The 69,012-nt window shown below is 49.1% G+C and overlaps 8 protein-coding genes across 10 annotated transcripts; 4 read left to right on the plus strand and 4 right to left on the minus strand.

Moving 5' to 3' along the window:
* The first annotated feature begins 26,658 nt into the window (after window positions 1-26,658).
* LOC125548108 (uncharacterized) lies at window positions 26,659-28,228 on the plus strand. Its single transcript, XM_048711790.2, has 3 exons — window positions 26,659-27,303; window positions 27,416-27,664; window positions 27,742-28,228. Exons 1-3 carry the CDS (start codon window positions 26,758-26,760, stop codon window positions 28,066-28,068), a joined length of 1,122 nt encoding a protein of 373 aa, XP_048567747.2. The 5' UTR covers window positions 26,659-26,757; the 3' UTR covers window positions 28,069-28,228.
* A 736-nt stretch (window positions 28,229-28,964) lies between these two features.
* Window positions 28,965-29,441, minus strand: LOC147978849 (uncharacterized). Its single transcript, XM_087514915.1, has one exon. The coding sequence runs from the start codon at window positions 29,439-29,441 to the stop codon at window positions 28,965-28,967; it is 477 nt and encodes a 158-aa protein (XP_087371041.1).
* A 4,575-nt stretch (window positions 29,442-34,016) lies between these two features.
* Window positions 34,017-35,437, plus strand: LOC147978850 (uncharacterized). The gene is made up of 2 exons (XM_087514916.1): window positions 34,017-34,733; window positions 35,273-35,437. The coding sequence occupies exons 1-2, from the start codon at window positions 34,017-34,019 to the stop codon at window positions 35,435-35,437; spliced, it is 882 nt and encodes a 293-aa protein (XP_087371042.1).
* A 129-nt stretch (window positions 35,438-35,566) lies between these two features.
* On the minus strand, window positions 35,567-39,069 carry LOC125548107 (uncharacterized). Its single transcript, XM_048711789.2, has 4 exons — window positions 39,035-39,069; window positions 37,233-38,429; window positions 37,003-37,087; window positions 35,567-35,938 (listed from the first exon to the last, which is right to left on the minus strand). The coding sequence occupies exons 1-4, from the start codon at window positions 39,067-39,069 to the stop codon at window positions 35,933-35,935; spliced, it is 1,323 nt and encodes a 440-aa protein (XP_048567746.2). The 3' UTR covers window positions 35,567-35,932.
* Window positions 39,070-40,910: 1,841 nt separating this feature from the next.
* LOC125543174 (Transducin/WD40 repeat-like superfamily protein) lies at window positions 40,911-46,903 on the plus strand. 3 transcript variants are annotated; one of them, XM_048706427.2, is made up of 11 exons: window positions 40,921-41,304; window positions 42,306-42,402; window positions 42,501-42,562; window positions 42,661-42,717; window positions 44,827-44,883; window positions 45,152-45,208; window positions 45,346-45,388; window positions 45,539-45,616; window positions 45,915-46,245; window positions 46,315-46,462; window positions 46,605-46,903. In XM_048706427.2, exons 1-11 carry the CDS (start codon window positions 41,164-41,166, stop codon window positions 46,692-46,694), a joined length of 1,161 nt encoding a protein of 386 aa, XP_048562384.1. In that variant the 5' UTR covers window positions 40,921-41,163; the 3' UTR covers window positions 46,695-46,903. The 3 variants fall into 3 exon arrangements, with proteins under 3 accessions (XP_048562385.1, XP_087402697.1, XP_048562384.1); XM_048706428.2 differs by lacking the exon at window positions 46,605-46,903 and having other exon boundaries at window positions 40,911-41,304; window positions 46,326-46,462; XM_087546571.1 differs by lacking the exon at window positions 46,605-46,903 and having other exon boundaries at window positions 40,911-41,304; window positions 46,359-46,462.
* LOC147978851 (uncharacterized) lies at window positions 42,705-44,818 on the minus strand. The gene has a single exon (XM_087546570.1). The coding sequence runs from the start codon at window positions 44,430-44,432 to the stop codon at window positions 43,173-43,175; it is 1,260 nt and encodes a 419-aa protein (XP_087402696.1). The 5' UTR covers window positions 44,433-44,818; the 3' UTR covers window positions 42,705-43,172.
* A 206-nt stretch (window positions 46,904-47,109) lies between the features above and the next one.
* Window positions 47,110-50,580, minus strand: LOC125543173 (pentatricopeptide repeat-containing protein DOT4, chloroplastic). Its single transcript, XM_048706426.2, has one exon. The coding sequence runs from the start codon at window positions 50,471-50,473 to the stop codon at window positions 47,225-47,227; it is 3,249 nt and encodes a 1,082-aa protein (XP_048562383.2). The 5' UTR covers window positions 50,474-50,580; the 3' UTR covers window positions 47,110-47,224.
* A 148-nt stretch (window positions 50,581-50,728) lies between these two features.
* Window positions 50,729-51,828, plus strand: LOC125543175 (Rho termination factor). Its single transcript, XM_048706429.2, has 3 exons — window positions 50,729-50,925; window positions 51,218-51,472; window positions 51,550-51,828. Exons 1-3 carry the CDS (start codon window positions 50,838-50,840, stop codon window positions 51,690-51,692), a joined length of 486 nt encoding a protein of 161 aa, XP_048562386.1. The 5' UTR covers window positions 50,729-50,837; the 3' UTR covers window positions 51,693-51,828.
* Window positions 51,829-69,012: the final 17,184 nt, after the last annotated feature.

Consider the following 69,012-nt stretch of genomic DNA (forward strand, 5'->3'; position numbering starts at 1 on the left):
ATAATCCCAGGTCTAATATGCCGCCTTCATACGTAGGTGGCGAAGTGTCGGGTGGCCAGCCGGACTGATGAATTTGCCGAGCTAAAGCAGCAACTTGACGTGGCAGATGCCGACATCGCGCTTGTCAACAAGCGGCTTGACGAGGCACAAGGTATATAATTACTCCGGTGGCACCTGGTAAGAGGAGCTTTATGCCAGTATCTTACAATGTGTGCGCTTGATGTAGATGGTGCTACTGCCATGGAGAATCTTTGGGCAGAACTTGCCCGAGCCAAGGAGCAAGCCAGGAAAAGTGATGCGGCTGCCGGAAAGGCAATTGAAGAGCTGAAAGCCGAACAGGCTGCTCACTGCCGAAGCAAGAAGGAAATGGCCGAGATGGCTATGAAGCTGAAGAGCGCTGCTGACCGTTGCAAGCTTCTTGAAAAAGAAGATCAGGCGGAACAGACGGACCTGGAGAAGGCCGTTGCCGATGCCAAGGATGCTCGCTCTGCGATGAGAGCTATGAAGGAGGAGCTGCGTCAGGCCTGAGAGATCGCGGCTGGAAAGCCCTTTATGCTGCGGAGGAAGTTCTTTGATCCTAAACATGCTCCGTTAGACCAGATGTGGAGTACGGCGGACACCTATCTAGATTTGGCAGTGAGTGCCGCAGATGCGGCCGAACACTTCCGAGATCAAGAAGATCGCGAAGTGGAAAAGCTCTTTTGGTCGCAGTTCCACAATCCGGAGCGTCCACTATCATTAGCCGATCGTTTGGCCGAATGGGCCGAGCTAAATAGGTTGTCCGGACTCGCCATGAAGTATGTCATGAGTCATCTGTGGCCAGAGAGGCCATAGCCAAAAAGTTATTTCAACTTGGTGCAGCAGTTCCTTGGTGCGGCGCCGCATATCAATGCGATGAAGAGGTCAGCGTGCATAGAGGGTGCGCGGATGGCTCTTGCCCATGTCAAGACATACTGGGCGGAAATGGAGGCCACCGCTGTTGCATCCCCAGACTCGGATGGAAGCCGAGTACCTGCCGAGCACTATTTTCAGGAAGTTCTACAAGGCGCTCGTTTAATAGAGACGCAGTGCTCGAAGGATACTATATTCGAATAGCATATATTATTGTAAAACAATATTTTGATAAATTGTAGAAGCTTTTTATACTTGTGCCTGCAAGTATTATAATACCTCCTGTGCGGCCGTTTAACATATGTGTATATATAATCTGAAAGATGGCAGTCGTCGGCTTCAGCCCACATGCACATAATGCGGGGGTGTTCGCAGAAGGCGCATTTTCACACTTGATCCAACGTCTTGGTCCTAGAAAAGAGGTGATAGCGCAGCGAACTAGGCAATCGGACTATGATGCTTTATGTCTTTCACTTAGCCATAGGAGTTTGACAGTGAGGCTACTTATATAGCCCCTGGTGGCGCCTGCGCTCACCCGAACTCGGGGCGCATATGTGCCTGGCCGGGAAGCGGCCCTTCGTTAATGCAGAGGAATCCTAAAGATTCTGGTAAGTCATCGAGTGGTTGACCAGTCTCACGCTATATCATGACAGTCAGTTTTCAGCTTTCTCTACTGAGGTGCTCGCCTGGCCGAACCGGGGCACAATCGCAGTAGTTCTCCTGGTGCCGCCTTAGCCGATAGAGCGGAACGTAAGGTAGCAAAACACAGGAGCCGGGCAAACCCAACATTTGACCAAAGACATGATTCGGAGCTGATGCATATAAGGCAAAACTCGCGACGCTGAACACTCCCTAAGGTATTCAGTCTTTATGAGGGCGGGCGGGATAACGCCCTTAGTAATAAGCCCCTAGTGTCCAGGTACGCGCAAAACTCTGACGTGGACACATGCCAAAATGCCAGCCTCCTCCTTGGTTACACCAAGAAACCAGGGGATGTGTATCAATAAGAGACAGTATAAAAGGTGTCTTAATCTGAAATGAATCCTTGGAACGGGTCCCTGCTGCACGTCTGCGCCTGTGTCTCCGTTGTGCCGTATCCTGGACGGGCGTAGCACGGTGTTCATCTGTAAAAGAGAGGAACTTAGTTAAAGAAAGATCGTGCCGAACCTGAGTTATACTAAATAAACAAAGTATAAAACGAAATGGGTAAAATTGAGCTTTATTGTCTCTTGTTTTATATGCGCGGAGCCCATAGTACAGGGGTATACGGCTATTAAGCCTTTATCAATTGTATGTTTATGCCGGACTCGTCTAGCCGTGTCCGTGGTCTTGACGACCTGTTTAGGTGCTTTGGCTGGTGAAGCCGCTTTATTGTGGGGCTGTCAAGGCAGCTGCACTGTCTTCCGCGCGGGAGGAACACTCAATGTTTTCCCTTTAATGAGATGATGCCTCATGGACCGGGCATCTTAAGCGTAAGAGATGCATAATGCGGTATTGCGTTAAAGCAGGTGAAAGCTTCGCGCCCCAGCAGTGCTTGATAGCTACTTGAGAATGGGGCGATGTGGAAAGTTAGTTGTTCATGACAGAAGTTATCGGGGGAGCCGAACATAACTTCTAGCCGGAGAGAACCCATACAACGGGCATCCAGGCCTGGCGTTACCCCTTGAAAGGAGGTTTTGCTATGGCAAATTTTTGTTGGGTCTATCCCCATGTTGCGGATTGTGTCCTGGTATAATAGGTTTAGACCACTGCCGCCGTCCATCAGGACATTTGTAAAGTGGAGTCCGCCGATTATTGGATCTAATACCAAGGTAGTCCAGCCTGCGTTCCGGATACTTCTAGAGTAATCCTGATGGTCGAAGGTGATCGGTTTTAACAACCATTGGCGAGACTCCTTTGAGATAGGCCGTATGGCGCGTATCTTTGTTGGCTCCATTCTGTTCGTCACGTGAAGTAAGTTTACTATTTTGACTTCTTGTGGGAAATTCTTTTGTTTCCTGGTGCTCTGCTTGTGGGGTTTGTCATCGTCCTCACTTGGTGTGTCGATCCCCTTGTGTTCGGCGTTGAGTTTGCCGGATTGCTTGAAAACCCAACAATCTCTGTGGGTATGGTTCGCAGGCTTCCGGGGAGTACTGTGTATTTGACATATCTTGTCCAAGATTTTATTTAAGTTGGATAGCTCGTCCCTATTATCCTTGAGGGGCGGCTTTCTCTGATTCTGCCACGAGCTTTTGAATCCGGCATTGACCGCCGTGCTCTTTGGGTTGTTTCCCTTATTCCGGCGCTGGTCCTTGCTGTGTCGGGGTTTTCCGTTTCCATCCCTAACTTCGGATGTACTTGGGTTGCTGGAGCTACATCTTGCCAACCAGCTGTCCTCTCCTGCGCAAAAGCGGGTCATGAGGCTTGCTAATGCGGCCATTGTTCTTGGCTTTTCTTGGCCGAGGTGTCTGGCGAGCCATTCGTCTCGAACGTTATTCTTAAAAGCTGCTAGGGCTTCGGTGTCCGGACAGTCGACTATCTGATTCTTTTTAGTAAGAAATCCGTTCCAAAATTTCTGGGCTAACTCTCCGGGCTATTGAGTTATGTGACTGAGATTGTCTGCATCCGGAGGGCGGACGTAGGTCCCCTGAAAATTTGCCCGGAAAGCATCCTCAAGCTCTTCCCAACTTCCAATGGTGTTTTAGGGAAGGCTTTTGAGCCAATTCCGGGCTGGCCCTTTAAGCTTGAGGGGTAAGTATTTTATGGCGTGGAGGTCATCTCCCCTAGCCATGTGTATGTGGAGGATATAATCCTCGATCCAGACCCCAGGGTCTGTTGTTCCGTCGTACACCTCTATGTTTACGGGCTTGAATCCCGCTGGAAATTCATGGTCCAGCACCTCATTGGTGAAACATAGGGGGGTGCGGCACCCCTGTATTTGGGTGTGACGTGATGTTCGGATATTTGTTGTGTTGCATTGCTTACTAGAGCTTGCTTTCTTGGCCCGTAGATAGATCTGGCTGGGCCATCTTTTCGATGCGGATCCTTTGGTGGATCGCGTGCCTGCTTGTGTGCGGCGCGGCTTGACGCTCCATGCTGGCCATGCGGTCGTCTATCCGACCGGGTGTCTTTCCTATTTTTTGACTGCGGGGGATCTAAGGCCTCCTTGTCAAATTCAGGCAGTAGCTTTCGCTTTGGATAGCTTTTGGTGCGGCGACTGCCGCCATATTTGTCTGCGGTGTTGCGTACTTTGCTCCATCTGATTCTGAGTGCATCTTCCGCAGTTTTGAGCTTCCGCTTCAGCTTTTTCAGGCTACGCGCAGTGGCGACGAGCCTTTTGTGGAGGTTCTTCTGCTCCATGAGCCCATCCAGCGTAAGGTCGTCCGGACTGTTGTTTCACCGGGGACGGGGTGTTTCGTTTGTTTATCCAAGTTGCCCTGTTCGGACGGTTGCTCGAAGGCATGTTCGTCGTTCGCCGGCTCGTCCTGCTCTATGGCTGGGTCTGTATGGCTGCTGTCTCTGTTGAGGCGGGGCTTGGAGCGGCGCTTACGTCGCCGCTTTGATTGCTTTTCGAGTGAACAATCCCTCGTTGCATCCCTGTGTTCCTCGTCGTCGCTTCCTTTGGGTGTGTCCACCATGTATACATCATGAGATGAGGTGGTTGTCCAGTGCCTTATAGGCGTTGGTTCATGTTCATCTCCTACATCGTCGTCCATAGGGTCGATGCCTTCGGAGTCGAAGTCGAGCATGTCGTTTAAATTATTGACAGTGGCTACGAAGTGGGTGGTGGGTGGGCTTTGAATTTCTTCATCATCCGCATCCCAACCTTGCTGACCATAGTCCGGCCAGGGCTCTCCTGATAAAGAGAGAGACTTTAGTGAATTCAGAATATCGCCGAAGGGCGAGTGCTGAAAGATGTCCGCGGCGGTGAACTCCATGATCGGCGCCCAATCGGGTTCGATCGGTAGGGGCGCAGAGGGCTCGGAGTCTGGAGAGGAGTCCGGCTCCTTGGAGTCACGGGCTTAGCAGAGAATAGGGCTGGTGTTTGGCTCGATCGCTGTAGAGATTGCAGCCCCCAAGGCGGTGTCCAACCACCCATCCTCGATTGGCGCAGTTGGCTCCATATTAAGGGTCGGAGCTTATGCGGGTGCGGCCTCCAGGCCACTATTCGGCGGCAGAGCTAGATCATGCCCATAGTGACAGTGCGGCGCGCTCGGCTGTGGCTCGAATCCGTCGAATATCAAGTCTCCGCGGAGGTCGGTCGTGTAGCTCAAACTTCCAAATCTGACCTGATGGCCAGGGGCGTAGCTTTCGATCTGCTCCAGATGGCCAAGCGAATTGGCCCGCGGTGCAAAGCCGCCAAATACGAAGATCTGTCCGGGGAGAAAAGTCTCACCCTGGATCGCATCATCGTTGATGATCAGAGGAGCCATCGGGCCTAAAAGTGACGACACAGAGGAACTCTCAATGAAAGCACCAATGTCGGTGTCAAAACCGGCGGATCTCGGGTAGGGGGTCCCGAACTGTGCGTCTAGGCGAATGGTAACATGAGGCAGGGGACACGATGTTTTACCCAGGTTTGGGCCCTCTTGATGGAGGTAAAACCCTACGTCCTGCTTGATTAATATTGATCATATGGGTAGTACAAGAGTAGATCTACCACGAGATCAAGGAGGCTAAACCCTAGAAGCTAGCCTATGGTATGATTGTTGTCCGTATGGACTAAAACCCTCCGGTTTATATAGACACCGGAGAGGGCTAGGGTTGCACAGAGTCGGTTACAATGGTAGGAGATCTACATATCCATATCGCCAAGCTTGCCTTCCACGCCAAGGAAAGTCCCTTCCAGACACGGGACGAAGTCTTCAATCTTGTATCTTCATAGTCCGGGAGTCCGGCCGAAGGTATAGTCCGGCTATCCGGACACCCCCTAATCCAGGACTCCCTCAATCGGTTTTATTAGTTTATATGTTTTGATGTACCGAAGGTAGTTCGGAGTCCCGGGTATGATCACAGATATGAGGAGGAGTCTCGAAATGGTTGAGACATAAAGATTGATATATTGGAAGCCTACATTTGGACATCGGAAGAGTTCCGGGTAAAATCGGGATTTTACTGGAGAACCGGAGGGGTTACCGGAACCCCCCGGGGGGCAAATGGACCTCGTTGGGCCATAAGGGAAAGAGAGAGGGGCCAGCCTAGGGCAGGCAGCGCGCCCCCTCCCTCTGGTTCGAATTGGACTAGGAGAGGGGGGGCGGCGCCCCCCTTTCCTTCGCTTTCTTCCCCTTACTTTCCCCCTCCTAGTAGGAGTAGGAAAGGGAGGAATCCTACTCCTACCAGGAGGAGGATTCCTCCTCCTGGCGCACCAACAAGGGCTGGCCGGCCTTCCCCTTGCTCCTTTATATACAGGGGCAGGGGGCACCTCTAGACACATAAGTTGATCACAAAGATCTCTCCCAGTCGTGTGCGGTGCCCCCCCTCCACCATAATCCACCTCAGTCATACTGTAGCGGTGTTTAGGCAAAGCCCTGCTGCGGTAGCTTCATCAACATCGTCAGCACGCCGTCGTGCTGACGAAACTCTTCCCTGAGCTCTACTGGATCGTGAGTTCGCGGGACGTCACTGAGCTGAACGTGTGCTGAACGCGGAGGTGCCGTACGTTCGGTGCTGAGGATCGGTCAATCGTGAAGACGTATGACTACATCAACCGCGTTGTCATAACGCTTCCGCTTAACGGTCTACGAGGGTACGTGGACGACACTCTCCCCTCTCGTTGCTATGCATCACCATGATCCTGCGTGTGCGTAGGATTTTTTTGAAATTACTACGTTCCCCAACACCTTCCCCCCCCCCCCCGCCCCCCTTCTTTGATTTCTTCAACGATATCATGCACACCTACGGCTTCCACCTTCTGGATTTCACTCCAAATGCCGTGGCGTGCATGGCTCTTTTCGCCCATCTCTGTGAGGGCTTTGCCGAAGTGCTCCCCAGCATGGCGCTGTTCCGCCACTACTTTTAACCTCGGATCCAGAAGGGAGGCGCCATCTCTGGTTGCATCACTTGGATCCCAAGGGCCCTAGAGAGGGGGACGTATCCAGAGGGTGCCCAAAAGGAGAGGTGGGAGGAATGGCGGAGCCGGTGGTGCTGGATTGAGGAGGAGGACCCTCTGTAGTTTTGCCAAGTTCGCCAGACACCGTCGGTCCACAGAGATGACTGGGGCGACATCGATGCCCAGGACGGGAGGCTGACGGTCGCCACCACCAGGATCCACCGCCTTGTCGCTGCCAGGCTCACCCTGGAGATGATCGGGGCGGATTTCATCGACCGCCGCATCGCTCCTCTGCACATCAAGGGGAGGCCGGCTTGGCTTTTCAGCAACGCGGCCGACATCATGCGGCTCCGCCTTGGCCTAAACCATAACTTCACGGTGATGGCGCATGCCCACTTCTACCAGCGGCTCTTCCATCTTGATGTGGGTCGCGACGGCAGGGACGAAAGGGCCGGCAAGGCCGGCAAGGTCGCCAAGGGGCCCTTGTTCGGGTTGCCGGTGGGGGTGGTCCCGCTGAGCAAAAACTCTTGCCAAAACGACATCATCGCCATGATGCCGGACTTCAACGTGCATGGCCTCGACCTGAATTGGGTCGAGCCGGAAGGGGATCGGGTGCCGGAGTTCTTCGATACCTTGGTGGAGGGGTACGTCCGTGAGGAGCCGCGGCTCATCCAGGACACTACCCAGGCGGAGCTGGACTACATCGCCGCTAGGGCGGCGGAGGCGGAGCTCGCCAAGGAGGCCGACAGCCCTAGCGGCATAGAGGACGAGGCTGCGACGGTAGCGGAGGAGAAGGAGCTCGCCCAGTGGGCGGAATCCGCTGGGGTGGCCAGCGGCGCCGGCACCGGGCCCCCTCTCATTGAAGATGACACCGACGAGGCTATCAAGCCCCTGGTCATGGGGAGAGGGCATGTCCTGCGGCGGGCCGTCTCTGGTGAGTCGGTCCGGTCCGGCAGGGCCGCACAACCGCAACAACCTCCGGAGGCGCCCATGCGCCAGACGAGGGCCGTGACGGCGGGGAAGGCGGTGAGGGTTGTGGTGGCAAAGAAGAAAGTAGCTGCTCCTTCTCCGTCTAAGCGCCCCCCAATTCCACTTGCTTCCCCTCCTCCCGCAGGTGACGATTCGGAGGTCTTTTTCGACCTCGGTCTCTTAGCCCGAGGAGGAAGAGGAAAGCCATGGAAGAAGAGGCGGAGGACGAGTAAGTGTCTGGCCTTTCATCACCTTCGTCCTTTCGGACCGCGCCACTTCTCTTGACTTGTCTTCATGCTTGCAGGGACAGGGAGACGCTGGACCAGAGGGTGGCGAAGAGGAGCAAGGCCTCGGCGGGCGGCCAGCCTCCAGCGGGCACCGCGAGCACGCCGCTGGTGGTGGTGGAGAGCAGCCCGGAGAGCAGCCCCCAGCGCAGCCCCCAGCGTGCGCTCATCACTCGCTCCCCCTTGACGTGGGCTGGGGCACAGTTTCCCGGTGCTAACCTTGTTGTGGTTGCAGGAGGAGCCGCTGAGGGCCACCCCCAATGCGCCGCCCCCATCAACCACGCCACCCCGAGGGGGGTCCCCGGAAAGGGTGCCAAGCACCGAGCCCATGCACACGGAGGAGGAGGAGGTGAACCCGGGCGCCGGTGGCTCCTCCCCGGCACCGAATGCCGGTGGGGAGGGGGTCACTTCGTGCCAGCTTGGCGCAGGTAAGTTGTTTGCCTCCCGTTCCCGCTCGTTTTCTTCTTTCAAATTTCGATCTTGGCTTCGCCTCATTCTCCATCTTGGTACCCAGATCCTTCCTCGGCGGACCGGGAGGACGTGGACACCGTCATTGGTGATGTCACCAGAGAGGCCGCAGCCGCGGCCGACAAGATCGCCATTGAGGAGGCTGCCAAGGACGTTGCCAAGGATGCCGCTGAGGGGTCCGCCGGGGAGCCCGGCAAGGCCGCTACCGAGGAGGCCAGCAAGGGGCCTACTGGGGAGGCCAGCAAGGCCGCTGCCGAGGAGGAGGTGGTCGACGACCCGCCTTCCATGGATGGCGACTTGGCGCAGGTAAGTATCTGAAGGTGGGCAACTTGTTCATCGACCTCCCATGGATGGCGAGCACCAGGGCGCCCGCCGAGGGGGAGGTGTTCGACGACGAGGTGCTTGGCGCCGCCGGGCTTGAGGTCGTCGAAGGACCGAGCATCGGCGGCGGCGGTTCTCAGGAAGAGCGGCTCCTCCAGAGCATGAGCGCTAGCTTCCACAAGCTCCAGGCACTTCACCGTGCCCGCCTGGACAAGGCCAAGTCCAGGATGGCAGCGGTGGACAAGGCGGAGGCGGACCTCCAAGAGCGCGTCGCCGAGGCACAGGCTTGGTTCCGCCAGGCTTGTGAGGAGTTCAAGGCCGCCCAGGGCGAGCTGGCCGAGCGCAAGCTAGAGCTCGTCATGAAGCAGACCGACATCGAGAAGTCCCAGGAGACGGTGGGTCGACAGTCCGCCAAGGAGGAGGCCCCTCGGCTCCAGCACTAGGCCGAGCTGAACTCCCAGGAAAAGAACCTTGCCGCCCACGAGGAGAAGCTCGCCTCAACACTCCACGACATGGACGAGGAGGTCCAGGAGCTCATCATGCAGCGGACCCGAGAACTAGAGCAGAGGCACGAGGAGGCCCTCAATGCTCAGGCCCATGTCCACGCCGACAAGGTGAACGAGCTGGAGGCGGAGCGTGACGGGCTGAAGCGGCAGGCCCAGGAGCTGGCGGGGGAGAGGGACGCGGCCAAGGGCGCTTTGGCTGACATGCAGGTCGCAGTCCCCGAGAAGGCCGAGCTACTCTCCACGGCCAACGAGTCCATCAAGGACCTGAAACTGAAGCTGGAGGGCCTCGAAGGCACGCTCTCGGAGGTTAGGGCCTGGGAGGGGGCCCTGACCAAGAGTCTGGAGGAGGAGAAGCAGCTGCGGAAGAATGACGCCGTCAGCCACGCAGAGTTCATGGCGGGCAAGAAGCTCTGGATCAGCCGCCTCACCGATGTCGCCGGCAGGATCACCACGCAACTGGCTACCATGGGGATGCCAAACGTGAGGTACGTCCCAGAGCCAAACGTGAGCCCTAACGCCAGGCTGAATCTGTTCTTCGAGGGTGTTCTCGGGGCCCTGGAGTGGTTCCACTCCAACAGGGCAGCCTCTCTGGCCGAAGAGGCTTGGAGGCTTTGCCGGGGCGCCATGACCAAGGTCCTCACCAAGATGGCATACTGGAACCCTGACCTCGACTTCAAAGCTTTGCTAGATAGCTTGCCGGACGACGTGGACCCCGCGCCACTCAAGGAGCGCACCGAGCCCGTCATCGGCCGCATTGACGGAGTCCGAAGGGTACAAGGCCAGCGACGGGACTAGGCACCCCATTTCTTATCGTCGCTGCAGGTTCAAGACCAAGACAATTTTTATCTTTAGTTAGAACCGCAATGACAGATGATGTAATATAACTCTGCAGTACTTTTAAAATGATGCATGTTATTTTCCTGTTTGATTTCCCTTTGTATGTAGGCCCTACGTTATTCGGGTAGGTTTTCCGGTGTGGAAGCCCAGGCGGCGTCTTGAGGACGGATCCTCAATGGCCTGCCGGGCATGCTTGCTGCCGGGTAAACCACCTCGCTGCTCTTGACGCGGCCGCTCGAGCTGTCGAGCGGACTCGAGACAGAACGAGAGCGTTGCCAATCGCAGGAGGTCGCCCTGCTGTTCTTGACGCAGCCGCTGGAGCTGTTGAGCGGACTCGAAACAGAACGAGGGTGTTGCCAATAGTGGTAGGGCCCCATTGCATGCAGGTTTCCCATACACAGGGTAAGATCATCGAGGACGATAACCATATATATAAAGGAATTACTCATGGTTTTGTATGACTTAGCTTTTCTGCCGCTGCGTGAGCCTTCGCCGCGTCCACTGAGGACGCCATTTGTTCGGTCGTCTCCTTGCTTGAAGTGACGACCACGATGAAGCGGTTGCTTCGTCCAGGCCGGATTCTCACAACTGCGCACCCCCTACCTGGCGCGCCAGAGATGTCGGTGGGAAACGACACCTATGGGGTCACTGGGATCCCTTCTACGGTTGGCGGGCGCGGGGTTGTGCGAAGAGCGGGTCTGGCGGTCAGCACACAAATCGCTTACCCAGGTTCAGGCCGCAGAGACGCGTAAAACCCTAGTCCTGCTTGTATGTGTACTGAGGTGTTCTTGTGTTCTTGAACTAGCTGCAGTGGCTCCCTAGTCCAAAAGATCCGAATCCCCATCCAGTATGCCTCGGGCCTCCTTTTATAGACAAAAGGGGTTGCCAAAGTGGCACACAGGAGGTGGAAAGGTGTACAGGGGCTGAGTCTATCCCCTGGCACCGTCGGACAAATGCATTTAATGCGCTGCCGATGTGCCCCTCTCGCTTTATTGGGGATGACAAGGAAGCTCGTCCCAGCTGTCATAGCCTCGCCAGGCTCCGACGCGCATCCAAGCTGACGAGGCGTTGTAGCGCCACGTTGGCCGGTCGCTGGGTTGGCGCGGTGGTGGAGCCTTCATGAATATTTGCATGCCACCACACAGGTGCTTGCAGAGTTGGTGTAGAGGCTGCTCGCTGCCACGTAGATGCCTGTTCAGTTGGTCGAGATGCAGCTGTATGGGAGCGGCGGTGGAACCTTTGGCAGACACGGGCCTGGCTGCGGCCCTGCAGGCGTCCTTGGCAAGGGCCTTGCCGAGGGCCCGGCAAGGGTCTCGCTGCGGCACCGCGGTCGTCCCCGGCAAGGACCTTGCCGAGGGTCTCATGGATTTCCATGGCGAGGATCTCGCCAAGGATCGTCGTCTTCTGGTTTCCATCTAATCTTGTGTGTCTGATCTCTACAAAGATATGCATGCCACCACGGAGGCGCCTCCCGAGCCTTGGTTCCAATATGGCGTAGGAACCCCTTAGGCTCGAGGGTGGTGTGCTCTGCTGGCGTCAGGCAAGTTGCCTCGGCAAGGATCTTGCCGAGGCCGCGGAAGCCACCCCGGCAAGAGTCTTGCCGGGGGAGTCCACCTCGCCCTCTTGCTCTCTTTGCGTCTCTGGTCTTGGCGTTGCTTCGGCATCCCTCCCCTGCCCTACTTAGTGTGGCCGTGGGCGCGGCTCTGACTGCCCGTGCACAAGTTTAAGGGGTGCAAAAGGAGAGCCCCTACTTTTGTACACCGAGACTCGTGTTCTTGCTCTCAAGCCCGCGGATTTCGATCTCTTTGCTCGAAGCTCCGTTTCCGAAACTGTTTCGGGGGATTGTTGCTTGTTATGTGACTCCACCGTTTGTCCAATTAGTTTTTGTTTTAGTGGTTTATATTTTGAATAATTAGCTACTCTTGGTGCTGCTGTAGATGAGCTTGCATGTTGAATTCTAGAGTTCTAAGTAGTTTGAATGCTTGCTATGGCCTCTATGTACCCCTATGAGTAGTTGGTATCATTTTTATGAAGTTTTTTTGAGAAATTTTGTGGGCTAATAAATTTCATAATTTTTGTTCATAGGAAAACCATGAATATCTTTAGGAAGTTTGGCTCCAAGAAGAACTCCAAGGGTGTTATTGGGGACTCATCTGACAGTGATCTTCATTCTCGGAGGTTGGCGGAAGTACGGCCGTGTGAATGGCCGCACACCCCATTCATGGAAGAGGCTGGAATCCTTCAGGAGTTCACACAATATGCTGCTAATGTCGGCCTCACCGACTTCATCGCAGCTGAATGCGAACAGTATCATCTCCTCGCAAACTCCTTTGTTCAAAGCTGTACTTTCCTTCCTAGATATAATCCTCCTGAAGTGCGGTTTGATTTATATGCTGAAACCCATCAGATACCACTTACTGAATTTTGTAACATATGCATGATCCCTTCTGATGGGAGTTTAGTTGAGCCTAGGCCGACAGAGTTTGAGGCCTTTTATCGTACTTTGACGGTGGGAGATGAGAGAGGGGTGTCGGCCGTCACTGCCACTAGCATACACTTTCCTGCAGTGCATTACTTTACTTTATTTATTGCTAAGTGTTTGCTTGCTAGGGAAAAAGTGGGTGCGCTCAGCGCACCAGACTTTGTTGTTTTACGTCGTGCACTTGAGGGCGACAACACTTATAGCTTGGGTGCTATTGTGGCACGTCGCCTCCACATTAATAGGTCCAAGGGTAAAATACATGGTGGGATTTTCGCTACTCGTTTGGCGGCTCACTTCGAGGTTGAGATATGCCCTCATGATTACCCTCTGACCAAGGTTTACCTAGATCGCGCGGCCATGGATCACCACCATTTTACTAATATCGAATCTACTAACATCCCTGTTCCATATAACCTGGTTTTCAGCGTCATCACTCATGATGTTATTCCATTGCCTGCTCTTGCTTTGTTTGATCCTGTTGTCAGGGGCAGATATAGGATTATGCCTGCGGACTTCATCGCCTACCAAAACGACCAGGCTACAGAGGAGGAGGAAGAGCCTCAACAGTGGGATCAGTGGATGCCTGCTCCTCAGTACCCCAACTACTATCCAGGATTCTAATCGATTACCAAGTTAGGCCAAAAGCCTAATCTTGGGGGAGTACGTGTTTCCCACTGACATTACATTCATGTCCACTTATTCCAGTTGTCGGTGTTCACACTTTTTCATTGTATCATCTATGCTTAGTTTATTTTCTTGCTTTCTTCTTGTGTGTTTGAAAAACCTTAGAAAACCAAAAAAACTAGTTGTAGTTAGTTTACTTTCTATGCATGCTTAGGTGTAATATTAAAAAGAAAACCCAAAAAGATTTCCTTGTTCTTCTTTTGCTTGTTGGGAGCTTTCCCGTGTAAATAGTTTTTCTCGTTTTTGCTTTTCCCTTTTATTTGCTTGTTCAAGAAAACCAAAAACTCCAAAAATATTTCAGTGTGTTTCTCTAAATTTCTTTTCTTTTATTCGAGTCTTACCGAGGAGAAGACCACGATGAAAATGTTGAGTGGCTCTCATATGAATAATTGTTGATCTAATAAAGAACACATTTTTACCTTGTCTTCTCCTGTTGAATAAAATGTTTTGCAGATTCCAGCTTAGTCCACGGCACTCTTGCACTATTATTATTTTCATATCGTTCGGTCGTGCAAGTGAAAGGGAATAATGACGATATTCGATGAACTGGCCGTGGCAGAGAGAAACGGGTATGAACTCGACTTGTTCTGTTTGTGTAAATATGTTTAACCTAGTGTCCATGATTCATCCCACTATGATTGAACATGTTTGCAATGACAATTAGAGATTATAGTTTCTCATGCCATGCATACGTACCTGGGAGTGGATAATGATTTATCTTGGATATCAACATTGCGTTAAAATGATTGTGATGTAGTATGATGATATGGTATGCTCCTCTGAATGTTCGAGTGGCTTGACTTGGCACATGTTCATGCATGTAGTTGAATCAAAACCAACATAGCCTCTATGATATTTATGTTCATGGTGATCATATCCTACTCATGCTAGTTTCCAATGTTACTTATGCATAATGCATGTTTATGACCATTGTTGCTCTCTAGCTGGTCGCTTCTCAATCTAATTGCTAGCCTTCGCCTGTACTAAGTGGGAATTGTGCTTGTACATCAAAAACCTTGAACCCAAAAATTATTCTAGATGAGTCCACCATACCTACCTATATGCGGTATTACCCTGCCGTACTAAGTAAATTTGCATGTGCCACCTCTAAAAACTTCTAAAAAATATCCTTTTGTGTGCCTGGATTTCATGAAACGACAGGAGGTGGTCGGTATCTTCCATGCTAAGCGGGTTATTCTCAGGTCGAGTATTTATTCACTCACCATCGCATGAGAAAAGGGCGGTAATAGGGATTCCCAGTCTCGAACTCAAAAATGCAAATAACTAAACAAAACTCCCCCGATACTGTTATTGGTATGGACGGCACCTGTTGTTTCGGACAAGCCGTGGAGTGTGATTGTTGGTGGTGGGAGAGTAAACCTTTACTTTTATCGCTTGGGAACGGCCACTAGCATGCTTAGCGTGGAAGATATTGATAACTGATAGTCGTGAAGTAAATGAGAAGGGTGCATGTCTCAAAATATCATTTACCTCTGTTTTAAAAACTTGAGCTCTGACACCTCTGCAAATCACTTCTTCCCTCTACGAAGGGACTATCTATTTACTTTTATGTTGTGTCGTCACCTTCTAAAACAAGCGCTAGAACGTGAGAGCACTACTGCCATGACTTATGCATTGTGTGTAGCTACTGAGAGCACTACTGTCATGACTTATGCATTGTGTGTAGCTAGTCGCTGCTTGAACTTTGGAGGTGCTCTGCATTTATATTTTGCGGTCTCAGAAAGGGCTAGCGAGATACCACTATTGTCATATTATATCATGGTTGTTTTGACAATGTGTTGCCATTTGAGATAGCTTATTATTGCTCGCTAGCTGATTATGTCATTGATATGAGTTAATATAATCTTTAAGAGTTATTTTTGGCATGGTTAGTTATAATGTTGGCTGAAAACCTGGGTGCAGTTTAAGCTTATTTATGCAAACAAGAGCAAAAGAGTTCATAAATTTTTTCTTTTTCACTTTCAGTTTATCAACTGAATTCCTTGAGGACAAGCAAGGTTTAAGCTTACGGGAGTTGATACGTCTCCAATGTATCTACTTTTCCTAACGTTTTTCCTCTTGTTTTGGCCTCTAATTTGCATGATTTGAGTGAAACTAACCCCGGACTGATGTTGTTTTTAGCAGAACTACCATGGTGTTGTTTTTGTGCAGAAATAAAAGTTCTCGGAATGGAACGAAACTGTGTGACAATTTTTTATACAATAAACAAGAATTCCTGGAGCCAAGACCTACCAGAGAGGGGCACCTGGGTGGGCACAACCCACCAGGGCGCACCCAGGTGGGTTGTCCCCACCTGGTGGCCCCGCAGACCCTAAAACCGACGTTATAAAATCCTATTTTTCTAGAAAAAATCAGGGAGAAAGAATTATCACGATCCATGAGACGAAGCAGCCGTCACCTCTTGTTCTTCATCGGGAGGCCAGATCTGGAGTTCGTTTGGGGCTCCGTAGAGGGGGGTCTTTTTTCTTCGTCATCACCAACCCTTCTCCATCGCCAATTCCATGATGCTCCCCACCGGGAGTGAGTAATTCCTTCGTAGGCTCGCTGGTCGGTGAGGAGTTGGATGAGATTCATCATGTATCGAGTTAGTTTTGTTAGGGCTTGACCCCTAATAACCACTATGTTCTAAGATTGATGTTGCTATGACTTTGCCATGCTTAATGCTTGTCACTTTGGGCCCGGGTGCCATGATTTCAGATCTGAACCATTTATGTTATCACCATTATATCCATGTTCTAGATCTGATCTTGCAAGTTATAGTCACCTACTACGTGTTATGATCTGGCAACCCCGGAGTGACAATAGTCGGGACCACTCCCGGTGATGACCGTAGTTTGAGGAGTTCATCTACTCACTATGTGTTAATGCTTTGTTCCAGTTCTCTATTAAAAGGAGGCCTTAATATCCCTTAGTTTCCAATAGGACCCCGCTGCCACGGGAGGGTAGGACAAAAGATGCCATGCAAGTTCTTTCCATAAGCACGTATGACTATTTACGGAATACATGCCTACATTATATTGATGAACTGGAGCTAGTGCCGTATCGCCCTAGGTTATAACTGTCTCATGATGAGTATCATCCAACAAGTCACTGATCCAATGCCTATGAATTTATCCTATATTGTTCTTGCTAAGTTGCTACTGCTATCATCATTGTTACACTTGCTACAAAATTACTGCTATCATTGTTACCTTTACCGTTGCTGCTGCTACTATTATCAAAACTATTATACTACTTTGCTACTGATCACGTTGCTGCAGATAATTAATCTCCAGGTGTGGTTGAATTGACAACTCAGCTGCTAAGACCTTCAAATATTCTTTGGCTCCCCTTGTGTCGAATCTATAAATCTGGGTTGAATACTCTACCCTCGAAAACTATTGTGATCCCCTATACTTGTGGGTTATCAATCTCTTTTTCCTTGAATTACAATGTCTAGTCAATCATTCATCTTCAAGGGTGCTCTGCATTTATGTTTTGCGGTCTCAAAAAGGGCTAGCGAGATGCCATCTTATTATATCATATCATGATTGTTTTGAAAAAGTGTTGTCATCTGAGATTTATAATTATTGCTCGCTAGTTGATTATGCCATTCATATGAGTAAACGTGAGACCTAAATGTTATTGTGAATATGGTTAGTTCATAATCTCTGCTGAAAACTTGAATGCTGGCTTTACATATTTGCAACAACAAGATCAAACAGAGTTTGTAAAAGTTTTTCTTTATCACTTTCAATTTGTCAACTGAATTGCTTGAGGACAAGCAAAGGTTTAAGCTTGGGGGAGTTGATACGTCTCCATCGTATCTACTTTTCCAAACTCTTTTTGCCCTTGTTTTGGACTCTAACTAGCATGATTTGAATGGAACTAACCCGAATTGACGATGTTTTCAGGAGAGTTGCCATGGTGTTATTTTTGTGCAGATTAAAAATTTCTCGGAATGACCTGAAACTTCACGGAAATAACTTTTGGAATTAATAAAAAATATTGGCGAAAGAATCAGTAGGAGGGGGCCCACACCCTAGCCAGAAGGGTGGGGGCGCGCCCTCCGACCTTGCGCCCCCCTGGACATCCACCGACCTCAACTCCAACTCCATATATTCTCTTTCGGGGAGAACAAATCAGAGAGAAGGATTCATAGCGTTTTACGATACGGAGACGCCGCCAAGCCCTGTTCTTCCTCGCGAGGGTAGATCTGGAGTCCATTCGGGGCTCCGGAGAGGGGAATCCATCGCCATCGCATCATCAACCATCCTCCATCACCAATTTCATGATGCTCATCGCCGTGCATGAGTAATTCCATCGTAGGCTTGCTGGACCATGATGGGTTGGATGATATTTACCATGTAATCGAGTTAGCTTTGTTAGGGTTTGATCCCTAGTATCCACTATGTTCTAAGATTTATGTTGCTATGACTATGGTATGCTTAATGCTTGTCACTAGGGCCCGAGTGCCATGATTTCAGATCTGAACCTATTATGTTTTCATGAATATATTTGTGTTCTTGATCCGATATTGCAAGTTACAGTCACCTACTACGTGTTATGATCCGGCAACCCCGGAGTGACAATAGTCGGGACCACTCCCAGTGATGACCGTAGTTTGAAGAGTTCATGTATTCACTAAGTGCTAATTCTTTGGTCCGGTACTCTATTAAAAGGAGGCCTTAATATCCCTTAGTTTCCAATAGGACCCCGCGGCCATGGGAGGATAGGACAAAAGATGTCATGCAAGTTCTTTTCCATAAGCACGTATGACTATATTCGGAACACATGCCTACATTATATTGATGAACTGGAGCTAGTTCTGTGTCACCCTATGTTATAACCGTTGCATGATGACTGCCATCCGACATAATTATCCATCATTGATCCATTGCCTACGAGCTCGTTTCATATTGATCTTTGCTAAGTTACTTTTCCGTTGCCACTATTGCGATTGCTACAAAACTGCTACTGTTACTTTCGCCATTGTTACCGTTACTTCCATACTACTTTGCTACTAAATACTTTGCTGCAGATATTAAGTCTTTCAGGTGTGGTTGAATTGACAACTCAGCTGCTAATACTTGAGAATATTCTTTGGCTCCCCTTGTGTCGAATCAATAATTTTGGGTTGAATACTCTACCCTCAAAAACTGTTGCGATCCCCTATACTTGTGGGTTATCATACACCATCACGAAGGGGTTCATCATCCTCATTGGTGCCTCTCCGATGATGCGTGAGTAGTTCATTGTAGGCCTATGGGTCCGTAGTTAGTAGCTAGATGGCTTCCTCTCTCTCTCACTTTTGATTCTCAATACAATGGTCTCTTGGAGATCTACTTGATGTAACTCTTTTTGCGGTGTGTTTGTTGGGATCCGATGAACTTTGAGTTTATGATCAGATCTATGTTTTTATCCATGAAAGTTATTTGAGTTTTTTGATCTCTTATATGCATGATTACTTATAGCCTCGTATTTCTTCTTTGAATCTTTGGTTTAGTTAGGCCAACTAGATTGATTTTTCTTCCCATGGGAAGAGGTGCTTTGTGATGGGTTCGATCATACGATGCTTGATCCCAGTGATAGAAGGGGAACCGACACGTATGTATCGTTGCTATTAAGGATAACAAGATGGGGTCTATTTCTACATAAATAGATCTTGTCTACATCATGTCATCGTTCTTATTGCATTACTCCATTTCTCCATGAACTTAATACACTAGATGCATGCTGGATAGCGGTCGATGTGTGGAGTAATAGTAGTAGATACAGGCAGGAGTCGATCTACTAATCTTGGACGTGATGCCTATATAATGATCATTGCCTGGATATCGTCATGATTATTTGAAGTTCTATCAATTGCCCAATAATAATTTGTTTACTCACCATATGCTATTTTTTCTCGAGAGAAGCCAGTAATGAAATCTACGGCCCCGGGGTCTCTTCTTTATTATATTTGCCTTCGCGATCTATTTTTATTTGCTTTTATTTTTAGATCCATTAATTCAAAAGAAACCAAAAATACATCGCCGAATTTTATTTGCTTTTATTTGCATCTATCAATCTATCACAATTTTTATCCCGTCTACTTGCCAATTTCCGGTGCCGTTACCCGAAAGGGATTGACAACCCCTTTAATACGTCGGGTTGCGAGTATTTGTTATTTGTGTGCAGGTGACGTTCATGTAGTGTTGCGTGGTTCTCCTACTGGTTTGATAACCTAGGTCTCATCACTAAGGGAAATACCTACAGTAGGTGTGCTGCATCATCCTTCCTCTTTGGGGAAATACCGACGTAGTTCAAGCCGCATCATATCTCTTCACCCTCCTAGTCCCTTCTATGCAAGGGACATGCAGAGGAGATATGATACACGCGTGAAGAGGACTAAGATAAACACACACACTTTGTCTGAGTCCCTGGTGTGAAAGTGCAACTAATCCGTGGGTGATTTTGGTAATTAATAACAACATATACTTCATTGAATTAATGCCTACTCAAAGAATATTTCAGAAAATTTTAATATAGGTATGGCAATTGGATGTGAATGTGAAACCCTCAAAGTGCAAAGGACATATGTTGACAAGCCTCCAAGACTCCACATTTTTGGCTTAGTGATCCAAGATCACATTGAGTCCATAGGAAAGCCAATATTATTAAAAGGGGATGAGTTCTTGATCATGGTCTAACTGCTCAAGTGCTTAGAGATATTGTTCCAAAACCCTCAACCACACTCCCACATTCATCTATGTCCAAAACCCTAAAGTCAATCTCGGTCCCACCGATATATCCAGACGGACTCACCAAGATACACTTGACATAGCCATTGCCTAAACCCTAGCATCTTGGTATCACCGAGTTGGCCTTAGGTCCCATCAAAGATCACTTGCCAACCTTCTGTTGCCAATTTTATTCGGCTCAAATTTTTGAATGGTTTCAACCGGTGACACCAAAGTGCGGAAAGTTCTTAGGTCAGATTCACTCTGTCCCACTGAGAGGTTTCATCCGATCTCATCGAAAAGCCAAATTTCAAACTTTTTGTACTGCTAGGTATCACTGAGTGTTTTCACCCGGTTCCACCGAGTAGTGCATAAATGTGTGTAACGGTTGGATTTTTGGTGCTGCCTATATATACCCCCCCACCACCCTTTCCACCAACAGAGAGAGCAACTAGATTGAAGCCTACACTTGTCATATCCATTTTCTGGGAGAGAATCACCTACACTTGTGTTAAGATCAAGAGGATTCCACTCCAACCTTTGATCCTTGATCTCTACCCTCCCCAAGGTGCTTTCCAATCCAATCCCTCTTCTACCACATATCCAAATCCATGAGAGAGTGATTGAGTGTTGAGGAGGCTAGCTTTTGAAGCACAAGAGCAAGGAGTTCATCATGAACAACAACAACTATTACCTTTTGGAGAGTGGTGTCTCCTAGACTGTTTAGGTGTCACTTGGGGGCCTCCAAGCTTGTGGAGTTGAACCAGAGAGATTGTAAGGGCATGGATATCGCCTATTTCGTGAAGATCTATCCCGAGTGAGGCTAGTCCTTCATGGATGTAAGCCATGATGGCATATACAAGATTGCTTCTTCGTGGACCCTTTGTGGGTGGAGCCTTCCGTGGACTCGCGTAACTGTTACACTCTATGGGTTGGAGTCTCCATCAACGTGGGCATACGATAGCACCACCTATCAGAACCACGCCAAAAATCACCGTGTCTTCATTGCATTTGATTATCTCCAAACACTTCCTCTACTTTATGTGCAAAGTCTTTACTTCCCGCTGCTACTCTATTATAGGGTGCTAGTAGACTTGCTAGAATTGCTAAAAACTACTAAGAACTAAAGTTGGGAAAGGCTAGGTTTTTTATTGGTCAAGTACTTTAATCACCTCGCCCCTCCTCTAGACCTATGTTTGATCCTAAATAGTGCTGAGTTGCTTCTCCGGCGACCTCATCCCGACGATTGCATGCACAACCGTCTAGGAGAGTAGGCCTCTGAAACCGCGTCCTTGAGAATACACCGAGTTAGGGGGTGATTAGATTTTTGGAGAGCATCTCGGCATGATTTCTCACACAAGTTCGACTACATCCTCGATCATCTACCTTCTTTGACTACTTCCTCTATGACAGACGACTATCATGTCATCACCACCATGGTTGAAGGTGTTGTTGCATCGGAGTTTTCGGTGCCCTCATATGTTTTGAACATCTCTCTCTCTCTCTCTCATATTTGTGCAATTGGTCCATATGCCTACATACTAGATGTTCCTAGTTTGTCTTATGTGGTTTGCCATATTAGTAATCTTCCGATAATGCTAATCTCGATTAAGTTTGCATGAAATCTGCCTAATAGCATAACACTATTTTCCCTTACCTGGGAGACCAAGCACCCCTCCCCTTTCCCGTGTTCGGATTTTGTGTGGATTCATCATTACCTAGGTTTTCCATGATATGCTATTCCCCCACTATCATTGGAGTCTCAAGTGACAAATAAGAAACTATGCATCCGCATGTGGTGCTTTTGAGGCTGTGATAACTTTATCCGAGTTTAAACTTAAAAGCATCCATATTGATTTATTACATATATGGATTCATCATTATTTGTTTATTTTTGGATAAATTCATTTATTAAATCGTTTATGTTTTGCAATGTATGTTTTGCTCCCACATGATTATAGTCAAGTATTGTACACAATTAGGACTTGGCTTGCCACTGAATTGGTTTGCCACTTCACAATGGAAAACTGAACATTTACCCGCACAAAAGTTCACTACTAGTACTACTAGCCCGTGGTCAACAAAACATTTGTTCCACTTTTATGAACCATTTTAGAATGTGAAAATATGTGCTAAGCTAAATACTTAATTATGTGTTGCAACTTATGAGCCTTTGCTATATGCTACCATTCTTAGAATGATTTCAGGCGATTACACTTCCAAACAAACAAATTGCAGCCAATCCAGAAAATTTCTTTAGGAATGCGCTAAAAAATAGTAGGTGTAGCAAAGGTACAGTCCCTTCTACTCCTACACTACGGATGCTACTACGTTGGCCCTCATTTGGTGCTAAAGAATCTCGTTGTCCTTGTGGTGTCATTAAGCGGTTTATGTGGATATGGTCATAGTTGTAGTTTGTCGATCGCGAATTTTATCGCTTCATGATTTTATCCTTTTTCTCACTTAGGCGTAGTTTTGGTCTTATATGACTTTGCTATTTGTAAGCATGTTTTTTTGTGTCTGCGTGTTGATGTTGGTTGTGTGCATCCGAATTATGCAGAAGCCGGGTATGTGCTCATGGTGTTTGTATCCACTTGATGCTTCATTTCAAGTCAATAAAACCCATCCTTTATGAAAAAAACATAATAAGAAAACCATAAAAGTGAGATGGCATGTATCTCAATTCCTGTAAAAAAAATGTTATTTAATACATAGGATAGGAATATTTACATTAAGTCCAGGCTAATGTTTTTTCTTTGATAGGTATGTGCCTGTGCGTTCCCTTGGGAACCAAATATTTTTTAACAGAATAAAAGGACCATATAGGACAAATCTTGATGCAAAAAAAAATGAACAAAATAAGATTATGTTTTGGTTATAAAGTATAGATATTTTTCCATTTCTTAAACTAATAAAACAGGTATGTGCCCATGATTGATCTTCTTTACTGGGCTACCAAAGATGTTTGATCGAGCCAATTTATTTGTAAGAAACGATTTATTTATGAACCATGAATTTATTGCTATACCAAGATTGATCCAATTTATTGGGTTATCAAAGATGGGTTTGATCAAATACTATAATGGGATGAAAACCAAGAAAAATAGGTAGAGGTTGGGAGGATGGATGAAGAGACGATGCAGAGAAAAATTGACATAAGATGGAGCATTACATTATCTAAGTATAGAGAAAATGTGAATGATTGGTTTCTATCCTACATAGAAATTTATTATATCACTAAGCTTTCTAGAGGGAAGATCTCTCGGATTGGGTTCCAATATTAATTTGGCCAACAATTTTTCAAGGAACCTTTTCATTCAGGTGAGGGGTTCAATCTAAATTTGGTTCTTTTGACTGATCAATTATTTCTTAAATCAATCGGCAACAACCAGCTTATAAAAATATATTAGTCTGGCGCACACTCTCATTACCTGATAAAAAAATGACAGCATGTAGCACCAATATGATTCTGGATTGAGTTCCCAACTTTTGACTTGCTCAACAATTTCTTAAGGAGCTCTCTTGTTCAAGTGAGGTGTTTAATTTTAAATTTGGTTCGTGATTTTGACTATTCAATAATTTCTCAAAGCAATTTGTAATAATCAGCTTATAAAAAATACATCATTCTCGCACCTTCTCATCAGATGACAAGAAATAAATGACAATATACGACATTGTAGCACCAATATAAGATGGGTGGCCAGCATTGATAAACGTTCATGCATACACGTGGGTTAATTTACAGATAATAAATAATTATACCCATAGAAAAAGACCAACCAAATACTGTAATATAAAAGATAAAAATGCACTTCATCATTTCTGCCACACACCAAACCAATCTTTTTTGAATAAAAACCCCAACAAAACCAACCGCGCAACAAAACGCATCCAATCCTTCTAGGAATCACTTAGCTTAACAGAATTTTGTTTAAAAATTTCCTTCTATCATTAGAAATCGTACAAAATTCATGTGAAACAATTTGTTGTTGGATGGTTAGGACTACAGTGCTACCCACAATCCATCAAGATTTGAGTCGTAAATTTGACATTGATATTCGCATTATTTTTGAATTTATTTCAAACCTTTCAGTGATGTGCATTTAATGGTAGTAGACGTTTCTATGCATTTAGGGCATCTCCAGCCGTTGGCCCCCCCAGGACGCATAAAAATCGCCCCCTGGGGGTGAGCCGGCGATACAATCGGCGCTGGGGGCGGTTTTGCGCCCAGTCGTCACCCCCAGCTCGCCCCCAGGCGTCGAAATTGGCCCACTTTGCAGCCCAATTTCGGCGAATAAAGGGCCCATGTGGACGAGAATAGGCTCATATTCGGCGTGGTTTCGCCGTGTCTCGGCGTTCAATTATTAACACAATTATTTCTTATCACATATTTCATCACAGAAAAATCAAATACTTCAACAAAATAGTACAACAACAAATAGTTCAATACAAATTATATAGTTCAACAAATAAAAACTCGTATTTCATCACACGGCGTCCTCCTTGAGCCTCCATAGGTGCTCAATCAGATCTTTCTGCAGTTGATGATGCACCTGTGGGTCTCAGATCTCCTGACGCATATTGAGATAGGCAGTCCAAGTTGCCGGTAGATTGTGATCAACTTCGGTTAGAGGCCCCTGCCTGTAGTATGGTTCGGTGTCAAATACTGGGTCTTTTTGCTCGCTCTCGATGATCATGTTGTGCAAGATGACACAGCAAGTCATAATCTCCCACATTTGATCTTTGGACCAGGTTTGAGCGGGGTACCGAACAACAGCGAATCGAGATTGGAGCACACCAAATGCCCGCTCGACATCCTTCCTGCAAGCCTCCTGAACTTTCACAAACCAGGTGTTCTTGCCTCCTGCCGCAGGGTTTGAGATCGTCTTCACAAATGTCGACCATCTCGGATAGATGCCATCTGCTAGGTAGTACCCCTTGTTGTATTGGTGCCCATTGATCTCGAAGTTCACCGGAGGAGAATGGCCCTCAACGAGCTTGGCAAAAACAGGAGAGCACTGCAGCACGTTGATGTCATTGTGGGTTCCTGGCATATCAAAGAAGGAGTGCCAAATCCAGAGGTCCTGTGTGGCTACCGCCTCAAGCACCACACTGCAACCGCCTTTGGCGCCTTTGTACATCCCCTGCCAACCAAATGGGCAATTCTTCCATTTCCAATGCATGCAGTCGATGCTTCCAAGCATCCCAGGAAATCCTCTTGCTGCATTCTGGGCTAGGATCCGAGCAATGTCTTCCGCATTGGGTGTTCTCAAGTATTGTGGCTCAAACACTGCCACCACTGCCCGACAGAACTTGTAGAAACACTCTATGCTGGTGGACTTGGCCATGCGCCCATAGTCGCCGAGTGAATCACTGGGAGCTCCATATGCAAGCATCCTCATCGCTATCGTGCACTTCTGGATGGAGGTGAATCCAAGAGCGCCAGTGCAATCCATCTTGCACTTGAAGTAGTTGTCGAACTCCCAGATGGAATTCACAATCCTGAGGAAGAGCTTTCGGCTCATCCGATAACGGTGCCGAAATATTTTCTCGCCATGAAGTGGAGCATCGGCGAAGTAGTCGGAGTAGTGCATGCAGTAGCCTTCGAGACGATGCCGGTTCTTTGCTTTCACCCGTCCCGGCGCCGAGCCACCTCGCCGCGGCTTTTCATTGCTTGCCAGCAGCTGGGCGAGGGTGGCGAGCACCATGAGATGCTCTTCTTCCTGGACGTCGGCCACGGCTTCCTCCTCCAGCAGCGCGGCGAGCTCTTCCTCGTCATCCGAGTCCATCGCCGAGTCAGGCAAAACGCCGAACACCTTGCGCTCGGTGGGCGTGTACCCGCCGCTAAACCGCGCCTCCGCGGCCGGAAACGGCGGCCGGAGACGCCCAGCTGCTGTGGGAGGGGCTGCCGCGGCGAAGCGCTGCTATTTTTCGGCGGGAAATGGCTATCTAGCGGAGTAGGGCGGCGGCCGTCGCCGGGATATAGCTAGTGGTGGCCGAGGACGCGGGGGGTGCGAGGCGGGTCGGGGGAAGAAAACCTTGACTTTTCCCTCTCGGTGTGGGCCAGGCGTGCTTTTCCCTAGCGCCGGAGCCCCCAACTGCTCCCAGCGCGCCGGGTTCGGCCTGTGACCGCCGGGTGGAAAAAAGGTCCGAACCGGCGATTTTCGGCGTCCTGAGGGCGCAACTATGCCGTTTTTTCGGCGCCGGCGTCGAAAAAGTGGTCTGGGAGGCTTGTTGAGGGCACGCCTGGAGATGCCTTTAATGAGAGAAACGTATATGTGATTATTTCGTTGATCTCAAGATAATGTACCAACTCAATCCATGCTCATTGGGCAGGATGTACGTGCGTATGCGTCTCTGCTGTGTTAAAAGAAACTACCAACTCCGTGAGGTGAGGGTGACGTAGCCCCTTCTGTCTTGTGTGATACTGCCCACGTGGTTTGACTCGTGTGTGAAGTGGCGTGTCTCGCGTATAGTCCAGAAGCACTCGTATCCCATAGTTTACTCGCCGGCGCCGTGCGTGACGAATCAGAGCCCGACTCGCGCCTGCCTTACATGGCGCAGCATGCACGCGGCCACGTATCAGCCATGTCCCCCGCTCGGTCTTACACATAGCGCCTTTCCGCCATCGCTTCACAGTCCAGATCGCCGTGTCCGCCGACCACCACTTCAACTCCTCCACTGCAGCCTGCAGGAAGCAGCTAGAGTACGCACCTACCTAGCAGCCATGGTGAAGCTAGCCACGGCGCGGGACTGCCGCGCGTACAGCCTCGGCGCCACGGGCGGCGAGACGTCGCGCAACCGGCGGTGGGAGTACATCAACGCCGGGGTGTACGTCTTCGCCGCCGTCCTCCTCGTCGCCGGCTTCCTGGCGCAGTTGTGGCCGTGGGCGGTGTCCACCAAGGCCGGCCTCGCCGTGGCCGTCGTCGGGCTGCTGGGCGTGCTGGGAGCGAACGCGCACGACCTGCTGGCGCACGTCGCCGGCGTCGACTACAACCTTGGGCTGGCCGGGCTCGACACCCAGTTCGTGCTCGTCGAGCTCGCCGCCCCCGCCGTGCAGCTCGCCGGCGCCGCGCTCACCCTGGTCGCGCTCATCTTGTTCGAAATCCAGGTATGGAGCTGGAGTTCATCCATCCAAGCTAGTAGTACCAGCAAGTTCAGAGTTCAGACTGGAGTTGCATGCCTGTTCTTTTTTATCTGAATCCATGGGACAAACCTCGCAGATGGAGAGAGGGCACCGGCGCGGCCTGGAGAGGCACGGCCTGAACCTGCTCATCGCCGGGCCGGCGCTGTGGTGCCTCGGGTCCATACACAACATGTGCCAAGTCTACGAGCGAGCCAACGGGCACGTCCAGATCCTCCAGAAGAGCGTGCACATCCCGTTCCTGCTCGGCAGCACCCTCTTCTTCATCGGCGGCGTCGTCAACCGGAACGACGTCCACGGCCGCTCCTCCCACAGCTCCACCCTACTGGTAACCAACTGAACACTTGAGATTCATTCAATCCAAGAACACGGCGGTGCTGAAATACTCTGCTCTGGACGATGCAGGGGAGGAGCTGGGCGTGGTACTGCCTGTTCGGGAGCTTGCTGTTCCTGGCCGGAGGGCTGCTGAACCTCCTCAAGGTGTTCAAGATGCAGCAGATGGGCGGCCGGGGGCTGGAGAAGCTGCGCGGCGGCGCGCAGGAGCGGCTCAGCAGGGAGAGGGAGGGCAAGGTGCCTCTCATCCTGGAGGAGGGCCGGAGGGGGAAGCACGGAGGCAATGTAGGGGATACCTGGGCGCCGGGGCCGGCGCCGCGGCACGAGCCGAGGGCTCCGCCCGTCCCGCCGCCGCCGGAGGGTTCTTACAAGGACGCTGTCGTGAGCGGCGGCAACTAGTGTGATCTTGTCGTCCACGGCGGTGACGAATAATAAGAGAGGACGTGCCATGGCGGCTGGTAGAGGAGAAACATTGGCTTAGGGCGACGCCATCCTGTATTTTCGTATATGTACACGATGTCATGTGAATTATATCGACTTGCTGCCTATGATTCTACTACTACTTAGAGCGTGAATCTGCGGCGGGTCACCATTTGCAAGTTTCCCGGCGACGCCGGGAAGCTCGTCGGCGACATCGTGGAATTGGTGCTCGCCTGCTTCGTCCTGCCTAGTTGCAATCGAAAATTCCATGATGAAACTGCTAAGAGCATCTTCATCTCCAACAGCCACCCAACGAGTGGCGTGCTAAAATTCATATTCATTTTGCAGCACGTCCATCGCCTGCTTTGGCGTGACGGGGAGCGCTGGCTTTGGCGGCCACGGTAAATTTAGCTCGTGCATAGCTCCAGCGCAGCGGGGAGCGTTCGCTTCAGCGATCGCTGTAAATTTAACGCATGTAACTCTAACAGGCGCGATCGCTGTAAATTTAGCGCGTGTAACTCCAGCAGGCGCCGATCGCCTACTTTGGCGTGGCGGGGAGCGCTGGCTTTGATGGCCGCGGTAAATTTAGCTCGTGCGTAGCTTCAGCGCGTCTGGGAGCGCTGGCTTCAATGACCATTGTAAATTTAGCGCGTGTAACTTCAGTAGACGCGCAAATGCAGCCTGCGCCCTCGCACAAACAAAATATTTTGTTTATAGATAAGAAAACAATACATACTAGTTCATAACATAGATAAAATCGATACATACAACTACATAATTAAACTAAGGTGCAACTAGATAAACTACAATACAACTAGAACGTCTTGATCACCATCCTCGCTGGTGTTGTCTGATGTAGAGATTCACACAAATCATTAGAACGACTTCCCGCCGATGTTAACGAGATCGCACTGCGATATGGCCAGTGTCTTCTGCCTGTTCGCCCGCTCCGCGCGGTGCCTTGCCGTCCTCTCTGCCCAGAAGGTGCGCTCGTTGGCGATGTCCTCCGAGTGGCGCCGGCGCCACTCCGTTATGGCTCGCTTGTCCTCCTCGGCGAGGAGGCGGTGCTGCCGCCGACGGTGCTCCGCACGGTCCAGGTCTGTGATAAGACGAGGAGGAGGGACGACAGCTTGCGCCTGCTCGCGCGTGTAGATGTCGCGGAAGTTCATCTGCGAGCGAGGCCTTTCTAGGCGCCACGCCACCACGTCGTACGCGGGGGCGGCCTCGTGCGCTGTCTCGAACGTGCCAAGGCCGAGCCGGACTTTGCCAGACCGGATCTCAGCGTAGTAGGCGCCGGAGAGGCCCTCACGGACATTGCGGTAGCTCGAAGATTCTCGACGGCGCGGCGGCATGGTGGCGACGGGGCGGGGAAGCGGCAGAGGAAGCGGCGAGAGCGTACGTGGCGGTGCGAATAGGGATAGGGGGTCGTGTGGCGAGCACCGCCAATTTATAAACGTGCCGGAAGCGGTGCGTCAAATCTAGCGCGTGACCGTCCGCTTTCTCCCACGCGCGCGCAATCGTTTCCCGCGCCCTAGTTTCTCGTCTCTGTTGAAGTGCGCGAAAACACCCCGCACGTGCTATAGTGCCAGTTTACCGCGCGCGAGCGTTTTTTGACGCCGCTGTTGGAGATGCTCTGAAGGCAACTCTAATCGATCATCCAGCTGACCTACACGATTCCCCGTATAAAATGGAGTAAATTTTTATCTAAACTTATACTCCCTCCGTTCCTTTATACAAGGTGCATTTATTTTTTGATAAAATTTCACAATGTAACATGCATTTTTTTAATTTCTCATAATCTCTATTTTATCCCTATAGAAAAGAGTAAAATATCTTTCTCCCGATTGTCTCTGCATTTCTCTATATAGAAAAAGAAGAAAAGAAGGAAAGTATCTTTTCCCTGATTGTCTATATCTCTTTCTTTCAAAGCCTAACTGATTTACTTGCCAGCAATCAACAAATTTGACAAGGGCAATTTTGTACTAATGTATCTATAATTTATTCCCTTGGTTGGCGTGTCAAAAATATACACTTTAGATAAAGGAATGGAGGAAGTATAATTCTATTGCACTTACTCCCTCCATAAAGAGATATAAAAGCGTTTGATCTATTTTCTTTTTCAGAGGGAATACATATTAGTACACATAGAAACTAAACATAATGATGTTGTCCGTGATGCTCAACAAAATGATCTTGGAGCTGAGTATGAACATCTTGGAGCTGAGCATGAGCTCGTCGGTTCTCGATTTTGCAATGCTCTTTAAGAAATGCCAGGATTCTATTTGGATCAGAGATGCTCTTCAAGGAATGCCAGAATTTTATTTGGATCATACTCTGCCTCAACCAGAGTTTCATTTGGATCATACTAAAAAGTTCTCAGGCATCTTCGTCTCGTCTTCGATGATCATGTGTATGCAATATGAGGCAACAAGTCATTATCTGTCATAAAACCTTGGAGCTTCGGTACTCGGCACGAACAATTGCAAAGCGCTTCTAAAGCACACCGAAGGCTTTCTCCACATCTTTCCTAACAACTTCTGAATATTTTTGTTATCTTTTGAACGCAAAATCCGCATGGTAGTAACCCATCGAGTAGTTGTGTCCATTGACCGAGTAGTTGCAAGTAGAAGCATCTCCTGTAATAAATCTAGAAAACAGTGATGATCTTAACAGCACATTCAACTCACTGTGAGATCCGGACAAACCAAAGAATGAATGCCATATCCAAAGGTCCTTCGATGCAACTGCCTCAAGAATGATCGTTGGATCTTTGTGACCCTTTCACCCTGCAGGACAATTTTTTTTCATGTTTAGTGCATATAGTCGAATGATCCAAGCATCCCTGGCCATCCTCTTCATTCACTCTCTGTCACCAGTCTCTGCGTGTCTTCCTCGATGGGTGCTCTCAAATACTTAGGTCCAAAGACATTGATCTCTGCTTTAGTGAACCTTTGAACGGCCTCCAATATTGTGTCTTCACCAATGCGAACATAGTCGTCAACGGCATCGACCGAACACCCATATGCGAAGACTCAAATAGTCGCAATGCACTTCATCAGAGGGCTTACACTTATTTCTCCACTTGCATTTCTCGAGAGCTTGAACCAGTCATCATACTTCTCAATGGCTTTTGCAACGGTCAGAAAATAGACTTGTGTGCATCCAAAAGCACCGGCAAAAGTACTTCTCCATAGATTGGCATGATCTTGGCATTGCCCTCCGCTCTATCATAGTTGATGTGTATGTAGCCAAACTGTGATCCTCTCCTAGGGCGCCGAATATCATCATTGAAAATCATGCCTCAAACGGTTTCAAAGTCTTCGTCGTCTTCCAGCTGCAACGAGCACTGGAAGAACTAAACACCTCCACGCTACAACCTAGCACACCCGAGCTCCACGACAACGCTCTCAAAAGGGAGAACAACAAAGAGCATAGTCTCTGCCAAGTGCACACCGAAAAAATGTCTTCGCCTGGAGCCTAGACACAAAGAGAAGAACCACAACGACATCTTCAAAAAGAGTGTGGCACCCTTGAATGCCACCGTCGTCGGCGCCAATGTTTCGCTCGGCAACTCACCCGTGCCACCACGAGGCCGCCAGAAGGAGTGCGACGAAGACAGAACCCCGGATATGGATCAGGACGTCACCCCATTGAGAGAGAGGGCACGTATGAGCTACCTGTTGCAACCCCTCCTGTTGCCCACACAACCCTAGAGGGGAGCCACCACCACCTCAATGATTCCCGCAGAAGAGCAACCATGCAGGCTGCCCTCCGACGTCGCCGCATCGGCATCCCTGTCATGAGATACAATGCGCCGCCCACATCACAACGCACTCAACCACGGTAGGAAGAGCGACGACACTCCATCTACTCTTAGCCCGGCACCAGTCCCTGGGTCTGGGTAGATGCCTCCATCGTAGGATGCACCCACACCTGCGTCCCCAGCCAATACCCGATGTACTGGGAGGACACAACTCCGAGACTGCCGCTGGCCGCCGGTGAGCCAACTCGAGACCTTGGCCAGGCGAGCTCACACGACGCCATGTCCATGGCCACTCTCGCCAATCCGCGCAATGACGCAACGCTAACAAGACCACCGGCACCGAGCACCACTTGGACTAAGCCCAACCTCACCTACCCGGAGCACCAGCTCTGATCTGCCTCGGGCCCAGGTCTGGTCCGCCCGAGCACAAACCCTAGGTCAAAGCTATCTCGACGAGCGAAACCACGTGCCGCCGGCCCACACCAAGTAGAAGGGAGGTTTCCACCGCCACCACCACACCGCCGTAGGACATCAACCGCCATGTTGCGCCCACACTGACCACGTGTGCAACCACCACGAGCTCCAACCCCTGCATCGCTGCCCCCAAACCACCGCAGAGGCAGCGGACCGCAACCCAAGCTCTACACCCTCAGCCCGCCCCGCTTGCCATGACAGTCACCGACACTAGCCACCTCACCTCCTCGAGACCAGGGCACCAAAACAGGAGCCGCCCGTCGAAGCACGCCCCACCAGGAAGCCTGCAGGATGGCACCACCAGATCAGCTGCAACCCCACCCCACCGCCTCCACGTCGGGCTCGAGGCTCACCACCAGCTCTTCATCGGAGATTGCAAGGGCACTACAGGAATTTTTTTTAACGTCGTGTACCCAATACACTCGGCTTATATTGATGTAAACTCGGTTTATATATAAGCCGAGTAAAACACCCGGCTTATATGACACGGTTTACCTCGATCGGCTTATAAGGTATAAGCCGAGTGCCAGTGCAAAAACTCTTGGTTTATGTATAAGCCGTGTGTTTATACGAGGCTCTGGGCTTACTAAAGTAACATGACGGCAGCCGGGAGATAACGACCACGTGTCACCGTCTGTATAAACCGAGTGCCTACGAGCGCTACACCTTTCATCTATAAACTGAGTCCCGAGAGCGCCTCCATAACCCATGCCTCGTGCGGCGCCCTAGCCAGGTCGCCGCTACCTCCCTATGTCACCCAACGCAGGAAACCGGGGTCCATGTCCGATCCGATCCAGCGCCGCCACGCCCTCCGTTGTGGCCCTCTACGCCTGTGTGCTCACCGCTACACCCCCTGCAGTGCCGCACCCTCGCCGAGTGACGTCGCTCGTGCCATTCACCACCACGCAGGGAAGAGAGGAAGCCTCGTCGCCGCCCACGCCGGCAGGGCTTTGCCCGCCAGCGAGATCCGACGCTGGCGACAGGGGGAGGAGGGAGGGAGGAGCCTAGTCGGCGACGGCTAGGGTTTCCCTTTCAGTCGCACATGGGCGACGCGGGGGTAGCGGGAGGAAAGCTGTGTCGGATGGGTTGCTTTGAGCTTCACGAATCCACATGTCTTCTAATGAAAAGGGTCGTTCCATTTGAGGAAAACGACCCGCTCGTCCATGCGAGAGGACGTAGGAGGAGATGAGTTGCAGCAAAACCGGTAGTACACAAATTCACTTCGCAGTGGCATACATGTGTAGTATCACTATATAAATCAACTTCTGCTCCCCTGTTTCCAGCACCTCGCTCATAACTGCTAGTGTTCGACCGTTTGGACCACTTCTAGACCTGGAGTTCAGTGAGTTGGGAGCCACGTGACTATCGAACAGGCCCTTAGGCTTCTTTGTTCATAGAATAAAAAGAGATATCATTTGGTTCATAAAATAGAAACTTTTTCATTAGGTCTGAGCTAATGTTTTTCTTTTCTTTGATATGTGAAGGATAGAAACCAATCCTGCATAGGAATAGTTTCTACAAATCAAAGAGCTCTTAGGGAATTTTTACTCTAAAAATTCTATATAGTAGAATTCCTACAAAATTGCTATAAATTAAAGGAGGCCTTAAAGTTAGGGGATTCTAACAAATGTGAAAGAAGAACATCCCTAATGAACTACACGAGTGAACCAAAAACAATATACATGTTCCCATGCATGTGCCGGCGGACGTGTTGGACATAACCGTCGGCGCCCTCGGCTGCGATGTCCAAGGATTCCCGCACGCTTACCTCGGGCTCCCTCTCTCCTGGGAGAAACTCTGCTTCGCGGATTTCCTCCCCATGATCGCCAAAGTCGACAAGTACTTGTCGGGGTGGCGGGCGCGCCTTCTCTCCCCTGCCGGGCGGCTCGTCCTCATCAATGCCGTCCTGGATGCTCTTCCCACGTACGCTATGGCGGCTATGTTGCTCCCTCCGGCGGTGATCAAGGCCCTAGACTCGCTACGCCGCGCCTTCCTTTGGAACGCGGCTGAACGCGCTTCTGGCGCCCAATGCTTGGTGGCATGGGAGAGAGTATGCCGATCCAAGGCGGAGGGTGGGTTGGGGGTTCGCGACCTCGCGACGCAAAACCGGTGCCTTCTGATCAAGATGCTGCATCGGCTCCATGCCTGCTCCGCACCGTCGCGGTGGGCGACGTGGGTTTGGGCCGAGCTCGCGGGACGGTCCCTCCTCTCCGGGTCGGCAGCTCGGACGACCGGGGAGCACGGCAAGGCTCTCAGCGGTCTCCTCCCGCTCTACCGCGGTCTTACGATGGTGGAACTCTGTGACGGGAAGCGAACATCCTTCTGGTTCGATAAATGGCTCCCGTGTGGAGCTGTCGCGGCGGCCTTCCCCGCCCTCCTCTCACACGCGACTGAATCGGAGGTCAAGGTGTGATGGGTGCGCTCTCACGGGCTGGACAGTGCGCTCGTGCCCAGGCTCACCACGGCCGGTGCGGCGGAACGGGCCACCCTCCTGACGCTCATGGATGGGGTCGCCCCGACCCCGGGGAACGACGTGCGGAGCTCGGTGTTGTGCTTGGGTCCCCGGGGAGGCATTGCAGCGGCGGCGGTCTACGCTCTGGAGAGGTTCGGTGGGGTGCAAGCTACTTTCGCCGAGTTCATTTGGGGGTGCGCTGCTCCCTCCTGAGTCCGTTTCTTCGGCTGGCTCCTTGTCCAGTGAAGGGTGCACACGCGGGACGTCCTTCTTCGGAAAACCATCGTCGCTGCGGAGGAGGCGGCGTGCCCCATCTGCGGCGAGGTGCTCGAGACGGCTGATCACATGATTTTTGCGTGTCCTTTCACACGTTCGTTCTGGAGAACCATTGGGCTTGAGGTGGCCGGACGTGGCTACAATGTGAGGACCTGGACGTCCGTGCCATGGCCGGCGAAGCTGCTACCGCGTCCTTTGTCCTGTTGTGCTGTTGGCAGCTTCGGAAGCATAGAAACGCGGTGGTCTTCCGGGCCGAGCCGCCCTCCCTCGCTCGTCTCCTCGGCTGCTGCGGGGAAGATGCGGCCCTGTGGAGGGGGCGCCTGAAGGTGGCTGACCGACCATGCATCGACAGGTGGTTGCTGGTGTTCGCGCACTCCGGCTAGTCATCTTGCTTGCCGCGGGGGAGGGCTTGTGCTCCCCCCACCCTCTATGGCGCGGGCTGTGCGTCTGGGGGTGAGGTAACTACTCTCCCTCTCTCTGTAAAAACCTGGCTCCCGGGGAGGGGGGGGGGGGGTGATTTAATAAAGAAAAAAGAAAATTCAGGTGGAGGGCCTTCGCCCTCCCCCGGTGACTTTCAAAAAAAAAAACAATATACACTACCTAAATGCTTGTAGGAAACAGGACACGACATCTTAAAAAAAGGAAACAAGACAGGAATAAAACACCATGTGCTTCATCTATCCGAGCTAATACATGATTGCTGAAAAGCAGAAGGTAAGCATATTTAAATTTGTCGGAGCTACAGTATCGTCACAATAGGTGTCATGAGAAAAGTTCTAGCAACAAGGAGACGACGAGGAGGTACGAGTGTAACTAGTCCCCCTTCTTGGCGCCAAGGGAATCCATGCATCCACCAGCTTCTGGTCACAAGGGCCTTTTCATGACTAGCAAAAGGAGCACAAGTACAAAAGGAGATGTAACATAAGTGATGAAACCAATTACACCAATATGATCAAATCTAAAACCAGAAATAAGTATGGGGCATCTAAATAACAAATATCAGTCAGCTGCTGAATCCTTCACTATGATTTTTCTAGCATAATGACTTGCCTTATTTCCTTCCTCTAGCACAATCCTTTAGCATGTTTCTTACTGGATAATCATTTATCGTATTTATTTTGCCCAACATAATCTTTACCTTGTTAGTGTTGTGTTTGGATAGTGATGATCAAAACCAACCATACCAATTTTTGTTCATGGCCAATTATTTTTGTTCTTGCTTTGATGGTTCCTAATATTTTAGCATGTCCATGCTCCCACCAACCAACTCCAGCCCATTATTCTGGGCAATTGACCAAAACATGGTCAATCAAAACATACGCAAAAATATTTGCTAGCCAATGTTTTGGTGGGGTTTGATTGGGCTCAAACCAAGCGCACCCCATGGTTCTTAGACAAGTTATCCTGGCACAAATCCTGAGAGCATTCGGTGATCAGTAGGTGTGCCAAAAATAAGACAAAATGATAAATTACGAAAGACCACAATAACATTTCACATGTTGCTGTGGGATACCAGGAATCCAAGTGTATTAGAAAGGTCAAGGGCCTAAGCATCCACTATATAAGCATACCAGGTTGAGGTGGGCAAGAACAATCAATCGATTCCCCCTAATTATTTGGCTGATTGATCGTGTAGAACAACAAAAAAGAGGTGGGCAAATCTCAAAGTTAGTTCAATAGAAATGAGGGGATTGCGGGTACCACAAGAACACCTTATCAAAGTGCTTGTGGATTAGGAGGATTCTAAATTTCTGACGGCTGAGTTTCTGTGAGTTGGGTGTTGATCAAGAGCACATATTATTGTGAGGACTGAGCATCTGTCCAAGTTAGATCGATGGTTGGTTGCTTATTTGTTAGGATAATAAAACTAAAGGTGGTAAGTATAAATATATTAATCACTTTGAGTTGCTAGTACAAAAAGAAAGGATTATATGCGAGTAAAATTTACCCAATAACGAAGCTTTCTCTTCACCTTCCAAAGAAGCGTTGGAAGCCTATTTTCTAGCCTTTTCGAATATAATAGCCCTTTGTTCCTACAAGGGTCACAAGGAGAATGTATTAACTCCTCAAAAAAAAAAGAATGTATTAAGCCCGCTAATTAACATGATCTAGGAACAGTTGTGACAATATAAATAGGGAGTGGTGAGGAAAAACAAAGTAGGAGTGCCAGTACCATACCAGACATTGCGAATGCAGCAAGTAATGACATGGTGGATGAGGCTACGAGGACCCGGGTTAAAGCCATCTAGACCGCAGGTGTCGATTGGTTGAGACCAAGCACCGGTCCTGAGGTGGTATTGTGCATAATGATAGTACATCGGATGGGTATAGACAACAGTTTCAGACATGACAGTGGGCAGCGCCGTGGAGGAGACACTCAGGCACTTCCCTTGGAGAAAGAGGGCGCGGTCTCCAATGCTTGTCAGCGGGATAAACCTTTCCAAGATAAGGTCCTCGAGTTTGTAAATCACAATGTGCTTTAAGGAAATGTCGCCATGGCCAACAAGCAGGATCTGTGAGTTGCATTCTACCAGATGGGAGCCCCTGTAGAGTTTATCTGCCGGACATGTGGCAATCAGCTTTGGCGGCCGTGGCGGCGAACCAACCGGCAGGGGCTGGTCGATCTGGAAAACCAGCGAGCCATTAGTTGCAGGATGGTGCACAAAGTATAGCTTGCCTTGGAATGCCAAGGGCGCAATGTTAAATGGGACTTCCCAGCTTGGCATGGTCCATTGCTGGTCTTGGGAGTCGGAGGTCGCAAAGGCTACACGCATCAGACGACGGAACGCGAGCATGACGACGACGGATCCACCGCTGCAGGAAACGGAGGCACACACGCAGTATCTGATATAGTACCATTTCCGCAGCTCGGGGTCGGTGTGTGCGCTGCGGAGATCGTCGCCCAGCTGCGTGAGGAGGGTGGCAAGCGGTGGGAGCTCAACAATGTCGCGAGTGAAAGGGTGGAGGAGGCGGACGGCGGTGTCTTGGTCTCTCTGGAGGAGCAGGAGGCCGTCGACCGATTCCAGAGCACAGTGGTTCTTGAACAGGGGGAGCTCGACACGGACGAGGGCTCCGGTGTCGAGGTTGAAGAAGCGGATGTGGCCACCCAGCTTCCGGTGGCCGGGGTAGAGGCCGTTGCCCTCCGGCAGCATCATCCAGCGGCGCGGGTGGAAGCGTGGATCGGCGACGCCGCGGCCGCGCGGGCACACGGCGCCGGACCGCCAACTGGTGCAAACGGCGCGGAAGCGGACGTAATCCAGAAAACTGCCAACTGGTGTAGTACGGGTGAGTTGGGAGTTTGAGATGGTGAATGTTTCCTGAGGCTCAGCGGCGGCAGGTCTTCCGTGCTTCCTTCTTTTGCATTTTATACATTGACTGCCAATTGCCCATGCGATTGCAACGGAGTATAAACATGAGAAAATTCCTTATTTGACATTATCTTAAAATCTGCTTTCTTATTTGACACAGAAAAAAATTCTTCCCTATTTGGACACGAGTTCTAAATTTTATTCACTATATGGCATTTCTGTTTATTTTGAGCCTAAATGACATCTGAAAAGACTCTTTTGCCCCTCATGTGATATGTGTGTGCGGGCAATAGCACACACACGCAGCATCAGTGCGAGGGCAGGAGCACACACGCAGCAACACATCCATATGCACCAACACACACGCACACGCACACACACGCAACAACACGCACGCGCACGTGCACACACATGCACACACACAGCAACACACATGCACGCGCACACACACGCAGCAACACACACGCACGCAGCACACACACACATACACACACACGCAACAGCAACACACATGCAGACAGCACATAGGCACGCAACAGCACACACACGCACGCGCGCACGTACACACGCACGCGCGCACGTACATACGCAGTAGCAAACACACACGCAGCAGCACACATGTGCGCGTGCACTCACACATGCAACAGCACGCACGCACGCGCGCGCACATACCGTATGAGGGGCAAAATCGTCTTTTCAAGTGTCATTTAGGCTTAAAATGAACAGAAATGCCGTATAGAGAATAAAATTTAGGACTAGTGTCAAATAGGGAAGAAAAACTTTTTCAGTGTCAAATAAGGGACCAGATTTTAAAACAGTGTCAAATAAGGAATTTTCTCTATAAACATTGGGAGATTAGCCCGTAACTACACGTTCATTATTATATTGATGCACTAAAATCTTGGCAAGTTCTTGTATGCAATCGCCATGATTTACCTGTAATTTGATTACTATTAAGCATTTATTTGATAAGAATTTAATGACTTACTAAACAAAAATGTTTTTATTTTCATAAGTTAATAAGAAGTGAGACAATTGATTCTATTTTTAAGAGGATGGATGGGAGAAAACTGAAAGATGTGAGGAAAAAATCAAAGGGGAGAAAGAAAGAATGAAGCATATATAAGGAAGATTGGACAAAAGAAAAGATGAAATGGAAAAAAAATCAGCATTGTATCTTTTTTTGCTTCGACAACTTTCTATTTTGAGCCTCACTTTCCCTTCCCGGCTCAGTAGTTTGTCGACCGTGAGTAATTGCGCATCAATAAATGACCCGTTGTGTTACAGGCCATGCTACCGTCGGCCGGCGGATCTTTTGTCACTGTCGTCTGGTATGATGTCATCATGCGGCAAAGCAGTGTCTTTCATCATTGCAACTCTGTTGTTGCAGAATTTTTGGCAACAAAGGTCTTATTCATAGGTTTAAGTGTAGAAAACTTTTGCAACAAATGTATTGTTGCAAAAAACTTTGCTACAGTTGTAATGTTGCAGATTTTTTTGTCTTCACCTTCATATAATGTTTCAGAGTCACGCAAAAAAATGATTCAGAAGAAAGGTTTGCAACATGATTGATGTTACAAAAAATCTTTCTTGCAACAGAGAGAAGGTTGCAAAAAAAAGTACCACCGTCATTCGATGCGAGCTCCGCCGAATGGTGGTGAGGGAGAATTAGCACCTCATGCCCCACCTCCGCGCCGCTGCCGACGAGCATCGAACCTCCGACCTGGTCGCCTCGCCACCATCCTCCTCTTCCCGTTGTCTCTCACCGTAGGAGCATCGTGCACCACTGCCATCGCGGGTCCTCGCCATGAAACTAGCCTCCAACCCCGCGGGGGCCTGCCGCCCTGTATGTCCCCACGCACCATCCTCGTCGGATCCGCGAGATCCGGCTGGAATCCTCGCCTCTGTCGCCCACCCAGCTGCACGAGTCTCCGCCAAGCCCTACTTCGGTGTCCAGTTGCAAACTCTCTTTCTAAAACAAAGGCTCGATTGCAGAGAACGTGGACATGGAGGGGATTGCTCTCGACCGTCTGACAAGAGTCAATCCGAAGGACATGAAAACGGCGGGGCGCTCGTACGCGATCGGATTGCTGAAGGTAAGCGTTTTCCTTGCATTATCGGCACAAAGACCAAATACATCGCAGAAGGTAAGTGAATGTTGGAGGTGTTTTTATTCCTGAGCTGCATACTCCCGCGCTGCCAGAGGCCGGATCGTCCATGTCTATCGTTGACCTCACCTCCACCAATAACATCTAGGCGGCGAACTCCGATGAGGAAGAGTAGAAAACAACAATGACTTGGAGGACGGATGCGGGTGAAAATTTGGACTAGATTAACTTTTGGTCGCTCATATTTAATGAAAAATGTTAAAAATATGATGAATGTGTATGGTACAAATGAAAATCATTCGGTCCGTTTAAATCTCGTTCGAAATTTATGCGGACACGGTTGGATGATCGGCTCCCGTATTATTGTCCGTGAACGCGTCTTACGTGTCCACGGACGAATATTGTGCTGCGTTCGTTCTAGGGGTCCGCATTCCCCTAAGAAACTCGCCGGCGGAGTCGCCGGACTTGGTGGAACGGAAGCAGCTCCGGGACGAGCCGCCGTTTCTAGGGTGGGGGTCTGCCCCCCTAGTCTTCTGAAATAAACGAGCGAGGATCTCATCTAGACCGTTCATACTTCAATCGAACGGGTCACGCACCCGTGCCGTGCTTTCTCAGCCTGGGGGAGGTTCTGCGCCGACGACAAGGGTCAAGGGGGGAAGAGAAAGCCTCGCGTCTTCACCGGCCACGCGCGCCATGTCCGAGACAGAAACGGCGGCGGCGGCGGCGACGTCGACGGAGCGGAAGCCCCGGCGGCTGCGGGGGCACAAGAAGGGCGCCGTCACCTGCTGCGTAGCGTCCTCCGCCCGCCCGGGCGTCGTCGCGTCCTCCGGCGAGGTACGCGCCTCTACTCGCTCTGAGCCTCTGGCTTTTCTCCCAGAAAAGGGTTGCCCCGTTCCATGGCCTCGCGTCAACACCCTGTAGCCCGCGGGGGACGTCCTCGCGCTGCCCCTAGTTGTGGTAGCATGGTTTCTCTCGGTCAGGACACCGGTCGAACACCTCGTGGGCGCTGGCTGGCATAGTGGCCGAATCTCGTGGCTGGCCTGCCGCTTTTCTGTGATGCCTCAGTAGTGCAATGTTGGCAATGGAATCCGGTTGCTTCGCATTGGCTTTGTCAATGGAGGCTTTAGCAGGAAGCGGTCGAGCTAATTTGGACACTGCTGCACTGGGTGGGGGTGGGAAGGCAAACTATGCAGCCAAGTGATGTTCTTGCTTCTCTGGATGCGCATTGAGCTCGTTGCTGCAGGATTAACTGGAACACATCTTGTGAATAGCATTTGTACTATTGTACAGAATGCAATGCCCTTGTGAGGTAGTGCCAGGATAACAGATTTTGAACACCCAATGACCTTTCTCATGGTCTCATGCTAGTATGAGTACATGATGGCATTTCAGTTCGATACCGCACGATGAATTTCTCAGCATTCGCCTCTCACAGAAGTATTGGCAATGGTTTATGCTCAGTAGAAAGTACTCCCTCCGTTCGGAATTACTTGTCGCAGAAATGGATGTATCTAGACGTATTTTAGTTCTAGATACATCCATTTTCAAGACAAGTAATTCCGAACGGAGGGAGTACCAGTAATTAAGCTGAGATGAGAAATGGCACCCGACACTAAATATTTGTAAGTCCTGGTATTATGCTCCCAGACCAGTAGGTTATTTCCTTATGTAGATCTTTCAATTTCTGCACAAATTGCAATGGTAAGTTGCTAATCGTTATTCAACACTGTGGAACCTTAGGCATATAATTTCACACTACTTGGTAATTCTGATGTTTCTGCCCTTCGGTAATCTCTCATGTTCTAAACTTCTAATAGCTTGTTCTGTCACCTTAGGATGGATGTCTTTGCTGGTTTGATTTGCGCACCAAAGATGTGCTCTTGACCATTGAGGCAGCAAATAAACCTATCTCTTCCATCTGTTTTAAATCAGGTCAGTAATGCCCTCCAAACATCTCAAGAAGTTCATCCCATTTTTTGTGCGACATGCAAACTTCACACACTTTCATGTCATTTGTTTTCATTTGATAGGAAATGAAGATCATGTGTATGTATCGGCTGGAAATGAAATCTTGTCCTTCGATATTCGTATGGTAAGCGAGCACCCACTAAATATTTGTATTCCCAAATCGAAGTTGTGACTTTTGCGCTGGTTTTCACTGGGAATATGATTAAAGTAGTTTTCTTGCAGGGATCTCAATCAAAGCCACTGGAGACATATAACTACAATAGAGATGAAATCAACCAGGTGTTTTATTTTATCTGCAACACCGCTCCTTTTAGTCTTCTTATTACGGTGTGAAATTGTTATGGCGCTGCTAGAAGGAGGGCGCGAGAGGACCGGCCGGGGGCCTTTCTGCCCACGGCCGGGCAAGAGGGAAGGGATTTCCTTCTTAATTCTTGCTTGATTAGATTAATACATCTCCTCTCTTTATATAGAGAGGTTTACTTGACTCCCAAGCAAGGCTTACTTGACCCCTAAGCAAGCGACTCTTATCTCTAATTAACCCTAAGACTAACGGGCCCATTAGGCCCATTACGTACTCTAACACTACACCCCACCTGGACATGCAGCTTGTCCTCAAGCTGCAGCCTAACCAACTTATAACCATGACTCGACGCAACCCAAACCTAACACCTAAAACAAGCCTTTTACATCTCGGCTTGTTTTATTATTCTCAACCTGAAATGGACTGGGACGCTTTATTTTGGACCCTTAACAAAAGGTGAACACCATCCGCACGTCGGACATGCACGTGTACAGCCACCTGGATCCCATGGACACCATCTGGACAAAAGGAGTGCATGTGTAGGACCACCTGGAAGTGGTCGCAAGAGTGACCAGCAGAGGCGCCCTTGCGGCGCCCGGTGACGGAATGCAGTGGTGCTACGTGGTGCGTTGTTGTCGGTGACACCATGCCTTCTTCCTGCCGGACGGCTGTTGGTCTGCACCGCACAGGGAAGAGTGGGGGGCTTGCGATGGAGAATGACGAAGAGGGGTGTGCTCCCCCAACCGCCAATGTCGCAGACTTGGAGGTCGCTGCCCGTGGGGAAAACAGCATGCCCAAGATCCCCGACGCAGTGGACGAGATCGAGGTCCTTTGCGCAGCGAAGCGCAACTGGGAGGAGCAGCAGCTGCAGACCACGCAACTCCCGCACACGCCGACGCGCTAGGAGGCCGCGTGCAGCAGCCTGCAGCCTCACCGTCGCCGACACGTGGCGGGTAGTGATCCAAGCTGGAAGCGGTGACGGCGATGGCGGAAGCTTGATCTGCTGGATGGGGACGCCCTGGGGAAGCGGTGATGGCGACGGCGGGAACTTGATCTGGTGGATCGGGACTCCCGTCGGCGCGGTCGATGCGGGGCCGGAGCTGACCGGTGATGGCTGCTGCAGTTGCAGCGGCTGCTGCGGCGGAGCGCCGGGCGCGGCGGAGGTCGCCAGGAGCGGTGGCTGCCACTGCAGCCAGGGCGGGGCGGTGGATGGCAGCTGCTGCAGCGGCCCGATGAGCGCGGCGGAGGCCACCTGGTGCGGCGGCTGCCACGGCAGCCAGGACGGGGCGGTGGATGGCAGTTGCAGCGGCTGCTGCAGCAGCCCGACGAGCGCGGCGGAGGCCGCCTGGTGTGGCGGCTGCCATGACAGCCAGGACGGGGCGATGGATGGCAGCTGCAGCGGCTGCTGCAGTAGCCCGGCGAGCACGGCGGGGGCCGCTTGGTGCGGCGGCTGCCACGGCAGCCACGGCGGTGCGGTGGCGGTGATGGGCGGCGCAGCCGGGTGTGGCCCATAGGACCCGGCCAAGAACAGGTGGATCTCTTGGACCGCCTGTGTTAGGTCCCGCAGCGCCCCGGACACCTCCGGGGTGAGGACGACGGGGGCGGGCGCGACGGAGGATCCCGGCGCGGGCAGGAGCGGGGCGACGGTCGTGACCGGCAGCGGAAGAGACGGGTTGGGCGGCGGTGAAGACATGATCGAACCGAAGCTAGCTGATACCAAATTGTTATGGCGCTGCTAGAAGGAGGGCGCGAGAGGACCGGCCGGGGGCCTTTCTGCCCACGGCCGGGCAAGAGGGAAGGGATTTCCTTCTTAATTCTTGCTTGATTAGATTAATACATCTCCTCTCTTTATATAGAGAGGTTTACTTGACTCCCAAGCAAGGCTTACTTGACCCCTAAGCAAGCGACTCTTATCTCTAATTAACCCTAAGACTAACGGGCCCATTAGGCCCATTACGTACTCTAACAGAAATGGTGCTGTGATTGTGAATTTTCTCTTATTACTGGATCTTAGGCCCTTTGGCCTGATACTAACATTTAACTGTGTCCAGCAAGGGTAGAATCTAAGAGTTCCACATTTTATGCAGATTGCTGTGAGTTCTAAAGGCTATCTTGCTGCTGCAGATGACAGTGGGGATATTAAGGTATATAAGATCTTTTCGAAATAATAGAATTAAATCATTCTAGGTTCAAAAGTACTGATTTTATATATCGTCTGCTTACTTAGAACCAAGGGGGATTAGAACATAAATTTGAATTGTAAGAGGATTGTTGGATAACTTTAGATCTGGGCTTTTGGATGCTCTAGTATCTTAAAGCTGAAGAAACTTGAATGAAATAAGTTGTTACTTCTTTGGCATAATAACTCGTCAATTATTTCACTCTTCGTAAGTTCGACTATTCCTCTAACAGATTGTCAATACCACTCAAAAGTGCTTGTACAAAAGATTGAGGGAAGCCCACACAAGTGTATCCTTACATGGTCTGGAGATTTTCGTACTTTTTCATCAAATAACAGTGTTTTAAGTTTTGTTTTGCGTATTCTTATTCCCAGTTTAATGTTTCTGTTGCCCTGCAACCTGTCTTCCTTAGCAACATTTCAACAGATTTGCAGCAGTGTACAATTCATTCCTTGGAGACCTTGGACAGGTTATTGTTATTGTTCACTTTTTCTTTGTTTTATTTGACACTTTTATTTGCTCCTGCGTCTTCCTTCTTTTTACAACTGATAAGGGAAGAACTGTTATATGTCTATCTTTGATATGTTATTTTAAATGTATTAGCGTCTTGATTTGACAGCAATTACTGGTGGCCTTGACTCAAAGCTTGCTGTGTGGGATTTCTCCAAAGGGCGAGCACTATTTTCTATTGATTATGGTACCTCGTTCTTCTATTAAAATCGTGTACACAGCTTATATTGCTTGTGCTATTCCAAACTGATACTTATGTCTTGTCCTGATGATGATGCATCCTAACAGTTCCTAGTAAACCTCATGAAACTTGCTTTAGGCATATTAAATGCAGCTCTTATGTGTCTATTAGAACGAAGAGTCGCATTAGTTGGTTTACATAGTAGGAAAAGATCTGTCGATACATTGAAAAGCTGTATTCCTGTTATTTTTCACTTCGCCATTCTCCGATGCGGATCGGTTAACGTATTTCTGTTGAATGTCAGGATCACCTGAATTGCAAAATAGCAATTCTTCGGGTAGTACAGGGCAATGTCTCAACCCTGCTTTCGTTCACTCGGTAGCAGTTTCTGAAGAGGGCATTTTAGGTGGGTTGTATAAAGTTTGTGCCGTTGCAAGGGGGGACGGTGTTGTTGATGTAGTTGATCTAGAATATGAATTGGCCCCTGCAAAATCAAAAGGCCCTTCTCGGGCAGGCGGTTTGGCCATGAGCTCGAAAAGAAACGATCTTGGGGATGGGAGCAATAATCAATGCCAAGGGAAAAGGATCCATCTTGATTACTCAATGGGTGGCCATACTGCAGCTGTCTCCTGTGTGTAAGTCCCTTTATGCTGTTTCTGTGTTCCTTGCGTATATCACTGTTTCACTAATTAGCCACTTAACAGAGCATTTTCAGCGTTTGGTGAGAAGGGGAAGTTCCTTGTTTCAGGTGGTAACGACGCATCACTGAAAGTATGGGATTGGTCCAAAGGATTTTCTCCTGAAACAAACAGCAATAGTGAATTGGTGTTGGATATTGATGTGAAGAAAAAGGTTGTAGCTAGACCTTCAGTTTTGTTTGAATTATTGTCTTTTGCTAGATGTGGCACTAACAACGCCAATACCGTATCTTGTTGGTTATCATGCCATTGAAATTTCTAGGCATAATACTGATCTCTGATCCATATCTTGGCAGGTAAATTGGTTGTGTGCTGCTCCAACTGATTCAGATAACCTGATTGTGTGCGACACATCCAAGGTGGTCAAAGTATATAATTTCCCATAGATGGAGAAATGTGCGGTGTCACCTTATGGACAGTTTCCTGGGTTATAACACAGCATGTTGGCCCTGACTCATGAACCCAATCCAACTGCAACTAGTCCTAGTGAAATGACAAACAGTTGGTTCTTCTTTTGGGATATCATTATATGGGACTCTAGAGCCCTGCAGAAACTCTTGTTTGTAATGAGACAAGTCATGTGGTACTGAAATCTTGTGCTCTGATGTGCTGCTAGAATAGACATGTATGTCTTTGTTGCGTGGCATTATATATTTATGGTTTCGGTATAGAACGATTGGGTTTGTGTAGGTAGTTCATCGAAGATAGAGAAATGTGCTTAAATCTTTTGGTTTCCTTCTGATTTTGTAGAGCTGTAACTGATGTTTCTTACAAAGTCATTTTCCCCCAACGTTGTGAATGTGACAGGCAACCTCTTCGTACTGTAACAAGGGAATCAGCATGGTACAATGATAGTACTACAAGAACACCTCATCTGTAAATGAAATGCAACACATGTTACACAGCAGTTGTTTTGCTACCAGTAACCTCTGCAAGAGCACCTGCCCTGTTCAAAATGATGGAACCTGTTCGAATCCCTCAATATGATGTCTCTGCTGCACATCTTGGATATGAACTTGGCAGCCTCGTGGCAGTGAGTGCAAACCCTCGAGTTCTTCGTCACGCGGATCGGACGCCCTTCCGACAGATTCAGCACCCCGAACGCGACGGCGAGCTTTGAGCTGTGGCCACAGAGTGCCTCGCCGTTCACCGCGTCGTCGGCGCCCATCAGAGCATATCTCTTCTTCGGATCATGGCCTTCTTCCTGCATTCTTCTGGCAACTTCATCCAGGAACTCCGCAATCCTTGTCCCCTGTGGATGACTCCGGTTGCCTGCGACGAAGACCTGAACCCTGCCCCTGGCCTCAATCCAGCTGCAGCCAGTTTTCTCCCGGAGCCCCCGGCCGCCGATCTTGTTCCTCAGCTTCCTTACAGCCTCCCATCTCTCAGCCTCAGCATATATGTTGGCAAGAAGAACGTAGTACCCGGTGTTTTCAGGTTCCAGTTCAAAGACCCTCTCTGCTACCTCCTCTGCAAGCCTGATATCCCTGTGAATTCTGCATCCATTCAGCAATGAGACCCATATACTTGAATCTGGCTCGATCGGCATCGAATCGATGAACTCGTAAGCTTCCCTCAAATTTCCGGTGTTGGTTAGTAGGTCAACCATGCAGGTGTAGTGCTTCAGCCTGGGCTCTATTTTGTGTTCACGACGCATCGCATCGAAGAACCTCCATCCCTCGTCTCTCAGGCCTGAATGGCTGCAGGCATACAGTATGGCACTGAAAGAGGCTGCATCCGGCTCAATGCCACTTGCCCTCATCTGCTCAAAGAGCGCAATGGCATCCCTGCCACGGCCATGCATGCCATATCCCGCTACCATGATGGTCCATGAGATGAGGTTCTTGTTGCTCAACCTGTCAAACAGCCGTTGAGCTAGCAGCAATGCACCACACTTAACATACATGTCCATGAGGGCGTTGGCTACGAAATCGTCTTCCAAGTACCCTCTTCGTAAGGCGTAGGTGTGCATCTCTCTGCCCCGCTCCAGGGATGAAAGGCTTGCCGCGGCAGGAAAGATGCAGGTCATGGTCACGGCATTAGGTCTGAACTGGGGCAGCATTTCAGTGAACAAACTGAAAGCCTCATTGGCTAGATTATTCCTGGAGTAACCTCCTATCAGCGTATTCCATGATATCATATCCTTACTCGTCACGCCATCAAAAATCAACCTTGCTTCCTCCATATTTCCGCATTTCGCATACATTTCCATCAGCGCATTGGTAACAGGAATAACTTTCTCCATTCCATTTCTGATGGCATATCCATGGACAGATTTGCCATCTTTCAGCGATTCATTACCAGCAAAAGCATGAAGAGCACTGGTAATTGCAAAGGTATCTGGTCTGATACCATCTAGTGCCATTTCTTGCAATAACCCAGCCACTTTGTCAAAAAGACCAGCCCTGGTATAACTTGTAATTATTGCTGTCCATGAGACAACGTTTTTCTCATCCATGTTCCTGAATATCTTATTGGTGCTACGCCAATCTGAGCAATTTGAATACATATCGAGAAGAACATTAGCAAGAGATGTCTCACTTACCAACCCAGTTTTCACAGAGTACCCGTGAACCACTCTCCCTAGGAACCAATGGTGCAACTGTGCACAAGCAGGCAAAACACTTAACAATGTGGCTGAATCCAACTCCTGTCCTTGTAACCACATTCTTACAAATAGTTCAGTAGCTTTGCTGTGTAATCCATTGAAAGTGCAGCCACTGATGATAGAATTCCAGGATATGACATCTCGATGAGGCATTCCATCAAACACCAAGATTGCATCTTCAGTCATGTTGGATTTCGCATAGAATGATATCATTGCATTGCAAACTGCACACTGTGCACCAAAACCTAACTTCAAAAGATACCCATGAACCACTAGGCCATCCCTTCCACTGTACAAACTAGTGACGCACTTCACAAGGCATGAAACGGTGTGCTCATCCGGGGCAATTCCACTGTCATGCATTTTCTCAAAAAGAAATAGGCTTTCTTGAAATTCACCAACCTTTGCATACCCACCCATTAGTAGATTCCACACATGTATGTCGCTTTTCGATGACATTGCATCAAACACCTTGCGTGCATAGCCTAATTCACCACATTTCACATACATGAATACCAATTTGGATCCCAGATTTTCATCTACTCCTCTCTCCAGAGACTCAAGCTCCCACAGTAATCCAGTTTTCACAGAGTATCCATGAATCACTCTTCCAACAAGCTCATAACCTAATTCAGCACAAGCAGGCAAAACACTGAGCATCGTCACTGAATCGATCTCCAGGCCTTCAAACCACATCTTGCTAAAATGCTCAACAGCCCTGTCATGCCATCCATTTGAGAAGCATCCACTGATGACAGAATTCCAAGAAATAGCATCCCGCTGAGGCATTCCTTCAAACACCCGCAAAGCATCCTCGTTACAGCCACACCTTGAGTACAGAGCCATCAATGCATTTCCAACCGCACACTGCGAGCCAAGACCCAACTTCTCAAGGTACCCATGAACCACCTCACCATCCGCGATACTGCCCAAACCAGCAATGCACTTCAAGACGCAGGAAATGGCGTATGCGTCTGGTCGAATCCCACAGCAGTGCATCCTACTAAACAGAGACACACCTTCTCGTAAATCACCAGCCTTGGCATAACCGCTCATCAGAGCAGTCCAAACGCGCACATCGCTCACTTGAGGCATTTCGTCAAACACCCTTCGTGCACTCCCCAAGTCCCCACACTTCAAGTACATCAGCACCAATTTCTGCCCGAGAACACTGTCCATTGCATTTGTTCCAAGGCCAGATGCACGAACCAGGAAATGAACTCTCTTCCCACCTTCCAACGACCTCATCTGCGAGCAGAGCTGGAGGACGGCGCCGTAGCTCCGGTCGTCGACCCCAGCCGAGCCGAGCAACCTCAAAGCCTCCGCCAACTCACCCGACCGACACAGCCTCTGAATCTGCAGGTTCACGTCGGAACTCGGGAGCCAGTTTGGCGATTTCTCGGCGTCCCTCGGAGAAGCGGCTGCCTCCAAGACTTGGCCGGACGGTGCGAGGACGCTACACCGGACCCTCGCTCTCTGGCTGGTGCTCTTGGGAGGCGGCCATGGCTGCGGAGCTCGGGGGTGGCTGGAAATGGAGGTGGCTGGAGGCGTCGCCATGGGAGCCGGAGGCAGAGGAGTTCAAATTTTGCCGCGAAATTGGCGCTGTCGGCGTGGTTTGGTCTCGCAATGGATAGCTTTCTGGATTAGGTTGATTCTTTGGCCATTTGCTCCCTCGCATTCCGGAAAATTCATAAAATGACACAAGTTAGTTACGGTCCTTTCTACTCCATCGATGCTAAAAAAAGACCATTTCTCTAACGAGGGTGTTTATGTAAAACTTCATGGACTGCATCATTTACCACCTCCGTGTGGCTGAGGAAGAGGATAGAGCGCAAACAGAACAAGAGCGCAACTGTCACTCCATTGGAGAACAGCAAGGAGGCCAGCTTCGGTTCATTGGCAGAGGAAGGAGAGAGAAGAAATGGGAGGAATCCTCATGCAGCATCACCAAATCTCTCCCAGTCCTCTGCGAAAAGCCGCCTTCCCCGGATCATTTGCTCTCCCAAGAGGTGATTGTGAAACATTGTAGTTATCTCCTTTTCGATAGAAAACATCTTCATCAAGGTTAGTTAGTTAGTGCGTTTAATGATATATAGGAAACAGGCACCATTGCAGTCATTGTGCCTGCATTGCCACATTGGTGAATACATTTTGTACTAGTACAATTTTAATGATATATAGGAAACAGGCACCATTGCAGTCTCTGCCATGGCTCCCTCTCTTAGTTTCAGTCTCCCTTCCAATCTGACCGAAAAAATCTTATGGCGAAGTCTGAAGCCCTGAATTCGGTGGCATCTGCAGATTTTGCTCTCCATCGCGCTCCACTGCGGGGTTCTCTGCCCTGCTCATCTTCCCTGACGGTCAGATCCGAAGCCAACGGGTATCCGCCTTCAAGAATGGCGGTCAAGAAGCACAGCAAAGAAGAGCTCATAGAGTTCTTCAGCGGCATCCAGGCCGCCATTACCAGGGACTCGCCCAAGGCGTCCGGGAGGACGAGGAAGCCGTCGTCGCCGGCTGGCACGCTCCAAGAGGCCGGCATGAAGCTGCAACCACACGGTAACTTGACAGCATCAGGATGAAAATAATTATGTTTCCTTTGTTCTGAACCATCATCGCGTTGCTTGTGCTTCCAGAGGGACTGCACCAAGACGGGCAGCCAAATTTGGAGGACATGAAGGTGCCCGAGCTGAGGGACATGGCGAGGGTGAGGGGGATGAGAGGCTACTCCAAGCTGAAGAAAGGGGAGCTCATTGATCGTCTGAGGGGGTTGGCCTGATAGTTAACAAGCCTTCCTCTCCGAGACACGAACAGGCAGAGTTGATCGAACCGGTTCAGCTTACAATCGACTTTTCTTGCGCCTGTTGTTTTCTTTGTTAGAAATCTTCGAGAGGGGGAGAAGCTCTGCAGTTTAATTTTAGTTATGTATATTGTTGGTTAATCAGCTTTTATCTATTCTTGCAACTAGTTTTTCACTCAGGATTATAAAAAAATTATGAACAGCAAATTGAGGCCTTCATATGATAGGATTTTTATAGGAAAAATTCCTATATAGCTCTTTGGTTTGAAGGAATGGAATCCTATTTCTATGAAGCAAATCTTCCTATCCTCCACATTTCATAAGAAAATAAACAATAGCCTAAATTTAATGAAAAAAAAATCCTATGATACGAAACAAATGATATCTCCTTTCTTATCTCTACTCATAGGAATTGAGGTGCATGTCTCCAACCCTGTGGTTGAGTTGGTTAGGTGGATAGTGATATCCCCAACCCATCAGGGTTCAAATCCTGTTGCTCCCAGTATTCCTGGATTTATTTCAGAATTTCCGGCGATGCGCTTTCAGTGGGAGGAGACGTTCCCGTCGACGACGAGGCGCCTACAGTGACTTCGTAAATCTCAAGATGATATGCCGGCTCAGTCTCTCGGAGGTGCTCATAAGGGTAAGATGTGCGTGCGTGCGTTCATAGGAGTGAGTGTATGCGCGTGTATATGAACGCTTGTGTCTGTACTGATGCTCAAAAAAAAGGATTTGAGATGCATGTCATCTCATTTTCTATGACTTTTCTATTCTTATAATTTTTCTATCCTATGAACCAAAAAAGGCTTGAGCCTAAAGGACCAACAAAGCCACGTCGTATTTCTTGGAAACTATAATTCTTTGCATGGTCTGTTTTGTTGCTTTCATTTGCGTATCGTCATGTTTCTGAACTTAAATTTGTTTTTTTTTCTACTTTTGATTGAATAACTATGCAAGCGTTCACTTCGACATTATGAAAGGAGGAGAATTGGAGTAGAAAGAATGTTGAACTCCCCGCAAAAAAAATGTTGAACTATCAGTGGTAAAATAAAATATGACCACAGAGAAACACTGGACGAAACAGCGTGCCTTGATTTTAATTGTTTTAGAAATCTATATATATTCAGTGCATATGAAGAAAATTATGATTGCTAATCTGAAACCAGTGATCTCAATTCAGTATGAAAACTGTTGAAAATGGCAATATAAATTTAGTATGTACACAAGGAATGCAATATGCACTGAAGATTGCATTAAATTAAGAGAAATGCCGGGACAGCCAAGTCACAATTTACAGGTGAGCACTATTTACAGAAGCTACAGAATGTGAACTGAAGAACCCATAACTCATTTTTTTCTTCCGCCCCTCAATTCACCTCCAGTGCTGCTCATACTGACGTATTTAATGTTTGGTTGTCCCCAAGAAATATATAGACAAGAAAACCATAAAACATAAGATTGTTGCAGAAAAGAAAAGAAATATAAGCTAATTATTCTAGGTACCTCACATAGAAAGAAAGGAACGCTCCCCCGCGTCGTCCCTCCTCCTCCCGAGGGTGGCGCGGGGGGGGGGGGGGGGGGGGGGGGGGGCTTGACGCCACCTCCTTCATCCTCTCCCCCCCTCGTCGTCCCCAGAGGAGGCCGCCGAGAAATCCCGTGCGCCACCAGTGAAGGGGATGGCGGGGCCATGGCGCGGTTGGGAGGGCCAACGCATGGCGGCGGATCAGATCGGTTGCACAATCTCTTCCTTCAAGTACTTCTCCTGGCGGCGTGGTGCGGCTTGGAGGGCGGTTTCGATAGGGGCGTCGTCCGATCTGTTGCCCGAGGGTCCCGGAGCGTGTTGGGGAGCGCAGTATTTCAAAAAAATTACCTACGATCACGCAAGATCTATCTAGGAGATGCATAGCAACGAGACGGGGAGAGTGTGTCTACGTACCCTCGTAGACCGAAAGCGGAAGCGTTTAGTAACACGGTTGATGTAGTCGAACGTCTTCGCGATCCAACTGATCCAAGTACCGAACGCACGGAACCTCGGCGATCAGCACACATTCAGCTCGATGATGTCTCTCGAACTCTTGATCCAGTTGAGGCCGAGGGAGAGTTCCGTCAGCACGACGGCGTGGTGACGGTGATGATGAAGTTACCGACGCAGGGCTTCGCCTAAGCACTACAATGATATGACCGAGGTGTGTAACTGTGGAGGGGGGTACCACACACGGCAAAAAGATCAACTTGTGTGTCTTTGGAGTGCCCCCTCCCCACGTATATAAAGGGGGAAGGAGAGGAGGCCGGCCATAGGTGTGGCGCGCCAAGGGGGGTCCTACTTGGACTCCCGATCCAAGTAGGATTCGCCCCCCTTCCCTATTCCTACAAGGAAAAGGGGGGAAAGAGGAAAAGGAGAGAAGGAAAGGGGCCCCCCAACCCTAACCCAATTTGGATTGGGTTTGGGGGGGCGCACGCCTCCACCTGGCCGCCACCTCCTCTCTTCCACTAGGGCCCATGAAGGCCCATTAACCCCCCCCGGGGAGTTCCGGTAACCCCCGGTACTCTGAAAAATGCCCGAACCTATTCGAAAAAATTCCGGTGTCCAAACACAACCTTCCAATATATCAATTTTATGTCTCGGTCATTTCGAGACTCATCGTCATGTCTATGGTCTCATCCGGGACTCCGAACAAACTTCAGTTCATCAAAACACGAAACTCATAATACAAATCATCATCAAACATTAAGCGTGCGGACCCTACGGGTTCGAGAACTATGTAGACATGACCGGGACATATCTCCGATCAATAACCAATAGCGGAACCTGGATGCTCATATTGGTTCCTACATGTTCTATGAAGATCTTTATCGATCAAACCGCATAACAACATACGTTGTTCCCTTTGTCATCGGTATGTTACTTGCCCGAGATTCGATCATCGGTATCATCATACCTAGTTCAATCTCGTCACCGGCAAGTCTTTTTACTCGTTCCATAATGCATCATCCCGTGGCTAACTCATTAGACACATTGCTGGCAAGGATCATAGTGATGTGCATTACCGAGAGGGCCCAGAGATACCTCTCCGATACACGGAGTGACAAATCCTAATCTTGATCTATGCCAACTCAACAAACACCATCAGAGACACCTGTAGATCACCTTTATAATCACCCAGTTATGTTGCGACGTTTGATAGCACACAAGGTGTTCCTCTGTTATTCGGGAGTTGCATAATGTCATAGTCTGAGGAACATGTATAAGTCATGAAGAAAGCAATAGCAGAAAAACTAAGCGATCATTATGCTAAGCTAACAGATGGGTCTTGTCCATCACATCATTCTCTAATGATGTGATCCCGTTCATCAAATGACAACACATGTATATGGCTAGGAAACTTAACCATCTTTGATTAACGAGCTAGTCAAGTAGAGGCATACTAGGGACACTCTGTTTGTCTATGTATCCACACATGTACTAAGTTTTCGGTTAATACAATTCTAGCATGAATAATAGACATTTATCATGATATAGGAAATATAAATAACAACTTTATTATTGCCTCTAGGGCATATTTCTTTCAGAGCGGCGGCTCCGAACATGGCAGTGATGGAACCCCCTCCGTCGGGGATGATGGGTATGGAGGCGGCTCCTTGTGGCGGCGCCTAGGAGCGGTGCACGGGATCCCGAGCTCAGGTTCGTCGCAGGAGGTCCTCATGGCAACGATCTGGTGGCGGAGGTGCGTGGATTTGGGGGATCTTTCGGAAACCCTAGGTCGTGGCATCACCGCTGCTCTTCGGTTGCCGCCGGGAGATCGTGGCGCCGGTTGTCGTGACCATTCTAGCCGTGGCTTGGCACGAGTTGGAGCGGCGAGGTAGGAGCGATTGGTGCGTTCACATAGGCGCCGTCGTGGTTGCCTTCTCCTCTGTTGTTCTGAATGGCGGCGTGGGGGGCTATTGGTTTTGCTTCAATAATGGAGGTGGTCCTAGGTTTCTTCTAACGCCAAGACGGTGTTCTGCTTGATGTCGACCCTCATTGATCTGGCCGTTAACGAGTTCCGGAAGGCTCCACTTGAGATCTCCTTTTGGTGCTTGGCGCTTGTAGATTGCTGGACCGAATGGGACTCGGTCTTGTGCGCCCCTATTTCAGCCCATGTGGCTTTAGGAAGGCATGATGTGAAGCTTCATTGTCTATTAACATTATGGGACATGCCGGTGTTTCAATTTCCAATGTGAAGACAATGGCGGAGAAGGTCATGGAATAAGGTCTGAGGCCTAGTAATGGCGGATCTAATCTTCCAGGTGATGATGAGTTTGCTTGGTGTTTCGTGACTTGTAGCAACGACATCAGCAAAGTGGGGGCGGCAGCACAGGAGGAGTACGGAGTCTTAGCTTTGAGGTGAAAACCCAAGGTCTGGTCTTAATTGGTTGTGCTTCGCACTGGACTTGTTGAAGGCATTGTTTTTTAGAGCACGGATTTTCTTCATGGTGAAAATCTAAGATATATGATCAGGTGACGACGACACTTGTGAACCTCCTCCATCCTCTCTCTCCCCTTGTCGCCCCCATAGGAGGCCGTCGGGAAATCCCGCGCGCCACCAGTGCACGGGACGGCGAGGCCCTGGTGCCTCGCGGCCATGGCGCGGTTGGGAGGGCCAGCGCATGGCGGCGGATCGGATCGGCTGCACACCATTTTCCTTCGGTTGCTTCTTCTGGCGGCACGGCGCGGCGTGGAGGATGGCTTCCACGGGGGCATCGTCCAATCTGCGGAGCGAGGGTCCCGGAGCGGCGGCTCCAAACATGGCGGTGATGGAATCCCCTCCGTCGAGAATGATGGGTATGGAGGCGACTCCTTGGGGCGGCGCCTAGGAGTGGTGGATCATGGGATCCCGAGCTCAGGTTCGTCGTAGGAGGACCTCGTGGCGACGATCTGGTGGCGGAAGTGCATGGATTTGGGGGATCTTTCGAAAACTCTAGGTTGTGGCCTCATCGCTGCTATTTGGTGAAGGAAATATTCCCTAGAGGCAATAATAAAGTTATTATTTATTTCCTTATTTTATGATAAATGTTTATTATTCATGCTAGAATTGTATTAACCAGAAACATAATACATGTGTGAATACATAGACAAATAGAGTGTCACTAGTATGCCTCTACTTGACCAGCTCGTTGATCAAATATGGTTATGTTTCCTAACCATAGACATGAGTTGTCATTTGATAAACGGGGTCACATCATTAGGAGAATGGTGTGATTGACTTGACCCATTCCGTCAGCTTAGCACTTGATCGTTTTACTTTACTGCTATTGCTTTGTTCATGACTTATACATGTTCCTATGACTATGAGATTATGCAACTCCCCATTACCGGAGGAACACTTTGTGTGCTACCAAACGTCACAACATAACTGGGTGATTATAAAGGTGCTCTACAGGTGTCTCTGATGGTACTTGTTGAGTTGGCATAGATCGAGATTAGGATTTGTCACTCCGATTGTCGGAGAGGTATCTCTGGGCCCTCTCGGTAATGCACATCACTATAAGCCTTGCAAGCAATGCAACTAATGAGTGAGTTGCGGGATGATGCATTATGGAACGAGTAAAGAGACTTGCCGGTAACGAGATTGAGCTAGGTATTGAGATACCGACGATCGAATCTCAAGCAAGTAACATACCGATGACAAAGGGAACAACGTATGTTGTTATGCGGTTTGACCGATAAAGATCTTCGTAGAATATGTGGGAGACAATATGAGCATCCAGGTTCCGCTATTGGTTGTTGACCAGAGATGTGTCTCGGTCATGTCTACATAGTTCTCGAACCCGTAGGGTCCGCACGCTTAATGTTCGGTGACGATCGGTATTATGAGTTTATGTGTTTTGATGTACCTAAGGTAGTTCGGAGTCCCAGATGAGATCGGGGACATGATGAGGAGTCTCGAAATGGTCGAGACGTAAAGATCGATATATTGGACAACTATATTCGTACATCGGAAAGGTTCCGAGTGATTCGGGTATTTTTCAGAGTACCGGGGAGTTACGGGAATACGGAGGAAGAAGTATTGGGCCATGGGCCAAGTGGTGGAAGAGAAGAGGCAGGACAAGCCAGGGCGCCCCCCTAGCCCAAACCGAATTGGACTAGGGGGTCGGCTTCCCTTTCCTCCTTTCCTCCCTCTCCTTCCTTCTCCCTCTCCTCCTTCCTTTCCCCCTCCTAATAGGAGTAGGAAAGGGGAGTCCTGCTCCTACTAGGAGGAGGACTCCTCCTCCTGGCACGCCCTGCAAGGGCCGGCCGGCCTCCTGATACGTCTCCAACATATCTATAATTTTTGATTGCTCCATGCTATATTATCTACCATTTTGGACATTATTGGGCTTTATTATCCACTTTTATACTATTTTTGGGACTAACCTATTAACCGGAGGCCCAGCCCAGAATTGTTGTTTTTTGCCTGTTTTAGGGTTTCGAAGAAAAGGAATATCAAACGGAGTCCAAACGGAATGAAACCTTCGGGAACGTGATTTTCTCAATGAACAAGACCCTGGAGACTTGGACCCTATGTCAAGAAATAAAACAGGAGGCCACGAGGTAGGGGGCGCGCCTGCCTACCCTAGGCACGCCCTCCACCCTCGTGGGCCCCCTGTTGCTCCACCGACGTACTCCTTCCTCCTATATATATCCACATACCCCCAAACAATCAGAACAGGAGCCAAAACCCTAATTCCACCATCGTAACTTTCTGTATCCACGAGATCCCATCTTGGGGCCTGTTCCGGAGCTCCGCCGGAGGGGGCATCGATCACGGAGGGCTTCTACATCAACACCATAGCCCTTCAGATGAAGTGTGAGTATTTTACCTCAGACCTACGGGTCCATAGTTAGTAGCTAGATGGCTTCTTCTCTCTTTTTGGATCTCAATACAATGTTCTCCCCCTCTCTTGTGGAGATCTATTCGATGTAATCTTATTTTTGCGGTGTGTTTGTTGAGACCGATGAATTGTGGGTTTATGATCAAGTCTATCTATGAATAATATTTGAATCTTCTCTGAATTCTTTTATGTATGATTGGTTATCTTTGCAAGTCTCTTCGAATTATCAGTTTGATTTGGCCTACTAGATTGATCTTTCTTGCAATGGGAGAAGTGCTTAGCTTTGGGTTCAATCTTGCGATGTCCTTTTCCGGTGACAGTAAGGGCAGCAAGGCACGTATTGTATTGTTGCCATCGAGGATAACAAGATGGGGTTTTCTTCATATTGCATGAGTCTATCCCTCTACATCATGTCATCTTGCTAAAGGCGTTACTCTGTTTTTAACTTAATACTCTAGATGCATGCTGGATAGCGGCCGATGAGTGGGGTAATAGTTGTAGATGCAGGCAGTAGTCGGTCTACTTGTCTCGGACGTGATGCCTATATACATGATCATACCTAGATATTCTCATAACTATGCTCAATTCTATCAATTGCTCAACAGTAATTTGTTCACCCACCGTAGAATAATTATGCTCTCGAGAGAAGCCACTAGTGAAACCTATGGCCCTCGGGTCTATCTTTATCATATTGATCTCCTACTACTTAGTCATTTCCTTTGCTATTTACTTTGCCTTTATTTTACTTTGCATCTTTTATCATAAAAATACCAAAAATATTATCTTATCATATCTATCAGATCTCACTCTCGTAAGTGGCCCTATAGGGATTGACAACCCCTATTTGTGTTGGTTGCGAGGATTTATTTGTTTTGTGCAGGTGCGAGGGACTCGCGCGTAACCTCCTACTAGATTGATACCTTGGTTCTCAAAAACTGAGGGAAATACTTACGCTACTTTGCTGCATCATCCCTTCCTCTTCGGGGAAAACCAACGTAGTGCTCAAGAGGTAGCACCTCCCCCTTGCTCCTTTATATACGGGGGGCAGGGGCACCCCAAGACACACAAGTTGATCATTGATCCCTTAGCCGTGTGCGGTGCTCCCTCCACCATAATCCACCTCGATCATCTCATAGCGGTGCTTAGGCGAAGCCCTGCGTCGGTAGCAACATCATCATTGTCATCACGCCGTCATGTTGACGGAACTCTCCTGTGAAGCTCTGCTGGATCAGAGTTAGTGAGACGTCATCGAGCTGAACATGTGCTGAACTCGGAGGTGCCGTACGTTTGGTACTTGGATCGGTCGGAACGTGAAGACATACGACTACATCAACCGCGTTCTCATAACGCTTCCACTTACGGTCTACGAGGGTATGTGGATGATACTCTTCCATCTCGTTGCTATGCATCACCATGATCTTGCGTGTGCGTAGGATTTTTTTGAAATTACTACGTTCCCCAACATTTGGCTGCCACCGGGAGATCGTGGCGCTGGTTGCCATGGCCATTCTTGAAGGAAATATGCCCTAGAGGCAATAATAAAGTTGTTATTTATATTTCCTTATATCATGGTAAATGTTTACTATTCATGCTAGAATTGTATTAACCGGAAACTTAGTACATGTGTGAATACATAGACAAACAGAGTGTCCCTAGTATGCCTCTACTTGATTAGCTCATTAATCAAAGATGGTTAAGTTTCCTAGCCATGGATATGTGTTGTCATTTGATGAACGGGATCACATCATTAGAGAATGATGTGATGGACTAGACCCATCCGTTAGCTTAGCACTATGATCATTTAGTTTGTTGCTATTGCTTTCTTCATGACTTATACATGTTCCTATGACTATGAGATTATGCAACTCCCAAATACCGGAGGAACACTTAGTGTGCTATCAAACGTCACAACGTAACTGGATGATTATAAGGATGCTCTACAGGTGTCTCCGATGGTGTTTGTTGAGTTGGCATAGATCGAGATTAGGATTTGTCACACCGATTGTTGGAGAGGTATCTCTGGGCCCTCTCGGTACTGCTCATCACTATAAGCCTTGCAAGCAATGTGACTAAAGAGTTAGTTACGGGATGATGCATTACGGAACGAGTAAATAGACTTGCCGGTAACGAGATTGAACTAGGTATGAGGATACCGACGATGGAATCTCGGGCAAGTAACATACTAATGACAAAGGGAACAACGTTTGTTGTTATGCGGTTTAACCAATAAAGATATTCGTAAAATATGTAGGAGCCAATATGAGCATCCAGGTTCCGCTATTGGTTATTGACCGGAGATGTGTCTCGGTCATGTCTACATAGTTCTCCAACCCGTAGGGTCCGCACGCTTAACGTTTGATGACGATTTGTATTATGAGTTATGTGATTTCATGTACCGAAGGTTGTTCGGAGTCCCAGATGAGATCACGGACATGAAGAGGAGTCTCGAAATGGTCGAGACGTAAAGATCGATATATTGGAAGGCTATATTCGGACATCGGAAAGGTTCCGAGTGATTCGGGTATTTTCCGGAGTACCGAAGAGTTATGGGAATTCGTCGGGGGAAGTAGTGGGCCATACGGGAAAGGAGAGAAGGGCCTCAAGGGGTGGCCATGCGCCCCCACGGCAAGTCCGAATTGGACTAGGGAGGGGGCGGTGCCCCCCTCTATTTCCTTCTCCCTCTCCTACTCCTTCCTTCTCTCCCCTCTTGGAAATGGAAGGGGACTCCAACTAGGATTGGGAATCCTAGTTGGACTCCCCCTATAGGTGCGCCCCTCTTAGGCCGGCCTCCTCTTCCCCCTCCTTTATATACGTGGGCAGGGGGCACCCCAAAGGCACTCCAAAATTTGTCTTAGCCGTGTGTGGTGCCCCCCTCCACAGTTTTCCACCTCGGTCAAATCGTCGTAGTGCTTAGGCGAAGCCCTGCGTCGGTAACTTCATCGTCACCGTCACCACACCATCGTGCTGACGAAACTCTCCCTCGGCCTTAGTTGGATCAAGAGTACGAGGGACGTCACCGATTTGAACGTGTGCAGATCGTGGAGGTGCCATGCGTTCGGTACTTGATAGGTTGGATCGCGAAGATGTTCGACTACATCAACCGCGTTACTTAATGCTTCCGCTTTCGGTCTACGAGGGTATGTGGACACACCCTCCCCGCTCGTTGCTATGCTTCTCCTAGATAGATCTTGCGTGATCGTAGGAAAATTTTGAAATACTACGTTTCCCAACAGTGGCATCCGAGCCAGGTTTATGCGTAGATGTTATATGCACGAGTAGAACGCAAAGGAGTTGTGGGCGTGGGTATATACATATTGCTTGCCGTCACTGGTTGTTTCTTGATTCGACGGTATTGCTGGATGAAGCGGCCCGGACCGACATTACATGACCGTGTTCATGAGACTGGTTCTACCGACGTGCTTTGCTCATAGGTGGCTGGCGGGTGTCAGTTTCTCCAACTTTAGTTGAATCGGATTCAATGGACAGAGTTCTTTCTAAAGATCAAAAAGCAATCACTATACCGCGTTGTGGTTTTTGATGCGTAGGTAAGAACAGTTCTTGCTAAGCCCGTAGCAGCCACGTAAAACTTGGAACAACAAAGTAGAGGACGTCTAACTTGTTTTTGAAGGACATGTTGTGATGTGATATGGTCAAGATGTGATTATATAAATTGTTGTATGAGATGATCATGTTTTGTAACACAGTTATCGGCAACTGGCAGGAGCCATATGGTTGTCGCTTTATTGTATGAAATGCAATCACCATGTAATTGCTTTAATTTATCACTAAGCGGTAGCGATAGTCATGGAAGCAATAGTTGGCGAGATGACAACGATGCTACAATGGAGATCAAGGTGTCAAGCCGGTGACGATGGTGATCATGACGGTGCTTTGGAGATGGAGATCAAAGGCACAAGATGATGATGGCCATATCATATCACTTATATTGATTGCATGTGATGTTTATCCTTTATGCATCTTATTTTGCTTAGTACGACAGTAGCATTATAAGATGATCTCTCACTGAATTTCAAGGTATAAGTGTTCTTCCAGAGTATGCACCGTTGCTACAGTTCGTCGTGCCGAGACACCACATGATGATCGGGTGTGATAAGCTCTACGTTCACATACAACGGGTGCAAGCCAGTTTTGCACACGCAGAATACTCGGGTTAAACTTGACGAGCCTAGCATATGCAGATATGGCCTCGGAACACTGAGACCGAAAGGTCGAGCGTGAATCATATAGTAGATATGATCAACATAGTGATGTTCACCATTGAAAACTACTCCATCTCACGTGATAATCAGATATGGTTTAGTTGATATGGATCACGTGATCACATAGATGATTAGAGGGATGTCTATCTAAGTGGGAGTTCTTAAGTAATATGATTAATTGAACTTAAATCTATCATGAACTTAGTCCTGATAGTATTTGCATAACTATGTTGTAGATCAATTGCTCGCGTATAGCTTCCCCGTTTTATTTATGATATGTTCCTAGAGAAAACTATGTTGAAAGATGAGAGTAGCAATGATGCGGACTAGATCCGTGATCTGAGGATTATCCTCGTTACTACACAGAAGAATTATGTCCTTGATGCACCGTTGGGTGATGGACTTTTGCAGGAGCATATGCAGACGTTATGAACGTTTGACAAGCTCGGTATGATGACTACTTGATAGTTTAGTGCGCCATACTTTAAGGCTTAGAACCGGGACTTCAAAAATGTTTTGAATGCCATGGAGCATATGAGATGTTCCAAGAGCTGAAATTGGTATTTCAGACTCATGCCCGTGTTAAGAGGTATGAGACCTCTGACATGTACTTTGCCTACAAGATGGAGGAGAATAGCTCACCTAGTGAGCATGTGCTCAAAATGTCTGAGTACTACAATCACTTGAATCAAGTGGAAGTTAATCTTCCAGATAAGATAGTGATTGACAGAGTTCTCTAGTCACTATCACCAAGTTAATAGAACTTCGTGATGAACTATAATATGCAAGGGATAACGGAAACGATTCCCAAGCTCTTCGCGATGTTGAAATTGGCGAAGGTAGAAATCAAGAAAAAGCATCAAGTGTTGATGGTTGACAAGACCACTAGTTTCAAGTAAAAGGACAAGGGAAAGAAAGGGAATTTCAAGAAGAATGACAAGCGAGTTGTCACTCCCATGAAGAAGGCCAAAGCTAGACCCAAGCCTGAAACTGAGTGCTTCTACTGCAAAGGAAATGGTCACTGGAAGCGAAACTGTTCCAAATATTTGGCGGATAAGAAGGATGGCAAAGTGAACAAAAGTATATATGATATACATGTTATTGATGTGTACTTTACTAGTGTTCATAGTAACCCCTGGGTATTTGATACTGGTTCAGTCGCTATGATTAGTAACTTGAAACAGGAGTTACAAAATGAACAAATACTAGTTAAGAGCAAGGTGACGATGTGTGTTGGAAGTGATTCCAAGGTTGATAAGATCACCATCGCACGCTCTCTTTACCTTTGGGATTAGTGTTGAATCTAAAATAAATGTTATTTGGTGTTTGTGTTGAGCATAATATGACTGGATCATATTTATTGCAATACGGTTATTCATTTCAGTCAAAAAATAATTGTTATTCTGTTTACATGAATACGATCTACTGTGGTCATACACCCAAGGTGAATGGTTTATTAAATCTTGATTGTAGTGATACACATATTCATAATATTGAAGCCAAAAGAAGCAAAGTTAATAATGATAGTGCAACATATTTATGGCACTGCCGTTTAGGTCATATTGGTGTAAAGCGCATGAAGAAACTCCATGCTGATGGACTTTTGGAATCACTTGATGCTTCCGAACCATGCCTCATGGGCAAGATGACTAAGACTCCGTTCTCTGGAACAATGGAGCGAGCAACAGACTTATTAGAAATAATACATACTAATGTATGCGATCCAATGAGTGTTGAGGCTCGCGGCGGGTATCGTTATTTTCTGACCTTCACAGATGATTTGAGCAGATATGAGTATATCTACTTAATGAAACACAAGTATGAAATGTTTGAAAAGTTCAAAGAGTTTTAGAGTGAAGTGGAGAATCATCGTAACAAGAAAAATAAAGTTTCTACGATCTGATCACGGAGACGGAATATTTGAGTTATGAGTTTGGCCTTCAGTTGAAACAATGTCGACTCATGCCACCTAGAACACCACAGCGTAATGGTGTGTCCAAACGTCGTAACCGTACTTTATTAGATATGGTGCGATCTATGATGTCTCTTACCGATTTACCACTATCATTTTGGGGTTATGCATTAGAGATAGTTGCATTCACGTTAAATAATGCACCATCTAAAAATCTGTTGAGACGACACCATATGAACTGTGGTTTAGCAAGAAACCTAAGCCGTCGTTTCTTAAAGTTTGGGGCTGCGATGCTTATGTGAAAAAGTTTCAAACTGATAAGCTCGAACCCAAATCGGAGAAGTGCATCTGCATAGGATACCCAAAAGAAACTGTTGGGTACACCTTCTATCATAGATCCGAAGGCAAGATATTCGTTGCTAAGAATAGATATTTTCTAGAGAAGGAGTTTCTATCGAAAGAAATGAGTGGGAGAAAGGTAGAACTTGATGAGGTAATTGTACTGATAACCCACAAGTATAGGGGATTAATTGTAGCCTCTTTCGATAAGTAAGAGTGTCGACCCAACGAGGAGCTAAAGGTAGAACAAATATTCCCTCAAGTTCTATCGACCACCGATACAACTCTACGTACGCTTAACGTTCGCTTTACCTAGAACAAGTATGAAACTAGAAGTACTTTGTAGGTGTTTTTGGATAGGTTTGCAAGATAATAAAGAGCGCGTGAATAAAAACTAGGGGCTGTTTTAGCTAAAGAAGCAATAAATTTAGTATAGCGAGTGTAGAAAAGTGGTGGTAGGAGTTGAGTAATTGTCCCTAAGCAATTGACTACTTTACTAGACCGATAGCAAGTTTTATGTAGGAGAGGCCACTGCTAGCATGTCATCCCTGTCTTGGAATTCTATGCACTTATGATTGGAACTATTAGCAAGCATCCGCAACTACTAACGTTCATTAAGGTAAAACCCAACCATAGCATTAAGATATATTGGCCCCCCTTCAATCCCATATGCATCAATTTCTATACTAGGTTGAAGCTTCTGTCACTCTTGCCCTCCAATACACAGTCCTATCAACATACAACCAGCCCTATGGTGTGATCCATGCGCGCGCTCATATGATGGGCACCAAAGGATAGCAACGTAACCACAAGCAAATTAAATCAATCATAGCAATTCACCAATTACCGATGGGACAACGAAAATCTACTCAGACATCATAGGATGGCAACACACCATTGGATAATAATATGAAGCATAAAGCACCATGTTCAAGTAGAAGGTACAACGAGTTGCGGGAGAGTGGACCGCTATAGATAGATGGGGGAAGGTGATGGAGATGTTGGTGAAGATGACAGAGGTATTGGTGTAGATTGCGGTGATGATGATGGCCCCGGCGGCGTTCTGGCGCCACCGGGAGAGAGGGGGAGAGGGCCCCCCTTCTTATTCTTCTTCCTTGACCTTCTCCCTAGATGGGAGATGGGTTTGCCCTATGGTCCATGGCCTCCATGGCAGTGGAGGGGCGAGAGCCCCTCCGAGATTGGATCTGTCTCTCTGTCTCTCTCTGTTTCTGCGCTCACTGATTCTTCCCTTTCACCGTTTCTTATATTCCTGGAGATCCGTAACTCCGATTGGGCTGAAATTTGAACACGATTTCCATTCGGATATTGGCTTTCTTGCGGCAAAATAAGGACACCAACTACCTTACGGGGTGGCCATGAGGGTCAGGGGGGCGCCCACCCCCTGGGGCGCGCCCCCTGCCTCGTGGGCCCCTTGAGCATCGTCTCGCGTTGATTCCACTTCCCAAAATTCACATATATTCCAAAAAAATCTCCGTCAGTTTTTATCCCGTTTGGACTCCGTTTGATATGGATTTTCTGCGAAAAAAACATCCAACAAACAGGAACTGGCACTGGGCACTGGATTAATATGTTAGTCCCAAAAATAGTATAAAAAGTTGCCAAAAGTATATGAAAGTTGTATAATATTGGCATGGAACAATCAAAAATTATAGATACGACGGAGACGTATCAGTATCCCTGTTGGCGTTCTGGGAACGGGGGTCCCCAGACTTGCCTGCCTGCGGCCTACGGCGTGGCTCAAAGGGGGGCCCAGCACGACCCATCTTCACCAACACAAACCCAAGACCCTCGCGAGGGGCCAAGCCTCACGGGGCGGACGACGCGAAGCTTCCTCAGGCACGGCCTCGTCAGGCTGGCTCACGAGGAGGCGGAGAGATCAAGGCGGGGTACCTCACGAGGTGCCCATGACGCAAGCCATGACAACTCAGGGCGCCAGGCGGGTGCCAGCCCGCGCAGCATCCTCCTTTCCTCTTTGGTGCAAAGGGGGCAAGCGCAGCCGCGGAGTACCGAGGCATCAGGCAAAGGTTGCCATTTCGGTGCAACGAGACCAAGACCAGGAGGACTACAAGACGGAGGTCACCGTGGAGCCCAAGACGGCGTCACCACCAGAGCTTTGCACAGGCGAAGACTAATTTTGTCAGGATAGCTGATACTTGCTGTCCCCCTTCAAATTAGCCCGCCATTGTTGGCTCCCTTCCCGCTCAATATTTGGGAAGAGGACCAGGGCCTCTATAAATAGGACCAGAAACCCACACAGCAAGTCGGTCGGTCGGAGGAGAGCAGAGAGAGAGAGAGAGAGAGGTGGCTGAACTCCTCCCAGCAGTTCATCGCCTCAGCCAAGAACAGACCCTCACGAGGCTGTTCTTCCTTGTATTGTTCATCATCATCAGCCCAAGAGGCAATCCACCACACCACACACTGGAGTAGGGTATTACACCACAACGGTGGCCCGAACCAGTATAAACCATGTGTCTCTTGTGTTGTTCTTTCCTTAGTTTAGATCCTAGCATGGCGGAGGGGTGCAAGTAGGTAGGAGGCGAAATCTCCGCGCGCACCCCAGTGTTCGAACCTCAAGGGTCTGCCGGAACCCGAAATCCGACATTTGGCGCACCAGGTAGGGGTGCACCGTAATTCGTCTTCCACCGCCCCGTTCTCCTCCGACCGTCACGCCCATGTCTGACGCTCGTCAGGCCCGCGCCGAGCGCCGGGCCGCACTCACTTCCCGCGTCGCCCAGATGGCCCCTGTCGACGGGCATCCACGCCGTTCCCCGTCACCTGCCGTCAACGCCGCCACCGGCCCGGCGGGGGACGAGCGGCAAGCATCGTCCCAGCATCCGTCCGTGCGGCAAGACGGCCGCACCGCAACTCCCTCGCTCGCCCCAGCTGGATCTTCGTCCCGCGCGCTCCGCGCGCCCATGGAGGCTCGGGCTGCACTCATCGCGGCAAACGAGCTCATGCGCTACCGTCCCGTCGACGACATCTATGAAGAATGGCTTGACCGCGTCGCCGAGCTCGTCCACGCTGCAGGGGGCTCTTCCGCGCCGTCCGTTCCGCTGCACCGCACCCCGCCCCGCGCGGGCGAAGAGGCTCCGGCGGCGCCCCGACCGCCTCCTCCTCAAGAAGACGCCATGGCTCCAAGGCGCATGGCCCCTGGGCGGAACCCGCTCCATCAGGTGCCAGCGCAGCAAGAACAGAGCTGCCAAGAAGTCCCTCGCCCGCCAGAAGCTGCCCGGGCGCTCCCTGCTCCAGCACGTCACGACCATCCCCCTGCTCCAGCGCGTGGGGACATGCAAGACCAGGCTCTTCGTCACCCAAGGCCTCCCGTGGCCACAGCAGGCTGCCACGCCTACACCACCGAACTACGCAGCGTCGCGTGGCCCGGCAAGTTCAAACCAGACCTGCCTCCTTGCTACGATGGCATGGCCGACCCTGCGGAGTTCCTCCAGCTCTACGAGCTGGGCATCGAAGCTGCCAACGGAGACAAGAAGGTCATGGCGAACTGGTTTCCCATGGCGCTCAAGGACGGGGCCCGCACCTGGTTCCTGAACCTGGCTCCAGGCACAATCTCCTCCTGGGAAGAGATGCGCACCCGCTTCATCGCCAACTTCCAAGGTACTCACGACCGGCCACCCGCCGTGAGCGACATGCGCCGCATCAAGCAACAACCCGGGGAAACCCTGCAGAAGTACATCCAGCGCTTCAACAATGCACGCCTCAAGATCCCCAAGGTGACTGAGGAGGCCATCATCTCAGCTTTCTCCGACGGCGTGCGCGACGTCAAGATGAAGGAGGAGCTGGCGATGCATGAAGACCTGTGCACTTCCTTGGAGCTGTTCAACTTGGCAAACAAGTGCGCCAGGGCTGAGGAGGGGCGTCTCTCCCTCCTCGAGCTGCCTGCCGCAGACCCAGAAGAGAAGAAGCTCAAGGCCAAGGATGTGAAGTGCAAGGGGGCTGC

Source organism: Triticum urartu, chromosome 3A (genome assembly GCF_056163025.1).
Source record: "Triticum urartu cultivar PI428250 chromosome 3A, HENAU_Tu73, whole genome shotgun sequence".
NCBI classification, from domain to species: domain Eukaryota; kingdom Viridiplantae; phylum Streptophyta; class Magnoliopsida; order Poales; family Poaceae; genus Triticum; species Triticum urartu.

What these genes read in the sequence shown, in the direction of transcription:
- LOC125548108 (XM_048711790.2), top strand. Translation starts at nt 26,758, where the DNA reads ATGCACGCGGCCACGTATCAGCCATGTCCCCCGCTCGGTCTTACACAT. An exon ending in TCATCTTGTTCGAAATCCAG is followed by an intron (nt 27,304 to 27,415) that starts GTATGGAGCTGG and finishes CAAACCTCGCAG; the next exon opens with ATGGAGAGAGGGCACCGGCG. An exon ending in CCCACAGCTCCACCCTACTG is followed by an intron (nt 27,665 to 27,741) that starts GTAACCAACTGA and finishes TGGACGATGCAG; the next exon opens with GGGAGGAGCTGGGCGTGGTA.
- LOC147978849 (XM_087514915.1), bottom strand. Translation starts at nt 29,441, where the DNA reads ATGCCGCCGCGCCGTCGAGAATCTTCGAGCTACCGCAATGTCCGTGAG.
- LOC147978850 (XM_087514916.1), top strand. Translation starts at nt 34,017, where the DNA reads ATGCATGTGCCGGCGGACGTGTTGGACATAACCGTCGGCGCCCTCGGC. An exon ending in CGACTGAATCGGAGGTCAAG is followed by an intron (nt 34,734 to 35,272) that starts GTGTGATGGGTG and finishes TGCTGTTGGCAG; the next exon opens with CTTCGGAAGCATAGAAACGC.
- LOC125548107 (XM_048711789.2), bottom strand. Translation starts at nt 39,069, where the DNA reads ATGACACTTGAAAAGACGATTTTGCCCCTCATACG. An exon ending in ACGATTTTGCCCCTCATACG is followed by an intron (nt 38,430 to 39,034) that starts GTATGTGCGCGC and finishes GGCAATTGGCAG; the next exon opens with TCAATGTATAAAATGCAAAA. An exon ending in TGCTGCATTCGCAATGTCTG is followed by an intron (nt 37,088 to 37,232) that starts GTATGGTACTGG and finishes TGACCCTTGTAG; the next exon opens with GAACAAAGGGCTATTATATT.
- LOC125543174 (XM_048706427.2), top strand. Translation starts at nt 41,164, where the DNA reads ATGTCCGAGACAGAAACGGCGGCGGCGGCGGCGACGTCGACGGAGCGG. An exon ending in ATAGAGATGAAATCAACCAG is followed by an intron (nt 42,718 to 44,826) that starts GTGTTTTATTTT and finishes CATTTTATGCAG; the next exon opens with ATTGCTGTGAGTTCTAAAGG. An exon ending in ATGACAGTGGGGATATTAAG is followed by an intron (nt 44,884 to 45,151) that starts GTATATAAGATC and finishes TTCCTCTAACAG; the next exon opens with ATTGTCAATACCACTCAAAA.
- LOC147978851 (XM_087546570.1), bottom strand. Translation starts at nt 44,432, where the DNA reads ATGTCTTCACCGCCGCCCAACCCGTCTCTTCCGCTGCCGGTCACGACC.
- LOC125543173 (XM_048706426.2), bottom strand. Translation starts at nt 50,473, where the DNA reads ATGGCGACGCCTCCAGCCACCTCCATTTCCAGCCACCCCCGAGCTCCG.
- LOC125543175 (XM_048706429.2), top strand. Translation starts at nt 50,838, where the DNA reads ATGGGAGGAATCCTCATGCAGCATCACCAAATCTCTCCCAGTCCTCTG. An exon ending in ATCATTTGCTCTCCCAAGAG is followed by an intron (nt 50,926 to 51,217) that starts GTGATTGTGAAA and finishes TGGCATCTGCAG; the next exon opens with ATTTTGCTCTCCATCGCGCT. An exon ending in CATGAAGCTGCAACCACACG is followed by an intron (nt 51,473 to 51,549) that starts GTAACTTGACAG and finishes TTGTGCTTCCAG; the next exon opens with AGGGACTGCACCAAGACGGG.